Consider the following 72,089-nt stretch of genomic DNA (forward strand, 5'->3'; position numbering starts at 1 on the left):
CTATTACGCCATTTACAAGAAGGTACTTTTAAGGAGCTACAAGTCAGGAATATGTGTTTAAATCTCTTCATTTATAAATGTATAGGTAAAGCCCACATTTAAGAAGCACCTACAGTGTACAGAAGAGCACTGTGCTAGATACAGCAAAAATCAGTAGTCCTGGGCCGGGTGCGGTGGCTCATGCCTATAATCCCAGCACTTTGGGAGGCCGAGGCAGGCAGATCACTTGAGGCCAGGAGTTAAAGACCAGCCTGGGCAACAGGGTGAAACCCCACTTCTACTAAAAACACAAAAATTAGCTGAGTGTGGTGGCACACACCTGTAATCTCAGCTACGTGGGAGGCTGAGGCATGAGAATCGCTTGAACCCAGGAGGCAGAGGTTGCAGTAAACCAAGATCACACCACTGCACTCCAGCCTGGGTGACAGAGCAAGACTCTGTCTCAAAAAAAAAAAGGCCGGGCACGGTGGCTTATGCCTGTAATCCCAGCACCCAGCACTCTGGGAGGCCGAGGTGGGCAGATCATGAGGTCAGGAGTTCAAGACCAGCCTGGCCAACATGGTGAAACCCCATCTATACTAAAAACACAAAAATTGGCCGGGTGTGGTGCTGGGCGCCTGTAATACCAGCTACTCCAGAGGCTGAGGCAGAATTACTTGAACCTGGGATACAGAGGTTGCAGTGAGCCCAGATCACACCACTGCACTCCAGCCTGGGTGACAGAGCAAGACTCTGTCTTGGAAAAAAAAAAAAAAACACAGTCCCTAACCTCCTAAATTTCATAATCCAATGAAGAAAATGTTATTAAAAAATCAAAGTATGTGGTCAATGCATTTCTGGAAAATATTTTACTTAATAGTAAGGAAAAAACTAATGATTACAGCATCAATGTACTTTGATTGGAAAAATCTCTTCACTTGACCCAGGGTTTGTGGATTGAAGGTCTGTGTCAGGAGGTTCTCTCCTAATCCTCCATCACCAATGTCATCTAAAAGTGCAAATAATGAACAAAGACTGTAATGACAGAGAACAGTTGGTATGTCACTTATCCTTCATCCAGAATAATCTTCCAGTAAAACTGAAGGTAAGTTTCTATATCAGTTGAGAAGCTTTCTCTTAAAAATAATTTTAAAAAAAACCATCTCAAACTGGCTTAAGTGACAAAAGTGATTTAATTTTTCACAGATCCATGAAGCCCAAAGGCTTCAGGCGTGAATCAGAGCTCCAGCTGAATTTCTCTACAATTCTCTCAGCTCTCATCTCCACATGTCAGCTCTATTCCCAGCCTGATTTCCCTTTATTATTCACAAGATGCCAGGAACAACAGGGATTACATGTTATCCTTCTTCACCCGCTATGGGAAAAAAAGAACTCGGCATTTCATGCCCATCAAACAAAAGTTCTGAGCTTTAAGCTGATTGGACGACCTGGAACCAATTCCTGTGCCCAGGAAAATACCTTGGTGCTGATTGGTTTAGGCATGGGTCACCTGAGCCAATCACCTCTGGGACTGGGGTTGATTACCCAGAGAACATAGCTGCTACACTGTGGAGAAGGAATGAAAGGAAGGGTGAAGAGGCCAGTCACACATCATACTGCCTGCTATAATCTTTTTTCATGCACAGCCTGGATTGCTAATTAATTTTTTTATTCAATATCAGACATAAACGCTATAAAGGGGAATCTGTTTTCTATAAAATTTCTAAGTCAGACATTTAAAGTGGTTTTACTTTTTCAAAAACAACAAAATGGGTAACTCAAATTTTTTTTGCAGAGTTCTCTCTTCCTTAAGAATATACAAAAATTATCCCCCTAAAAATGTTTTTACCATTTGATATCAGTGAGTGAGAATGATTCAAAATTTGTCCTATAGCCCATCTTCCCTAACCCTTTTATCCTCAGTTTCCGAAAGCAATACGACCTAACCAAATATATCCTCCTTCACCTTGGATAATGGATCATTAAATCTGCAGAAGACACCATGTTCCAAGGCATAATAAACTTTAAAAGTTTTCTGATATATGTTCACCAGCCTCCCAAAACCCATCCAAGCAGGACCTGTCCTGTCCTCATGAAACTCGCCCCAAATTCACCAACTCAATCTGTAAAGTGCCTAGTTTAAGGGATTTTCAACAACTAAGTATTTCTTCCACATGTGTAGTACTAAATCAGGGATGTCCAATCTTTTGGCTTCCCTGGACCACATTGGAAGAAGAATTGTCTTGGGCCACACATCAAATACACTAACACTAATGATAGCTGATGAGCAAAAACCAAAACAAAACAAAAAGCAAAAAAACTCGTAATGTTTTAAGAAAGTTTAAGAATTTAAACTTTGAATGTTGGGCTGCATTCAAAGCTGTCCTGGACCACATGTGGCCCACAGAACTTAGATTGGACAAGCTTATTACTAAACAAAGTGTCCAGGGTCAAGTTAACCTGTGGTATTTTCTTCCCACTGCCTTGGTGATGAAAGAATGAGTTGTCTGGAAGGCAAGCCATTGCCTTCTTGTGACTGTTGCTGACTGTTTAAAGGCCATGGACAACAGCCTAAATGAGAAGCTAACTTCACACACCCCAGACATACCAAAACAATGGTAGCCAAACTTTCAATATTTGCTCCAAGCATTCCACTTGAAAAAATCATTATAAACCTTCGTCTGTTTCAGAAATGAGAATTTTCTGGTTGCAGAGGATGCCACTGAGGCTCACAAGTTGCATCACTGGCAGCCACATTCAGGCAAGCAGTAATTACGAATCAGGCCTGGGTTTGTTTTCACTTTGGAATTTACTATTGTATTTATCACTTCCTCGCTGACACCAACTCCCACCACCCCCTTGAGATTTGGCAATCTTTGGCAAAACCCAAAATGCCAGGCACAGTGCATTCGCCTCTGTGTAGCACGACCTGCAGGGTATTTTGCTCCCTTCATCCCCAGGCCTTGTGTGAGAAATTGAGGAACAGGAACAATCTTTTGTCACCAAAACCCTGGGCCACATTTGGGATGGCCTCATGTCCTCTCCCTCAAAAGGGAGCAGCCCTGGAGCTGAAGAGGGGAAATTGTGACACCTGTGCCAGGTTTGTGGCAGGCCAGCCTGTCCCCCAGCAGACAGCTGCGTGGGGGGGCCAGTTTGGCCCAAGTGCTGCTTAGTCAGGCTCTAACACCGAGCCAAGCTGCAGATGTGCCCAGACCTGCCGCCACCAGGTGTATGTCTCTGGGCCGGGAGGTGACGGCACAAATGTGACTCTTGCCTCCTGCTGTTTCCTGACACCTCAGAGGAATGTGGAGGACTCAGGAGAGGACACCACAGAAGGCCACCGACAGGGCCACTGCTCTCTGCCCACCCTGCTATTTTAAAAGGCCTGCCCTGACCCTTTGGCCCTCACCCTGTCTTTCTGCCAACAGCCCCAGGGCTGGCTCCTCCTCCAGGCCGCTGGTGGGCTCAAGTGAGAGGCGGCTACCTCCTTAGGCAGATTACCTGCTTGCCTGACCTGCTGTAGTATCATGATGTTCCCACTGTTAGTGCCCAAACCTCTATAGCTAAAAGGTGCTTTTTTTTCTAATACGATTTCCATGATTAAAAATATTCTTTAAAATTTTTTTCAAGCTCATCTGTCCCCACTGGGGAAAAACTGCTTGTGAGATTTAGTTTCCTAAGAAGAGGCTATTCTGTATTTAACAGAATTATTTATTGACAACCAGAGGGGGTCTTCTAGGGTGTAAATATTAGAAAAGTTTACCTGCCCATTTGCGGACTTCAGATCCAACACAAAAGGTTGTGTCTAATCTCAGTGTGTTTTTCGAGAATTCCATTTAAAACTTAGGGAGGTTATAAGCTGTTCTCCATCAGGAGTGATGTTCACACTACAAATATTTATTGCACGTCTATCATGTGCTACAATCCCAGGCCTCAAGAAGACATCACTATATAGCAGAGTGTGGAAATGAATAGCACATTGGCCAGATTCAGCTCGCAAACATTTTCTTTGACTCATACTGTATTTATCAAAAATTTGAATTGGTTGCCAATTTTTAAACATCAGAACATTTACAGTTTCTCTTGAAAACGCAAGAAATCTGGCAAAACTGAGCCCACATTCCTGGCTGATGACAAGTAGAGTTAACTACTGCCCACTTCAGACAGGCACTGGCTCTGGGTTCACATGGCCCCCCACCTCCCCACTTCCCCCTGACTCAGCCTGCCCAGCCCCTCAGCATTTGTCATTGATTCTCAGGATGGAAAGTGACAACACATTCACTCTGGGAAATGCCTCAGTCAGAGACACAGCAACCCAATCAAGCCCTGCATCTCAGAAGAGCTGATTCTTACCTCCTTATCATCAGGTCACAAAGATTTCATTATTTTGTTATCTTCTCAATCTTTCCAATTTTAATAAAGTTTCTTTTAGTACTTGATAATGTAAAGTTAGGGAAGACAATCTGTTTTTATCACTTGCCAAGACAAGGAACTTGCCACAAAAGAAAATGGCAAGGTTGAAACATAGAAGCAAAACGTGAGGACTTTGCAAGAGCAGGATGGGCTCTCAGAGATGCTCTCATTTGCCAGATGAAAAAGGTGAGGTCTAGAAGAGGGAAAGGCCATACCAGACCCCACTGGTAACCAGCAGGAAAACAGGAAGATGGTCTGGGTAGTCTTTACCCAGCCAGTACCACACTCCTGTCTACAGGCACAGGTGGTTTCTCTGTTCCTGTTTCTACTTACATTTCCAAGGAATGGCAGAGAAGCCCATCAGACCTGAGAAATAAATTTGAGGACTGATTTCAGAGGTCACATGGTACTATCAGGTACATGATTTAAAATGAAACTGCAAAAGATTAATTAGTAATTTTTATCTCGACCTACTGATTCCCTATATGTCGGTCCAAATTGTCACATTTGAAAAAAATGTATCTGTCGATCCCAACGGTACATGTTGGAAGAGGCAGCTTGTTTTCATGTTTTCAAATTATGTACTGCCAGAATCCTTCTTGTGTTTGTAGCCAGGAATAGAGTTACACAGTTGATTCTGATATTTGTTGCTAGCAGAAAGTTTTACTAAAACACATATAATTTAGTTGCAATTAATATAAAGATAATGACCAAAACTTTCAATTGGACAGATTAAAGTTATTTAAGTGGGCCACCGCCTGGGACATAGACATTGTGGTGTATTTATAATAGGCATAGGTGGCATTCAGTAATATTGTCATCAAGGATCTCTCTTGGTTACAATATTACTGTAGGTAACAAATTTAAGTTAATCCAAAAATTGGTTTTAGATGCAGCAGAAAGGAAAGGGGGAGAGGGTTTGCAGAACAGAGACTATTTTATTTAGTCCTACCAATCTGGCCTGAGGCAGGCTTTCATATCTGCTTTTATAGAGAAGAAAAGAGGGGCCAAGAAGGCTGACTTCCTCAGCCAGTTTCCAGTTGCTAGGAATGAGCTATCCCCGGGTCACTATGACTGCAAAACCAGAGGTTTATCTGCTACCGTATCTCATAGCACAGAAGCCACTAAGATGAGTAACGACCAAAGGAATTAAGACAAGCACACATCACAACTAGGCTACAGAATGCTACTGGCACGATGAAAGAGGCAGAAAAAAGTGCCTGGGGGTCACAACAGGGCAAAAGCACATCGAGTGGAGGCTTGGTGGATCAGGGAAGGTTTCTGAGATGTGGTAACATTCCAGAAAGTCCTTCAAAGATGCACTGTGTTACAACAAACAGAGAAGGAGGTGTTAGAAGAAAGGCCTCAATACGGGGGCACGGAGGAATGAGAGGTAAGCAGTTTAGATGCGGAATGAATCTAGCAAAGCTACATCATGAAGTTAGCCACGTGGAAAAAAAAAAAAAAGAATCTCCCCCCACGGCAAGGTCCATCACGTGAGGCCAGGAGACTTCAAGCCTACAAGGAAAGGCACCACACATCAGGCCCAGGACACTCACCTGTGTGTCCACCCCAGGAGAGGCAGAAGGACCCGCTGGACCCCAGGACGCCCAGACACCCACACATTCTTCCTCGTACACCCTGTTCCCTCCTTTCCCTTCTCTTCCCCTCAGAAGCCTTCCACCTGCCTGTGCCTTCCATAGCCACAACCAGGCACACTCTGGGTGGCTGAGGGCAACTCACTTCATCTTCCTTTTCCTCTCAGAGAGGGAAGGAAGAGCTTTGTTTCCTTTTCAAGGATCCCCACCAGCAGCAAGGCAGGTGGAAGAAACTGAGGGAAGAGGAAGCAGGACCCCCGCCGCCCCCCCAGTCTACCCTTTACAGACTCCTTTTAAGGAGCTGAAGAGGTTGGGAGAGGCTTGCCCTGCCCCGGGGCAGCAGAAACCCGGACGCTGCTGCAGCAGCTGTGGGCGATCTCCGTCAGCTCCTGGGCTCCAGGATCCTGCGGCCTCAGCCCCTCCGCGTCTGCTCTCGGGGCCACCACCTCCAGTTGGCTTCTCCAGGGCACTTCATTTCATTTCGTCCCTAGCATCCAATAAGACGCGAAAAACTTAATCCCATTTTACAACTGAAGCCACTGAGGCCCAGAGAGCAAAGCCATTTGTCCTGGGAAAGTGGTCAAGCTGGGACTTCGACTCTTCAGACCACCCAAGGGAAGGGGTGTGTGTGTGTGTGTGTGTGTGCGCGTGTGCGGTGGGGGGGGCTTGTTTTGAGTTATTAAGAAAACCTCCTGGCGACCCCCTTCTTCCACATCCCAAGACGCTCGTCCCGCACTTTCTCGGGAATGAGGTTTCTGCAGGCGAGGGCGGCGCGGCCTTCTTCCTCGGCGGCAGTGAGACCCCGAGGGCGCCCCAAGGTAGGAGGGGAGGCCGAATCATCTCCTGAGAAGAGCGCCAGAGAACTTCAGAGCGTTTCGCCCTTCCCCGGGAGAGGCAAACACCGACACGTCTGTGTCTTTTACCAACAAGTGCCTTCAAGCCCGGCGGGGGCAGACACCTCCGCGCCGGCCGCCGGCGAGGTCTCCGCGGTCTGCGGGGGCCACGGCCTCGCCTCAGCTGCGCTGATTTAGGGCGTTATCCGGTCCCGGGGCGGGAGGCGGCCTCCCGGGCGGCGAAGCAGCGCCCGCGGCGTGGGGCGACCGCGCGGTGGGCGGAGGGGCAGGGGGAGGGGCGGAGGGGCGTCCCCGGGGCGCAGGGGGCGGGCGTGCGGGCACACGCGGTGCGCGGCGGGGGCGGCCATCGTGCTGCGCAGCCTGGGCGCTTGGGGAGCCGCCCACTTCGCCGGGTCGCGCCCCGACGGCCGGAGCGTGGATGCGGCGGCGCCCGCCGAGCCGGGGCGGACGCGGGGCGGCCCGGGCCCGGGAGACGCGCCGGCAGCCTCGGCACCGCAGCGGTCGCAGGATGGCCGAGGTAAGCGCGGCGCCCTCCGCGGGCGCGGGAATTCTCTGTGCGCGGAGCAGGCGGCCCGGGACGCCGCTGGGCTCCGGCTCCCGTGGGTACCCGAGGGCCACCTCCCGAGGGCCAGCTGGCTACCGGCGCGGCAGCGCGGCCCCGAGGCGCGGCGGGAGGGACCGTGGTCTCCGGCCGGGAGGCGGCGGCGGGGGGGTTGGGGCTCTGGGACCCGTCCCTGCCCGACGTCCCGGAGCTGGCAAACGGTCTCCGCGCCGGATCAGCGGGCGCGTCGGAGGTGCCGGCGGGCCAGCCTGTGGAAATCGGCGGCGGCACTCGGCGGGTACCCTACACGCCACTCTCTGCCGCCCGCACCCCAGACTTCAGCCCAGGACGTTAGGACTTGCTGTTTCCACCTGTGGGGGTCGACTCCTTTTTTTTTTTTTTTTTCTTTTACCTCAGAATTTGTGAAACAGCTGATATTTCACACTGGCCGTCTTTCTCTCCGGGGATTGTTCCTCTGGAGAACGGGGCGCGCGGCAGCCTCCGGTCACTCCGAGGAGAATTGCGGAGACGGGCGGGTGGCCGTGAGGAGGCTCCCGTCCACTGCGGGACAAATCTTTTGTAGAGCAACAACAACAACAAAAAACAAAACAAACCCACAAGAACAAAAAACCCACGACTGAAAATCGCTATTTAGACAGGTCCGGTCCGAAAGCTTCCGGGACATAGACCGAGCGTTGATCGTGTGCGGGGCAGATTTGACCAGCTTCACTGCGGACCCTGGAGTCCTTGTCGCGGCTCCGCGCGAGGTGGCCCGTCTTTCAGAAAGCGCTGGGACGGGGCTAAGGCGTTTGGGCTCAGGGCGGGAAGCCGGGCCGAGCCGCGTCCGCCGCTCCGAGGTTTTCCTGGAGTGACAGGAAGTGGGCCTGGGCTGCGGAGCCCGCGGCTGCGCCTGCCGCTTCCTTCAGGGGTTTGCATGGGAAGCGCCGGGACGGGAAGCCCCCGGCCCCCGACTTCGAGCTCCCTTAACAGTCCCGCCCAGCCTGGCCTTGGGACCTGCGAGCGCGTGGCTCGCCCGTCTCGGGAGCGCCCCGTCGGTTCCGTGCTGGGAGCCGGGCGGCGGCGGCGAGGCTGGGGGCCGCGGGCGGAGAAGGAGGAGGCCGCTGCGGGGTCTCCCGCTGCTCCTCCGGAGCCGCCGCCCAGACCCGGAGCCCCGCCGCCGCCTGGCTTTGCCGGAGTTCCTCGGGATTTGTCAGCCAGATGTGACAAGATTGTGGCGAGGCGAGTGAAGGAGATCTGATATTAATCAGCGCGTAGCTCCGAGCCAAACTTTCACAAATGCGGTGTAGAAACATGTTCTTCTCATTTAAGGCATCTCTTTGTGGCTGCGGGGCTGCCACCGCTCCCAGTCTGACAGTTAAGTGGAATGCCATCTCCCAGCCTTAATTGTGTGAGTGAAGTTGTGTGTGGTTGGGGGGTGGGGGGCATCAGACGCTCGGGGGTTCGGTAACGTCCCCTGGTTTTATGGCTGTGCTCGCCGCAGTCCTCTGAAGGCCAGGGCATTTAAATCGGCCCAGACGCCTGGTCTCAGCCAGGCCTCTGCTGTTAACACTTAAGGGGCCTAAGAGAGGCCCCACCGGTGTCCTGGGAATCCCTGTCAGGGAGAGAGAGAGAGTGTGTGTGTGAGGGAGAGAGAACATGTGTTACTGCATAGGACCACAGAGCAGATGTAGCAACAATTTTTTTTAAAATATATTCTTTTCATCAAAGCGACAAGATTTTGGCTTGACAGTAAGTGAATTGAAAAACAGCATTTGGCAGATTTTTTTTCATTCGCTGTTTATTTAATTTGCTATTCGATTTTATGGGATCTCTTGATAAGATTCTAAGTCTTCGACCCTGAGTTTGCAAATACGTGTTTATGTATTGAAACTTTTGTTCAGTGATGGATACACTGACTCTCTTTTCATTGATCCCTTCCCAGATTCGTTGATACATATTAAAACCTTGTTAAAATAGTTTGTCAAAATAAAATTTTGTACATCATATAAAAGAACATTACTTCAGATGTTACAAATTGTACTGGATTTGATTTGCTCTTTAAAGAGGTGTGAAAAGATAGCTTCTCCTTTTGTGATGATGAATTTTGAGAAATAACTATTCTTTTTGGCATACTTTCAGATGGTTAAAGCGAATAAGATACGAGTCATCGTTTGATTTCTCATCTAATAAGTTTGCTAACTAATTTCACCAAGAAACTATTACTATTTCAAGTCAACTGTTGGTTGAACGTGTTCCTGTTGTAGTTAAATGCTGAGAAGAGGTGGTGAAATCTTCACCTAGCACACATGATGCTCACACTTTGGGAACTCGTAATTATGTTCAGGCATCTGCATAATTTAATATGAATATCATCTGTACCTATAGTGTCCCTTCAGACTAGTAAGGATTTAGGGACATTCTCCTCCTTCAGAAAGTGGTTAAAGTTCTTTGGCCATTGATACCTACAGTGATCTGTTTGCTGTGGTTATAATTCTCATTAGAAATATTGACTAACATGAAGTAATTGCCTTGGAAGCATGAGATTTACTAGAGGGCTATTTTATTTTTTATTGCATCTCCCCCATGTAGCAGTTAGGCCTGCATCCCAGGCCCATGCCCACTTTCTGTACCTCAAGATCATCAGATTGGAAAGACGATCCAACCTGATAGATGAGAGAGAAAACCATACAGGTTTCCCTGTGGAACAAAGTAATTGTCCCTAAGCACACATTTGTCATTTATGAATGCCTAGGGATAAGTATAAACGGGGAAACATTTTAAAAGTTCAATTTGTCAGTAAAATTAAACTGCAGCTTATGGAGTGGGGGGCAGAAGTGTCTTTTAGCTTCTGTATGTGGCTTTAGAAGTAATTTTGATGTGGCCATTAAAAGGGATGCCCTGAAGGTTCCACAGGGTAAATTACTTACAGGAGTGTGCTTCACCCCAGGGTGAATTTTCTCCTCTACAGATGTCATTTAGAGTGGGTTACTTTTGTCAGAAACTGTCCTTTTTAGAAAGAACTGAAAATACCTTAGCTAAGGTAAAATCTCAATGATGAGACACCCATCTTTTTAGTATCTAAAATCAAGATTTAGGGAGTTAGTACTTTTCTTTTAATTACGTAATTCCAAGTGTTCTACTGCAGAGTTTTTGTTTCTTTATTTTTGATGACTTCCTGAGAGATGTTAAAGACAACTGGATTCTGCTCAAAAGAAGCATCTGGAAAGCATTTCTTTTTCCTTTTAAACTGGTTTCCACCTGAAAACCTTATTTCTGCATATCTTGTCATTCTTTGAAGTCCTTTTCCTAATTCTGGAAATTCCAAGATTCCACTGTGGCACCATTTCTCTGCACAGACACATGCCTATTTTAGCCGAAGAGGGTGGGTATAAACAGAGAACAGATTTGTTTCTCCAGGGTCCAATTTTGGGCCTTCTCAAACCTCACATAGTTAGTTATCGGCAAACAGACTGTCACTCTTGCCGTCCACACATGGACTTATTATTATAAACCAGCCTAACAAATCACAGGAGGACTCTGCCTTGGGTAAATGATAATTTCATTCAACTAATGTGAAACAAAAGAGAGATGGAGAAATAAAATGTGAGGGTCAGGTCCAAACAGCCCTGTCCATAGGGAAATAGTTGCCTCAGGTAAACTCTTAATTCAGGGTTCTAACATTTTTTCATATAGTTAGATTAGTTTGATTGTCTCCTACAGATTATTTGTGTGATCCTACCAAATACTCAAACCTCAAATTTCTTTTCTAGTTGTACATCAGCTTCCGGAAGTGTTGTCCTTTTTCTGTAGTCCTCTAATTGTTTCTTGCATTATTCATTATGAAGGTAAAATTTTTATACTGTCAACTCTTAACATTTCATGATACTTCACACTGAATTTGAAGCAAGGGATCAGGATGGCATAATTAACTAAGTTTGATCTTTTCTTTTTGAAAACTTAGTTTCAAAAACCTAGTTCTCAATGAGTCCCCAAAAGAATGTTTTACAAAATCTTACTTAGAAATGTTCACAATTTCGTCTTTATTTTGTATCAGCAGCAGTAGTGAAGTTGCATTGCTTATGTAACTTAGGTAAAATTATGCTAAAGTGTAAGTGTTTTGCTCTGTATTTTTTTCCTCAGGCTGATTCAACTATGTTCGGAAAGTTCCCTTTACATGCAATTAATATCTTTTGGTTTTTTGTTATCAAAGGTTTCTAAAGATTACCTCTGAGGTTTCCCAAATTTAGGTTATAAAGGAAAAAATATATCCATATAATTTACATTTCTGTACAGTTCTTAAATTTTTTTAAAGAAGAAATATTTGGCTTGGCTTTTAAGGTAACGTTTGCATGTTTTTCAGCTATTTCATAGATTTTCAGTTTTTGAAACTAATAATTTTAAGAAAAAAAGCTCAGACATTAAATTATTTTGGCACAGAGTTTATACTTTGATTCATAGACATCAAAAGAACAAGTATTTTCCCCATCACAGTCTTTGAACTAAGCAGCTAGAGAACACTACAAATGTGTCATGCATACTTTAAACTCACAGGTAGACTCAGCCCAATCAATATCTGTCACTTGAAGGAGCTCTACCTCCCACCTGCCCTTTCTCTGCCAGACCCTTCTCCATGCCCTCAGTCTTTGGTCTCTCATTTCATCCTCATACTTGCAGTGAGAAACCAGATTTTGTCCATTCTCCTTTAGTGTTGTGTTTATATTGCAAATGCTGACTACCTGGTTTCTGAGGCTGCCCACATCTCCTTTTAACCATGCTTGTGGTAAACAGTGCCTCCCCATTCTTTAGAAAGCCAATGATCCTATGAACCCAATAAAGAGACTCCTGGCTGCTCATCTGGACAGCCCAGGCCCACCTTATTTTGTCTTTCAAGGTAGGTCTCACTGCCCATAACAGAGACCTGTGCTCTGTGGCCCAGGCTCCTTGGCCTGACACATATGTACATGGTAAGCTTTACTTTGTACCTAGGCTTGTGGTATTTCTTGCATGCACTGATGAGAGCATGCCTTCTTCCTGGAGGAAGCCCTCTCTGGCCTCTCTGTACAACCTTGACTTCTCCATTTCTCCTATCCCACTCAAACTATTTAATTTGGGGGAGAGTAGGAGTTTGACTTATTTTTTCACTTTTTATTATAGAAGATTTCAAACAATCAAAATTAGAATGAAACGATGTAATATGTGCTTGGGGATTCAACAGTTACCAACTTTGGGCCAGTCTCATTTCATCTGTATTTCCTACCCATCATAACCAACACTAGATTACTTTAAAGCAAATCCTAGGCATTATATAATTTCATTCATATATATTATAATATGAAGCTCTAAAATACAAAGCCTCTTTTTTAAAAAACCAGGGCAGTATACCATAGAGCACCTAAAAAATTAACAATAACTGTAATGTCATTAAATTTCTAATTGGTGTTCAAATTTCCTTGATTACCTGACAAACTTTATATTACAGTTGGTTTCTTCAAATCAGGATTCAAGTAAGGTCCGTACATTGTCTTTTTTAATATATAGGTTCATACTTTACTTTTTTCCTTGCAATTTATTTGTTGAAAAAGCTGGATCATTTGTCCTGTAGAGTGCTCCCTGGTCTGAATTTCAATGATTATTTCCTTGTAGTATCATTTAAACATTCCTGTATCTCCTGTATATTCTTAAATTGGAGTTGAGTAAGAGGCTTGATCCAATTCAGGTTTGAACTTTTTTATCAAGAACACCAGATGTGTGGTGGTATGTATCCTTCAGTCCAGAGACAAATGGCCTCCTATTTTTCATTAGGAGTTGCGGAATGGTGATACTCTAGTTCTTCATTTATTTGATCCACATTCAGAGATAATCTTTGTCTCATCAATGATTTTTTTACCCTGAAATACAGGTTATATAGCAAAGGATACACACTTGATTTTTTTCCTTTGTTTACCAATTTTCAGAATAGTTAGTTGGTTTCCTAGCATTTTCTAAAAGTGGCCAATGAGTTCTGTTTGTTTTGAGTATATTTTGAATTCCTAGATTTTAACACAGTGAATGACTCATGCTAATTTTTGACAAATCATATTCTCTACTCTGCTGTTTTTGACCAACCCAGTTGTGTGATTTTTTCTTGCAGTCATTCAAGTCTTCTCTAGTGTCAGACACTGGCAATTACTCATCTTTGTATCTCCATGAAGCTCCCCATGGTTACCAAGTACATAGTAGATGCTTTAGAAACAAACAAATAAAAACCTTGTTAAATAAATGATTATCATTTTCTTAAACTATTAGTGGAAGATGATGGCATGATGTGTTGAGTGTCTGCCCCATGTGTGTTTCTCAAGGTCAGCTAAAGTCCGACACTCTCACCTGCAGATAAGCTGCCTCACATTAAAGGACTTAGTGGGCTTCACCTCTCTTCTTCCTGGTTGTCCTTATTACCTATTTGGCAAAGGGTGATACTATTTTTCAGAATCCTAGTTGTACCTCTGTGGGTTTGCATATGTAAGAAAAACAGTGGGAAACTTAAAAAGAAAAAGTGAAAGGAGTGAGTGAAAAGTGAGAGGTGGGAAGGTAAGGAGAAAAAAAAAATCCAGTTCTAATAAGGAAAATAAGAAGTGCAGAGGCAGAGCAGCTCCAAAGAGCAGTGGGGTAGAGAATTAACTCCCACCCTTGAATGATGCAGTTTCCTAAACCAGGAAGGCTAGCTCTGCAGCCACAGAAAGAGTAAGAATGACAATTTCACAACAGGTTAAGTGAAGCCAGGCTCTCCACCTAGACACCAAAGGTAGCCCAGCTGCTTTAAAAGATGTCTTGTTTTATGTGTCCTGATTGGCAGTTTTTGATATGCACGTTAGCAACAATTATCTATATTCAACATTTAAAAAGTACTACTTAGAAAAAACTGGCCAGGCGCGGTGGCTCATGCCTGTAATCCCAGCGCATTGGGAGGCCAAAGTGGGCAGATCATGAGGTCAGGAGATAGAGACCATCCTGACTAACACGGTGAAACCCCATCTCTACTAAAAATACAAAAAGTTAGCCGGGTGTGGTGGTGTACATCTGTAGTCCCAGCTACTCAGGAAGCTGAGGCAGAAGAATCACTTGAACCTGGGAGGCAGAAGTTGTAGTGAGCCAAGATCCCACCACAGCACTCCAGCCTGGGTGACAGAGCCAGACTGTCTCCAAAAAAGAAAAAAAGTGAATCAGGAGTTCAAGACCAGCCTAAGCAACATAGTGAGACCCCCATCTCTATAAAAACATTTTTTAAAAAATTAGCTGGTTATGGTGGCATGCACCTATGTGGGATTTGGGAGGGCGAATAAAGTGGGAGGATCCCTTGAGCCTGGGAGGTAGAGACTGCTGGGAACAGTGATCACTGTCCTCCAGCCTGGGTGACAGAACAAGACCCTGTCTCAAAAAAAGAAAATCCTGAAGCATTTTTATTGTAAAGCTTGGTGGCTGTTAAAAAGTGATTTGTGGTTTGCCAGACTGGGTTTTTAAATTTCAAGTTGAAGAGTTACGATTTTTTTCCACTGAGAATCTGGCATAGCCTTAGAATCTCACACGTAAGAGAGGACCACAGACTCTAAAACTTAACTTCGGTAATCTCTGCTAGTGAGTCATTTTCCATGTGGTTTTTACATGGCCCTCTCCATAGTCAACTGGAAGATCAGTGTGTAAACTAGAAACTGCATTTGGCTGCAAATTAAAAGAATTCCTAAATAATAGTTGCTACTCTTTCTTCTCAGCCATCCTTAGGGCATGACCTCGGTATTGCCTCTTAGTCACAAAATGGTATCTGAGCTCCTGCCATCAGGTTCTTGTTCCAAGAAAGAGGAAGAGGGAAAGGCAGACAGGTCTTACAGTAGAGTCATCTGCTATTTATGAGGAGTTTTCTACAATACTTCACCCAACAATTTGTATTGTATACCATTGGTCAGTACTTAAGTCACCGGACCACCAACTGAGACTTGGAAATTAAATTTATTTTTACTAAGGCATATTGGGGAAAAAGATAACTGGGGGAAAAAGATTAATAATCAGTAAGCGTAGTACAGTTCTCTCATTGATTTGTTCAATCATTCATTTACTTTCTCAGATAATACCAGTGGAGGGCTTACCAAGTATCAGGCCCAGTGCTAGGTGTTGGTTTGGAGTTTTCCTGCAGGAATGATTCATTGTGAAGCAACTTTTTTAGGGGCTTTTACCTTAGATATTTTTGGTAGCTCTGTGCAGAGTCGGACAACCAGAGCCCAGAAGACCGAAGAACTTACTTGTTGTGGGTCTGGCAGCAGTAACAGTCTCACTGTTTTGATTGATCGCTTCAGCTCCCCATCTGTGTATCCACATTAATATGGCTAACAGGCCTCTGAGGTAGGCAGGAGTAGGTTTCCAGCCCACGTGATGGCCAAAGGCACCAAGGCATGGAGCTGAAGTTTTTACATGGCTTAACTGGAAGTAAGACATAGGTTGAGGCCAATCCTAGGTTTTACTACCTCTCAGTGAAAGGTGCCCAGTGAGGTGAACGGGAAGGAGCTCGGGCTCCCCAGCCCTGCAGCCAGAGGTATCTTTTTAACAGGGAGATTATATTCATTTCATACATTAAAAAAAAAAAGGCTTACTGTTAAAATCCAGACTCCTTCACCTGCCCCACAAGGTCCTATGCACAGTGGTCTCTGACACCTGTCTTATTCTCATTTTCTGCTAATAACCTCAACAACTTCACTCCAGCTACATTGGCCCCTTAACTGTTCCCTGAACACCCATCTCTATTGTGCCTCAGAGCCTTTGCACTTGCTATGCCTTCTCTCTTAAATACTTCCTCTCTCTCCAGTCTGCACATGACCAACTCCTTGGCATGCCTTGGGACTCAATTCACATGTTACCTCCTCAAAGGCTCTTGATGATGACTCAGTCTAAAACATTCTTACTCCTGTCCCTATCCCTCCATGCCACCCAGTTAAATCATTAGCATAGCTTTCTTCTTAGTTTTTTTTTTTTTTTTTTTTTTTTGAGATGGAGTCTCTGTCGCCCAGGCTGGAGTGCAGTGGCACAATCTCGTCTCACTGCAACTTCCACCTCCCGGGTTCAAGCAGTTCTCCTGCCTCAGCCTCCCAAGTAGCTGGGATTACAGGCATGCGCCACCACGCCTGGCTAATTTTTGTATTTTTAGTAGAGATGGGGTTTCGCCATGTTGGCCAGTCTGGTCCCGAACCCCTGACTTCAGGTTCCCTGCCTCGGCCTTCCAAAGTGCTGGGATTACAGGCGTGAGCCACTGCGCCTGGCCTCTTCTTAGTTCTTTCATAACACTTGCCTTATTCTGAAATGATACTGTTTGTTGTTCATTTCCTGTCTCTGCCCTCTAGAATATAAGCTCCTTGAAGGTAGGGACCTTATCAGTTTTGTTCAACATTTTAATCTGTAGAATTTAGAACAATGCCTGGCTCATAAATGCTCAGTAAATACTTATTCAATGAATGAAATGTCTTTACTGTGTGGAACTTTAATGTCCCCATCTGCAGAATGTGTATGATAATACCTAACTCTGAAAGTGGTTGTAGGAATTAAATGAAACCATAACTGTAGTTAGCACCAAATACTGATATTTCAAGACGTAATCCTCCCCTAGTATCCAAATTTGAGACCATCCCAGTAGCCTGTAAGTTCTTTACCTTCCTCATCTATAAAATCGGGATAGTAATACCTAATCTCCCTGGGTAGTTGTGAGAAAGAAATGAAATAATTCTTGTACACTGATTAGTACAGTGTCTCACATGTAATAAATGCTCAATAAGGCTCACCAACTGCATGACCCTGGGCATGTTACAAATCTTCCATAAATTTAAGTTTCTGAGAAGAATTCTCTCCTCACAGTACTGTAGTGAGGTTTAAAATAGATCACATGTTAAACCACGTCAAAAAGCAGATGCTGGAAGGGTGGCTAATCTACCCACCACTGAACTCAGCCTTGTCCAGTAGAGCTTTCTGTGATGATGGAAATGTTCTGTATCTCCACTGTCCAATAGAGTAGCCACTATCTACATGTTGCTACTATGCACCTGAAATGTGGCTAGTGTGACCAAGGGGCTGAATTTTACATTTTATTTATTTATTTATTTTGAGATGGAGTCTCACTCTGTCACCCAGGCTGGAGTGCAGTGGCGCAATCTCAGCTCACTGCAAGCTCCGCCTCCCAGGTTCACACCATTCTCCTGGCTCAGCCTCCCCTGTAGCTGGGACTACAGGCGCCTGCCTCCACGCCCGGCAAATTTTTTGTATTTTTTAGTAGAGACAGGGTTTTGCCGTGTTAGCCAGGATGGTCTCGATCTCCTGACTTCGTGATCCACCCACCTCGGCCTCCCAAAGTGCTGGGATTACAGGCGTGAGCCACCGCACCTGGCCATTTTATTTAATTTTAATTAACACAAATGACTCCCTTCAAAGGGCCAGTGCTGTGAATCTGGGAACCCCAAAATTCCCTCTTCCCCTTACCAGTTAGTCCCCCAGGAATATCCCCCTGGGTTTATCTTCAGTGAAATGAAAGTATATGCACATACTAGAGATGAAAACAGCCTTGAACTAAACAGTTTTTATTCTGAGCTCAATTCAAATCCCATGAGAGACCTACTCTGTCTGGCACTGAATATCTATGTATATACCCAACTATGTGCCTAGCCTGATCACTGCCAGGAATTCAACTCAGCATCTCCTGACAAGAGGCCTGTGGTAGCATCTCCTCAAGCCAAAGGTAGAAGAGGTGTCCGAGAGACGAAGTGGGTCCAGGAGCATGCCTAAAAACTAGGTCATAACTTTCTATCCCAAGACTGCAAAACCCAATCTTCCATCACATACTAGGTGTGTCAGTAGTTTTTAGATAAATGAGAAAACGATAGTTACAAAAAAGCAAACCAGGATTTTGAATGTTGATTTGTAGCACATCAAAGTGATTAATAACAATTCTGAAAATAGTCTGATTAAGATGAGTGCATTAAAAAGCAATGATCGTGTCTTGATGAGTTCAGAATGTTGTAAACATCTGCTTTATGTTTCTGAAGAATGGAACAAGAATGGATTCCAAAGACTATACATTTTAAGAGTTTTCCATTTTGATTTACATGAGTACTTTTTGTCCTGTAATTAGAATATTTTCGTTTAATTTCATTTTAGAAGTTTTCATTTATCTTTAGATAATGGTGCTGTAATTTTACTATGTCGTGGAGTTCTAAGATGGGTGGAAAAACCCAAGGGCCTTGATATTGGAAGTTTTCTTAGACACTGTAATTAGCTTTTTTAGTTCATAAATAATTCCTCTGAGATTTATTTCCATAGATGTTTAATGAGCTTTATTAAGCCTTATTCAAATGGGCTCATGGAGAACCACAAGAATATTTCTCATAAAGCTGCATTCATTCATTGAATTATAGACAAAATTATTTAAAATTGTCCCGAAACGGAAGCTAAAATTGCCCCCAAACTAAAACTATAGGCCCCAAATGCCCATGGGAGTGGTATAGGCCCCCCCAAGGGCATTTGGCAGTGTCTGGAGACATTTTTGGTGGTCACAACTGGAGGGTAGGGTGTAACTGGCATCTGGTTTGTAGCAGTCAGGGATGCTGATCAGATGTCATACATACAGAACAGCCCCCCACTACAAAGCATTATCCAGCCAAAATGTCAGTAGTGCCAAAGTTGAGAAAACCTGACCTAGGTGACGAGATGCAAAAAATAAGTTTCAGTATTAATCTATGAAATATGCTTGGAATTGTTCCCTCTATGATTTTGCTGTGCTGAACCTGAGACAGTCACCTGGTTTCCTGGGTTGCGTGAGCCTTTTGAGCAGAGTCTTCAGGAAGCATGTGCTTAAGGACATCTCTACTTCTGGTTAAAGCAGGTCTTATTTTCCAAATAAGCAAAATGTGAATTTACTCATATAATTCCAACATCTTGTTTTTAAAGAGTGAATGGGGCCTGGTGCAGTGGCTCACACCTGTAATTCCAGCACTTTGGGAGGCCGAGGCAGGTGGATCATCTAAGGTCAGGAGTTCGAGACCAGCCTGGCCAACATGGCAAACTCCATCTCTACTAAAAATACAAAAAAAAAAAAAAAAAAAAAAAGCCAGGTGTGGTGGTGCATGCCTGTAATACCAACTACTCAGGAGTCTGAGGCACAAGAATCACTTGAACCTGGGAGGTGGAGGTTGCATTGAGCCAAGATTGTGCCACTGCACTCCAGCCTGGCCAATAGAATGAGACTCCGTCTCAAAATAAATAAAAAATTTTTAAAAAGGAATGGCATTTTGAGGGATATAATCCAAAATAAGAACTTTTCTCCCTTTTAAAATTTTTCTGTAAAATGGTCATATTTATAGAATCAAGATGGTGAAATATTTCAGAGGTTTAGTACTGAGTGTACTGGTGCTATAGAGAATGTAGCAATAATTGGTTCATCCGTGAGCTGATGTTCAGAGGGTTGCAGCCAAGTTTGAGATGCTGAACAACGTTTTAGGTGTATTACAAACTAAGTTAATCGTGCCTTTTAGAATTTTTGTTTTGACAGTGTGTAATGTAAATTCAACCATCACTCACTTGTATCCTTTAACTTACATTCAAGGTAACTATATAATTATGTATATAGGTATACTTACATAGATGTATACTGTTCATGTATTTAATACATTTGTATGTGTATATGCAAGTATAAACTCTGTAACCAAAAAGTAAAATAATTTCTGTCATTAGAACAGTGTTTCTTGATTTTTTTTCATTAACCTCCACACCTAAGGAGATTTTAGACATTTTTTCTTAATTGTGCCTCTCCAAAGAAATTTTAGGATCACACCATTGCGATATAGGTTTATGTATGTATGTACATCTGTGTTTATACATAGAGTAATTCTTTCACCCCCCAAGACCAATTTTTATTCCTTTGGGGATGATAGCATCACCCTTGAGAATGCATGCATTATTAAAGTGAGTGTTAATCACATGGAGTTTTTTGTATTATACTGTACAGTTTACAAGAGCAAAACCTTTTCTCCCACATTTCCTGTTTTTTGGTAGCCTCTTGAATGGATTAGGTAATGCTGTTGCTATTTACTGTACACCTCAGTTTTAAACAGCCCTATTCCGCATCACCTGAAAATGCCTAGCTGCAGCTGTGTTCAAACCCATTCTAGTCCAAAATAAATCTTAGAAGACAGTCAAATCATGAAAAATTTAACCTGTATTTAAGCAGGGTCACTGGTTTTTTTGTTTTGTTTTTTGAGGCAGAGTCTTGCTCTGTTTCCCAGGCTGCAACCCCTACCTCCCAGGTTCAAGCGATTCTCCTGTCTCAGCCTCCTGAGTAGCTGGGTCTGCAGGTGCATGCCACCACACCTGGCTAATTTTTGTATTTTTGGTAGAGACAGGGTTTCACTATGTTGGACAGGCTGGTCTTGAACTCCTGACCTCAGGTGATCTGCCCACCTCGGCCTCCCAGAATGCTAGGATTACAGGCGTGAGCCACTGTGCCCAGCCTGTGTTTTAATAATATTTTTATTGAGATGTAATTGACATACCATGAAATTAACTTACAGAGTGTACAGTTGAGTGGCTTTCAGTATATTCATAGAGTTGTGCAGCTATCACTGCTATCTAATTTTAGAACATTTTCATCACCTCAAAAAGAAACCATGGTCAAAATTTGAAACTTCTGTGCTTCAAAGGATACCATCAAGAAAGCGAAGATAACCCAAGGATGGGAGAAAGTGTATGCAAATCATATATCTGGTAATGCACGTATATCTAAAATATATGAGGGTCTTGTATAACTCAATACTAAAAAGGTAAACAACCCAATTTAAAAATAGGCAAAAGATCTGAAGAGACATGTCTCCAGGGAAGACATACAAATGGCCAATAAGCACATGAAGAGATGCTGAGCACCATTCGCCATCAGGGGAATGCAAATCAAAACCACAATGAGATCTCACCCACAGTCACTAGGATGGCTCTGATGAAAAAAACAGACAATAACAAGTGTTGATGAGGATGTGGAGAAATTGGAACCCTCATACGTTGCTGGTGAGAATGTAAAATGATACAGCTGCTTTGGAAAAGTTTGGCAGTTTCTTAAAACATTAAACAAGAGTTACTATGCAATCCAGTAGTTCTAGGACTATACCCAAGAGAAGTGAAAACATGTGTCTACCATATTATTGTACATGTTCCTTTTGGGGAAGATGAAAATGTTCCAAAATTAGATTGTGATGATGGTTGCATAACTCTGTGAATATGCTAAAAATCATTGAATTGTACACCTTAAATGGGTGAGTTATATGGTATGTGTGAATTGTATCTCGATAAAGCTGTTTTTCTCAAAGATGAAAGCAAACCAAACAAGAACACACTCCCTCCAACTACTACCCACTAGCAGTCACTTCTTATCCATACCCTACTCTCCACAGCCCCAGGTAACTACTAATCTGGTTTCTGCCTTTATCAATTGGCCTGTTCTTGACATTTCATGTAAATGGAATCACACAGTCTGTGACTTTTGTGCCTGGCTTCTCTCACTTAGTACATAATATTTTCAAAGTTCATCCATGTTGCAGCATGTATCAGTATTTCATTACTTTTTATTGTTCAGTAGTATTCAGTTGAGTGGATATATCACATTTTGTTTATCTGTTCATCAGTTGATGGATGTTGGGGTTTTTTCTACTTTTTGGCTATTGTGAATAATCTGCTATGAACATTCATATACAAGTTTTTGTAGACATGTTTTTGGTTATTTTGGGTATATACCTAGGAGTGGAATTTCTGGGTCATATAGTAACTCTATGCTTAACTTTTTGAGGAACTGCCAGAATGTTTTCCAAAGTGGCTGTACCATTTTACAATCCCACCAGCAACCAATTTTTAAGTGGAGACTGATCATATACTCCTTAAAATGAATTTCCCAAGTCTTCAGCTAGATTCTCCTTTCCCTCTCCCCCATGCAGGGCCACATAGTCCCTCAATTGGCAGATTAGAGGTTTAAACCTTAATTGTAAGGCTTTTTTATCCCTCCTCCAGATGCGCGCGCACACACACACACACACGCACTTCCCAGTTTCAAGACTCTTGTGAATCATACAAATTCTACCCAGCAGCTCTTCCCAGGAACCTCACTGACAAAGCTGCTTTGAGGGCTTTTTCTGTTTAATAATAGATTATATTCTTCAGGACTGTATCTCCTTTGAGAAACTTGTCTTAAAAATATACGTGAAGCTTTGTGGGTTTTGTCATTGTTGTTTTTGTTTTTTTGAGAGGGAGTCTCGCTCTGTCGCCCAGGCTGGAGTGCAGCGGTGTGATCTTGGCTCACTGCAACCTCAGCCTCCCGGGTTTAAGCGATTCTTCGGCCTTAGCCTCCCGAGTAGCTGGGACTACAGGCATGTGCCACCATGCCCGGCTAATTTTTGTATTTTTAGTAGAGATAGGGTTTCACCATATTGGCCAGGCTGGTCTTGAACTCCTGACTTCGTGATCCACCCACCTTGGCCTCCCAAAGTGCTGGGATTACAGGTGTGAGCCACCATGCTCAGACAAAGCTTTGTTTTTAATACTAGAACTTTGTTGGACATGTACATCTCTATTTTCAATTTCAGCTATATTTTTGTACATTCTATGCCCCCACATAAAACATGGCACCATAACATGCAAGGGGCATTGATGCAAGGCTTGTTCAGCCTGTGTCTGTCTCTTGACAGTCACATAGTTCAGTGAGTGGCGTCAGGGAATCATCCTCAATGTAGTCAGCTATTACATGTTCTCAAATCTTATTTGTATTTTCAGCTTCTACCATATCTGTGGGTGGGGGGAAATAAATTTTATATTTAGATTACTCTCAGTTCATATTATTCTCCCTTTTACTTGTTCCAAGACAGCTTCTGTATACTTTCCAGGGTTGCTGCTTTAGTCAACTTAGAAATTTGGTGAAAATATGTTTACCCTTTCTATGAGCTTAATAACAGTGCAGGAGATTTCATTCTAACCCATAATCTTTTCTTATAAAAAGTTCTGATGTTTAAACTGATTCTTGAATGTGGAATATCTGTGTAATGTGTTCACGGTCTCCAGGTGCAGGGGTGGCTGCTCATCTTTCCAGAGTACAATATACACTTCTGGGCCTGGCACACAGTGGGCACATATTGCTCAATAAATGCTGCCGAATGGAGGAATATGTTTTGTTTGAAATACAATGAATGTTTCACACATCACTTACATGCTCCACATACCTGTTTTCTCCTCTTTTTCAGGCTATCAGCTGTACTCTGAACTGTAGTTGCCAAAGTTTCAAACCCGGGAAAATAAACCACCGTCAGTGTGACCAATGCAAGCATGGATGGGTGGCCCACGGTAGCTTTATTTTTCACCCTCTCTTGGCCTGTAGTGTTACCTCTAAGTAACTTAGAGTTATTCAGGAACTGATTTAATATCTTAAGAATGACAACTAACTAGTAAACTAGTAAGTTACTAGCATGCCCCAGGTAACAGGCTAAGATTCAAAGAGTCTTGAATCTTAACTACTCTATATGGGAAGTGTCTTATTAACCTCACTCTAAAGATGTAGAAACTAGTGCTTCATTGCTATCATTCTGTAATGATAGAAGTATTCTGTTCTATCTATTACAGCCTCTAGGCTAGGATTGCCAGATAAAATACAGAACGCTTAGTTAAATTTGAATTTCAGATAAACAACAGATTGTTTTTTAGCCTAGGTATATCCCAATGAATATTTTTAGTATATGTATATCCTACCCATTCATTGTTTATCTCAAATTTACATTTGGATTTAACTGGGCATCTTTTTTTATTTGCCAAATCTGACAACTCTACAGTAGTCACTTGTGGCTACTGAGTACTTGAAATGTGACTAGTGTAACTGAGGAATGGAGTTTTAAATTTTGTTTAATTTTAACTTAATCTAAATGTAAATAGCCATATGTGACTGATGGCTATTACATTGGACAGCGTGGCCTTAGGGGGGTTAATTTGTTAAGCCCCACAACTAGAAAATGTCAAGCCCCACAACTAACGCTCAAACTCAGATCTCTCAGATTCCCAAACCCAGATTCTTTACCCCCAGACTCTATGCTTCCTGATTAGCTATTCTCTTGATTATGCACCTCCCACCTCAGTTTTTACCCCTTTTCCTTATTCCTTCCTTGTTTGTGACTATTTCTTTCCTTAGCAAGGCCACAAGAAAGGGAGAAAAGTCTCAGGCTAGTTCGTGTATTTTAGAAGTTCCTGTAAATAATTTGAAGTTTCATAGCTATTAAGGTATTTAATCATTTGTATATTCATGTATTTTCTGTGGAATAAATAACCAAGAATTGGTCCTAACCTACTTTTTTTTGCAGTGTTTCTCTTACAATTAGAACTTTTCAAAATGACATTTCCTCAATTTGATTTTTCAGCTCTAAGTAAGCTAAGGATCCCCCCCATGTATCCAACAAGCCAGGTGGAGATTGTCCAGTCCAATGTAGTGTTTGATATTAGCAGCCTCATGCTCTATGGGACCCAGGCCATCCCCGTTCGCCTAAAAATCCTACTGGACCGGCTCTTCAGTGTGTTGAAGCAAGATGAGGTTCTCCAGATCCTCCATGCCTTGGACTGGACACTTCAGGATTATATCCGTGGATACGTACTGCAGGTACAGTAAACATGAACATTGTCCTCCTAGGGTGTTTTCTGAAATTTGTGCCCATATAACTGACGTAACCCAGTTACCTCCCAATGCTACAGCCCTTGGTGGCCATCTTTCCCTTTAATACTTCTTTTCTAATGGCCTAAGCCCCTACCTCATGTTCTTGGGGGGAGTCCAAGGCTTTCCTCCAAGATACCTATGAAGCTTTAGGAGCATTACATATTCTCTGATTTGGCTTTTACTAAACTACCTCTTCCACAATAAACCATTTGCCCCATTTCAGGTGCTGCCTCCATGTCTTTCATTAGTCCCAAACTACTTACTGACACAAGATGCTGTCTGTATCAGATTTTACTGAGAGTTTGGGATTGAGAAAGGGAACTTACATGAACCACACAGCAAACAACTTATAATTTCATAGCACACCTTCCTGTTCTTTAAAGCCTTCTGCCATCTCACTGATGTTCTTCCTTCCTAGGCTCTATTTTTTATATTTCTGTGTTCATGTATGCATTTGCTCATTCTCAGTCTCTCTCTCTCTATGTGTGTGTGTGTGTGTGTGTGTGTGTGTATGTCTCCCTCCTTCCCTCCCTCCCTCCCCACACCCCAGTTTTCTTTTGGCATCTTCATATATTCTCTTCTTTTCTGCAGTATTCCAAGCCCTTCATCCTCTCTGTCCTCTTTATTTTGCAGAGTAGTTTACCTCTGTTCCCAGATCATGCTGAGTGTGTAGGCTTCATGTTTCATTTCCAAAGAGGCTATCAAGGTGTTTTTAGAAGCAAAGAACATGTTTCCTGAGATGAAGCGTCATTCCTTTAAGATATGAAACAGCTACAGCATTGTATTTTCTTGCCATTACACTAGAAAATGTCAAAGTTTGGTAAAAATTTCAATGAAATGGGAGGCGAACATATTTCCAAGACCAACATAGATGTCAGTCTTACTAAGGTAGGCCATGTAATTAAAATGAACACTAAAAACAATTTTATAGACCTAGATCCTCTCCCAATAATCTTAAGCTTAGGCATATTATCCCCATTTTCCAGTCAAAAAACCAGAGACTTAGAGTGCCTCAAAATCATGCTGAAAGTCATTTCACTAGTATGTGGCAGACCCAGAATTTGTACTCACTTCTTTTTAACTCAAAAGACCATAATCTTTCCCTGTAAAAATGTTTGCTCACCTCTAGTGCAGGACCCCCAGCAGACTAGAAACAACCGTTTATGTAGAGTAGCATTATGACCTTACGTTACGACATAGATCAATATTTAATGATCCTAATAATCTTGCTTTCTAGTGTTAGGATTAAAAATATGGAATCAATTACCTTGAACCTCTAGTGCATGAAAAATTTATGATGTTACATTCTTCATCATCTTCAAAACTCTTACATGCACTGTGAAAAATCTCAGTAGGCCATCAAATACATGTTCTGTGATAAAATATTTATTGTAGTTTTGGGAAAAGTTAGGCCTTGCTAGAGTTTGAAAGATCTCCAACACTCCAGTGTAATTACAGCCCTGCTTTGTGAATGTGTGCAGTAGATCAATACAGTTCATTTGTTTTCTGATGTTAGTTGCTTAGGAAGATTATTAAACTTGCAGCAAATGAATACTTGAGCTGCATCTAGGCCTGATTGTTCCATCTATTCTCTTTAGATAAAGAAGTTACTATTGTTCAAATGATACATATTTTAATTTTAGCAGGGAAAATTATTATGTCTAATGCTAGACAAGCAATTGGTCTGAAATGAGGTGAAAAATAATCACTACATTTCCCTGACTTCACTTGAGTAATATGATTTTATTTGTCTCTTTTGCACCAATTGTAGGACTACTGCTAATATTTGTGCAGCTTATGTTCTGCACAAAGCTTCTGGCCTGGGAGAGTAGGGTGAGCAGGGACTAAATTCCCCAAAGCCCTGCATTCATCTTTTTCCTATATGCACAAAAGTATCCCATAGTCTAGTGGACTACATTTTTAGAGGAAAGGGTAAGGAGTTGTAAATTGATCACACTTCTAACATCTGGTTTGGGTTTAGGATGCATCAGGAAAGGTGTTGGATCACTGGAGCATCATGACCAGTGAGGAAGAAGTGGCCACCTTGCAGCAGTTCCTTCGTTTTGGAGAGACCAAATCTATAGTTGAACTCATGGCAATTCAAGAGAAAGAAGAGCAATCCATCATCATACCACCTTCCACAGCAAATGTAGATATCAGGGCTTTCATCGAGAGCTGCAGTCACAGGAGTTCTAGCCTCCCCACTCCTGTGGACAAAGGAAACCCCAGCAGTATACACCCCTTTGAGAACCTCATAAGCAACATGACTTTCATGCTGCCTTTCCAGTTCTTCAACCCTCTGCCTCCTGCACTGATAGGGTCATTGCCCGAACAATATATGTTGGAGCAGGGTCATGACCAAAGTCAGGACCCCAAACAGGAAGTCCATGGGCCCTTCCCTGACAGCAGCTTCTTAACTTCCAGTTCCACACCATTTCAGGTTGAAAAAGATCAGTGTTTAAACTGTCCGGATGCTATTACTAAAAAAGAAGACAGCACCCATTTAAGTGACTCCAGCTCATACAACATTGTCACTAAGTTTGAAAGGACACAGTTATCCCCTGAGGCCAAAGTGAAGCCTGAGAGGAATAGCCTTGGTACAAAGAAGGGCCGAGTGTTCTGCACTGCATGTGAGAAGACCTTCTATGACAAAGGCACCCTCAAAATCCACTACAATGCCGTCCACTTGAAGATCAAGCATAAGTGCACCATCGAAGGGTGTAACATGGTGTTCAGCTCCCTAAGGAGCCGGAATCGCCATAGCGCCAACCCCAACCCTCGGCTGCACATGCCAATGAACAGAAATAACCGGGACAAAGACCTCAGGAACAGCCTGAACCTGGCCAGCTCTGAGAACTACAAGTGCCCAGGTTTCACAGTGACGTCCCCAGACTGTAGGCCTCCTCCCAGCTACCCTGGTTCAGGAGAGGATTCCAAAGGCCAACCAGCCTTCCCAAACATTGGGCAAAATGGTGTGCTTTTTCCCAACCTAAAGACAGTCCAGCCAGTCCTTCCTTTCTACCGCAGTCCAGCCACGCCTGCCGAGGTAGCAAACACGCCTGGGATACTGCCTTCCCTCCCGCTGTTGTCCTCTTCAATCCCAGAACAGCTCATTTCAAACGAAATGCCATTTGATGCCCTTCCCAAGAAGAAATCCAGGAAGTCCAGTATGCCTATCAAAATAGAGAAAGAAGCTGTGGAAATAGCTAATGAGAAAAGACACAACCTCAGCTCAGATGAAGACATGCCCCTACAGGTGGTCAGTGAAGATGAGCAGGAGGCCTGCAGTCCTCGGTCACACAGAGTATCTGAGGAGCAGCATGTACAGTCAGGAGGCTTAGGGAAGCCTTTCCCTGAAGGGGAGAGGCCCTGCCATCGTGAATCAGTAATTGAGTCCAGTGGAGCCATCAGCCGAACCCCTGAGCAGGCCACACACAATTCAGAGAGGGAGACTGAGCAGACACCAGCATTGATCATGGTGCCAAGGGAGGTCGAGGATGGTGGCCATGAACACTACTTCACACCTGGGATGGAACCCCAAGTTCCTTTTTCTGACTACATGGAACTGCAGCAGCGCCTGCTGGCTGGGGGACTCTTCAGTGCTTTGTCCAACAGGGGAATGGCTTTTCCTTGTCTTGAAGATTCTAAAGAACTGGAGCACGTGGGTCAGCATGCATTAGCAAGGCAGACAGAAGAAAATCGCTTCCAGTGTGACATCTGCAAGAAGACCTTTAAAAATGCTTGTAGTGTGAAAATTCATCACAAGAATATGCATGTCAAAGAAATGCACACATGCACAGTGGAGGGCTGTAATGCTACCTTTCCCTCCCGCAGGAGCAGAGACAGGTAAGGCATCTGTAGGCAATCATTTTTTCTAAGGCAGTGGCTCTTCAAGTTTAACATGCATCAGAATCACCCAGAGAATTGTTAAAACACAGACTTCTGAGCCCCACCCTAGAATTTCCACTTCATTAGATCTAGGGTGAGGCCTGAGAGTTGGCATTTTTAACAAGTTCCCAGATGATGCTGATGTTACTATTCTGGGGGCCACAGTTTGAGAAACACTGTTGTATGAATTTTCATATTACAACATTCATGAATACAAGTTCCCAGATGATGCTGATGTTACTATTCTGGGGGCTACAGTTTGAGAAACCGTTCTATGAATTTTCATATTTCAACATTCATGAATTTTTACTTCCAAAAACCTAACCTAATTTGGCTGCAAAACCTGACCTGAAGTGATGTGAGGCTACTTGTAATCTTCTTTAATCTCCTTTTGTGTGGATTTATAAATACATATATAGTACAAATAGTAATGGATTTATTATAGGGCATTAACAATGTTTCATTATATGCATCATTCTGCCTGTCTGAAGTCTGAGAAATTCTGAACTCAGAAACACATCCGGCCTGAAGGGTGTGGGATAAGAAATCATGAACTATGGCCAGGCGCGGTGGCTCATCCCTGTAATCCCAGCACTTTGGGAGGCCAGGGCGGGCAGATCACAAGGTCAAGAGATCGAGACCATCCTGGCCAACATGGTGAAATCCTGTCTCTACTAAAAATAGAAAAATTAGCTGGGCGTGGTGGCATGCACCTGTAGTCATGTCCCAGCCACTGGGAAGGCAGAGGCAGGAGAAACGTTTGAACCCGAGAGGCAGAGATTGCAGTGAGCTGAGATCATGCCACTGCACTCCAGCCTAGCGACAGAGCGAGACTCTGTCTCAAAAAAAAAAAAAAAAATCATGAACTAGTTGTCACATTAGCAGGTTGAGTAAAGCGTAAACAACTATTTGAATAAGAGTGAGAAGGGAGCTTTTTAAATTGCCACTATAGCGTCCCAAAACGTGACTCATTTTCATTTGATAATATGAAATCCATAGAATAAAATATTTTCCTTTATTTCTAGTTACCCAGCTACATTTGAAAGGAAGAATCACTGCTTGATTGAAGGTTTTTTAAATATTAAGTTATAAAAGAATAAAGGTGATTGGCAGGTTGTTTCAGGGACTGTGATTTCTGGTTGAAAGATCCTGAGTTTTCATGACACACACACGCAGGCAAACTGTTTACAAAGTCCCCCGCTATAGAGCATATCTCATCACCGTGGGGATAGCACTGGTGTTACTGTCTTGCTTGTGCTTTTCTTCATGAACTTGAGTCACCTAACCACTCTTCAGGTCACCTTCCTCCCCAGCCTATAAATGGAAGAGCAAGCATACCAAAAGATGGCCCCAGGAGGCTTATGGAAAAGATCAGCTGCCTGATGAAATGGAATATGATAAATGTTAAATGGTACACTGAATATTAAAATGCTACATTTGCAGAAACAAGCTTGACTTGAAGCAGTTCAACACCACCACTTGGTCCAAGTTGTAATGCCTAATTTGTTAAGAGGGTGAAAATGTACAGACTCCCACACACATTCCTGGACAGGGCTCATAAGAACATACTTATTGTCTTTAGCAAAGTGGATAGAGCACAGGAGATATTAGTTAAATGTTTATATTAAATCAGTGTTTCTACTGATAGGATGTTGAACCAAACCACCAAGGTACCCTAATTAGTGAACCAGTCCTTCTTCAGCCTCCAAGAGGAGGAGTGTTTGTTCATGAATAAGCTGTTGTTACAGAGACAGTCATGTTGGTCATATTATCTTTGATATTTGTGATACTGTTCTATCCTACAATATCTACTAAATTAGAAGGCATATTGGATTCAAGATACTTTTTCATTTGATATTTATTTTTTCATAGATTTAATATTTCCTTATGTTCTGACCTATTTGTATTAATAGATCCGAGCCTTCCCCCACCACAACAGGAAAGCATCTTGCGTTATAAATTAAAACCACTAATTAGTCTAGAACTTGAAATGCATTTTACCTAGAATCTATGATTTAAGTTACAGTATTTTAAATTTGACTTTGTGGGCAGGCCCAGACCTGACACCATTTCTCTCAGTTAGAGATTGAGAACCACATTCCTGTAGGGACATTTAACTTCTCTTTGAGCCACTGCTACTGCCAGCAACAGTTACCAAGACCCATCAGGAAGGGACTGGGACAACACCCTGGATGCTTATTTACCCAGCAAATATTAAGAACTGTCTATGTTAGGTGCTGGGGACATAATCCCTGCCCATAGAGGCCTTCTGTAGTGGAGGAGACAGACCAGAAACAGGCAATTACAGTTGAATGTGATTACTTCTGCAGTGAAGGAAATGTAGGCTGTTGTGGGAGGGCACCTTGAGAAGTTAAGGAAAGCTTCCTGGAAGAAGGGATATGTCTACACCAGTAACTCTGAAACGTTTTGGTCTTATAACCCCTTTACAAATACTTAAAACCTAAGGTTACTCAAGAGCTTTTCTCTATTTGGGTTATATCTATCAAAATTTATCATATTAGAAATTAAAAATTTAAAAATTGTAAAACTTTAAATTATATATTAACATATGTTTATGAAAAAAACCCTACATTTTCCAAAGCAAAAATTTAGTGAGATGAGTGGCTTTGTTTTACATTTTTGTAAATCTCATTAATGTCTGACTTCGTAGAAGACAGCTAGATTCTCATATCTGCTTCTGCATATGCTCTGTTGCAAAATTGTGTTACATAGCCTCTGAAACACTCCACTGTTCACTCATGAGACAATGAAAGTGAAAAAGGCAAATAATATCTTAGTATTATGAAACTTTGACTTCAGGAACCCCCTGAAAGGGCCTCAGAGATCACTAGGGGTGCTCAGACCACACTTTGAGAACCACTGGTCTCAACTAATCAAAATAGAAGCCAAGAGGAAGAGTTGGAGGGGAGAGGTAGAGGTTGTAGGGTTGAAGGGAAGAGATGGAGACATGGGCAGTGAGTACAGGATTAGCAGAGTCCTAGAAACCAAAGCCTGGCACATGATCCAGAGGGTTTTTACAGTTGTAGTAGTTACTGGTCTTAGGGGACATGGCACCTCAGGAAATGTATCTAACCCTCTAAGGCTTGAGAGGAGCGAGAGCCCACAAGTTAGCCATTAGTATGCGTGGAATACTCAGGAGTTGAGTATGAGTCCCAGAGGTTTGCTTTGTTCCAGTAGGGACCTTTCTTTACAAGGTTCCAATAAAAGTGTTTGTCTTTCTTTTTAACCACTTGTATGTACTGGAACCTGTACGTCAACCCAGTGTCTGGTTTTCTATCGGCACATACCAGCCCCTTCAACCCAGAATGCTGACATAATCACAGGGCAGAGTTGGAGTTAAGAAGGGCTGCTTGCAAAGTGGGTGATCTGGGAGTATAATTCTGATTATGTCCAGAATATATGTGTAAGGGAATAGAAGACAGAAGTTGAACAGTAAATTTTGTACATTTTATAAAACATAATTAAGCTTCCCACACACATCTTTGGGGATTTAAAAAGTTCAATTCTTAGTTATTTTGGTGAAGGTGTTTTCCCAACTTGACTCTGCCATACATTCTGATATGTACTGGGGGAGTGTTTTCTCTATTTGGAATAATTCTCCTATCACCTTTAAGATTGTAACCCCCTTGGTAAGGACTTTTGCTTGTCAAAAGTTAGCAGAGGATTTCTGAGGAAGACCAACATTGATTTACAAGTTAATTCCAAATGATAACATATGACTAAAAGGCATGTGTCATAATGGATACTCATTATCTGTCCTTCGAGAGTAATCATTGGGTAGAAGATTGGTAGTATGCTTATTCTGCTGCATTTGCAAAACTTCTGTCTGGTATAGGATAGTGAAACGTTACAAATATGAACTAAACTACATACACACACAATTCTAGCCAATTGGATTCTCAACCACACTTTTAGAATTTTTGGGATGAAGCGTATATCAATGCTCTTGACCAGTGCTATCCAATAGAAATACGATGCAAGCTTCATATGAAATTTTAAATATAGCCACTGTAAAAAAGCAGATGCAGTAAAATTTAATAACATTTAACTTCAGTATATCCAAAATATTATCCTTTCAACATATGGTACTAGCCACATTTCAGGTGTTCAGTATCCATATATGGCTAGTGGCTATCATTGGACAGTGCAGCCCCAGAAGGTAATGTTTCCTGATTTCATTGAAATAAAGTCCTTTTCTTAGTTCCTTATAGTTTGTGACCAGTTTTCTCCTGGGATCTCCTGGTTCCAGTGTCCTAGTTAAACTGGTCTAGTTGATGTAGTCTAGTCATTCTGGGAGACAGACCAGAAATAGGCAATTACAGTTGAATGTGATGACTTCTACAATGGGGGAAGTGCTGCTGTGGGCACATGGGAGGGCACCATGAGAAGTTAAGGAAAGCTTCCTGGAAGAAGGGGTATGTCTAAACCAGTAGCTCTGAAACAGTGAGCTCATTTACAGAAAGGACATGAGGTACAGAAAGTACATCAAACAGACACTGGAAATCAAAGAAGACTACATATTCTCAGTTTCCAGACTGTCGGCTTTCCTGGTGAACACTAACTTCTGGCAAGCAATGAACAACAGTGGGTCTGTATCCACCAGACAGGTGTTACATCCCATGGGGGCCTACCCCCTTATCATCGGTGCTCCCATACCACATGTTTTTCCTGGTATCTACCAAGTCTCTCCACTCAGAATGATGACTGTTTCTAAAACAGCCCAACCCATTACTAACCATCTTTTCACTCTTGTAGACACAGCTCAAACCTAAACCTCCACCAAAAAGCATTGAGCCAGGAAGCATTGGAGAGTAGTGAAGATCATTTCCGTGCAGCTTACCTTCTGAAAGATGTGGCTAAGGAAGCCTATCAGGATGTGGCTTTTACACAGCAAGCCTCCCAGACATCTGTCATCTTCAAAGGAACAAGTCGAATGGGCAGTCTGGTTTACCCAATAACGCAAGTCCACAGTGCCAGCCTGGAGAGCTACAACTCTGGCCCCTTGAGCGAGGGCACCATCCTGGATTTGAGCACTACCTCGAGCATGAAGTCAGAGAGTAGCAGCCATTCTTCCTGGGACTCTGACGGGGTGAGTGAGGAAGGCACTGTGCTTATGGAGGACAGTGATGGGAACTGTGAAGGGTCGAGCCTTGTCCCTGGGGAAGATGAGTACCCCATCTGTGTCCTGATGGAGAAGGCTGACCAGAGCCTTGCTAGCCTGCCTTCTGGGTTGCCCATAACCTGTCATCTCTGCCAAAAGACATACAGTAACAAAGGGACCTTTAGGGCCCACTACAAAACTGTGCACCTCCGGCAGCTCCACAAATGCAAAGTACCAGGCTGCAACACCATGTTTTCGTCTGTTCGCAGTCGAAACAGACACAGCCAGAATCCCAACCTGCACAAAAGCCTGGCCTCATCTCCAAGTCACCTCCAGTAACAAGATGGCAAACCAAGTATGCTCAGATAAGCTTTTTTCATAATTCAGGAATAAAGTAGTCCATAGAAATGTTTCTGTTTCATATCATTTGGGGCGAGTCAGGCAAAAGTATTTGATTTGACTTTATAGTTTTCCACAGCACAATGAGCAAAAGACAAACCTCGTGGGAAGATGACACTGGGGCAGCCCTTCCTATTATTTTTCTTAGCCCAAGAGGTCTTTCACTGATACAAGGAAAACTTGCAGAAATGCGATTTTTCCCAGATTTGTTTACATGTTCCCTGGGACAGATCCAGGTCTGCAGATCGACACCAGTGGGCCCAGGACCTGGGGGTGGCTTTAAATGAGGCTTGCAGTGTTAAGGGTCTTGGATAAGAAGGGTCCTGGGGAAGAAGACTCACTGTGGACAAGATACCAGTCCCAAAAATAGCATTTTCAGTTCCTTCTTCAATTAGTTTGAAATCCAGACCTGAGTTTGGAAGACTGATTTTTTGAGACCATCCCTGTGTTTGGAGTGGATAATTGTCCCTCCCCTCAGCCCTGCACCAAAGGTCTCATATGTTACCCCAGGGAGTTCTCAGAGGATTGGGTTGGCCTCTAACATGTTCCTTGTTAATTCTTGTTCTGTAACACGCATTCAAGAAGCTAGGGGGAAAATATCTCATGCACTTAAATAATGGTCTTCAATTTAATTTAAAAATATTTTGATAATATTTAATTTGTGCTTATGTGGTGTTTGGTGTGAGTGCAGATATTGCACTGTGTCACCTCTGGATCTCTGCTCAGAAGCAGAACAAGTGATGACCTAAATGTCAAAATCACTGCTCGTTTTCATTTGGTGAACTTCAAACTCTGTTCTTTTTGGTCACCTGTGGAATGAATGCAAGCATGATTTTGGCAGGAACATTTGTACATATTCTGCCATAGATAATGTGGTTCTGATGGTTGTTGTGTATTTTCAGTATCACTGGATCCCTCAGTCTTCACCGTTTTATAAACGTATAAGATTAGGATGAACTTTTGAATTTACTTGGTAGGAAAAAAAGTAGGACATTATTGCCATATTGTATGTCTTAATATTTAACTTATTCTGAAATATATGCCACACTGTTACATACATTTTCCATGGTAGAAAGGAAGTTCAGTCAGTCCTGTGGAATGAAACCATCTCCTAAAATTCAGCATTTGCAGTATTCTAAAAGCCTGTGTAGGTACAAGGACATTGATTTTGTATTCGGAATTCAAGTTAACTATCTTTTAAATTCGTGGTTGATGTAAGTAATAAAAAACATTCTTAAAGTTGAGGGTTATAAGAGATATTATTTCTGTGGTCTAAAGGTTAAAAAGCCAACAACCTGTTACCAATTATTTCAACTTTTTTTGTTTTAATAAGTGTGACAACTTAAAACTTGTTTCTATTTAAAGTGAAATGTATCTTTCAACTGTTTAGTTACCCAGCTGTTTAATATTCCAGTCTTCCCAAAGTGAAAAGATTTGTATACAAATGTTTTCTATGATTTAATAAAAATATATGGCACACCTTTTGTTTAAAAAGGCAAACATTTGTAAAAATGGTTTTGTCATATGGGCTGCGTTTTGTACAAGTGTATATCCTTATGCACACACACAGAGATGCATTATGAATTTGACAGAGCTGAAAACCCTGAAGGGTGGGGGAGAGTTTGATGGACAGGGAAGAGTGTCAGTAACTACTGACACATCAAACAAAAGTTGCAGAAATTAATGAGTTCAAAAAGAAATGAAGTGGTTACTTCATTGGGAGGGGGATTTGGGTGTGCTGATCTTTTATCAAGAAAAATACAGCGCGGTCCCGCTGGCTTATGCCCGTAATCCCAGCACTTTGGGAGGCCAAGGCGGGCAGATTACTTGACATCAGGAGTTCGAGACTAGCCTGGCCAACATGGCGAAACCTTGTCTCTACTAAATATACAAAAAATTAGCCGGGCACAGTGGTGCATTCCTGTAATCCCAGCTACTCGGGAGGCTGAGGCATGAGAATCACTTGAACCCGGGAGGCAGAGGTTGCGGTGAGCTGAGATCGCGCCACTGCACTTTTGCCTGGCAACAGAGCAAGACTCCATCTCAAAAAAAAAAAAGTGATTAAAAAAAAAATACAGTGCTATCAAAGAGAAGTCTCCAAATGCTCCAAATAGAGTGCAGTGAAAAAAATGTTAAGCCTCTTCTTAAAAATGCAGGTTTTTAAAAAAAACAGATTTTTGTAACTTTCAATTTTTTCACCTTTTTTCCTAGTCTTCCAATATATAGATAAGAGTATGATCCTATCTACCCATCCAGCCCCACTCTCAGTTGATGTTCTTGCTTCATATTTCACTGGGAGAAAAGTTATCAGAGGGAAACTAAACACATCTACCATCATCTGTACTGTTCTCCCCCTACTCTAAGCCCTATCTCCTTTCTGAATGATTGCAGTTGCCTCTTAACTGATCTGTTGTTTCCATTCATACATTCTACAATGGCCAAAGTGGTCCTTCTAAGATGTACAACAGATGATGTAGTGCCTCATCTCAAAACCATCCAGTGGTTTCCCTTAACAGTTAGTATAAAATCCAGTCTCCCAAGGCCTACAGCTTTGTCATTTGGAAGGTTCCCACCCCTGCTACTTCTCCATCCCCTTTTCCCACTAGTCTCCTTACATTTTATCTGTTACCAGCTTTATCTTCCTTCTCCCACAGTTCTTCTAAAACCACTTTGCAAGATCCCACCCCACCAACTCTCCATATTCACAGTAGCTGGCCTCACTGCCTACTCTCGGATAATTGAGAGACCTCCTCCCCCATTGCCCACCACCTCCTTTTCAGCTTGTGTATAATGACACCCATCTTCATGTGGTCATATCTGCCTCAACCTCCTGAAAATCCACCTTATGCCTGGTGGGCCATCACAGTAAGCTGCAAACATCTCTATGAGAAAGTTACCAGGATCCCACCACCACCCATTTTGCTGTCACATTCAGACCCATCATGATCTCCCTGGGCTCCACACCTGTCATTGAGGGATCTGAAATTCCCTGGCTCAGCCTTTCTGGTTTTATCCACTTGCGCCTATAAGGGGCTGTGTTTGGGTCCTCCATGATGCCGATGCCAACAGGGCTAAATGTGCATGGATTTTATTAAGATAAATTACTTTGAGATAAAATAGCCGGGCTGGGCACAGTGGCTCACGCCTGTAATCCCAGCACTTTGGGAGGCCGAGGCAGGTGAATCACAAAGTCAGGAGATCAAGACCATCCTGGCTAACATGGTGAAACCCCGTCTCTACTAAAAATACAAAAAAATTAGCCGGGGGTGGTGGCAGGTGCCTGTAGTCCCAGCTACTTGAGAGGCTGAGGCAGGAGAATGGCATGAACCGGGGAGGCAGAGCTTGCAGTGAGCTGAGATTGCGCCACTGCAGTCCAGTCTAGGTGACAGAGCAAGACTCCGTCTAAAAAAATTATATATATATATATATATATATATATATATATATATATATGGAGAGAGAGAGAGAGCCAAGGAAAGCTGGGAGAGCCAGCCTGTGCAACAGAGTTTTGGCTCTCAGTGAAGGGGAGAGGGAGGGAAGGTCAGGTGAAAGTATCCAAAGCTGACACAGTCTGAGGAAGTTCAGGAAGGCCATAAGGAGCTCTTGAGCCAAGGTCAACCATCAGAGCAGTCCTGCGTCTCCGGGGAATGGGTTCCCCACAATTATATTCCTGCCATGATCAGTCATTGGCTTTGAGCAGCCCATGGGAAGGGTGCCACAGAGCAAGTGTTAACAGTGGATTTCAGAGTATAGTAGGGGGAGCCCTTGGCCAAATCTTACCTTTCTAAAGCCCCTATATGCTGTTAAAGGTGCATTCAAACCAATACTTAACTTTTCTCTGGACTCAAAAGAAGTTTCTCTATTCTTTCTGAAGCCTGATGCCCTCACTTCACCCCTTTAGCTGCCTCAAGGGTGTGGTGCCAGCCCTTCTTTCCCATTCATTATCAAACTCATCCTTTCCATCTCTCTAGGATGGCTCCATCTCTCTAGTTTATGACATTTGCAGATCTCTCTCATCTTAATGATTAAAAGAAAGAAAAAGACAGCCTTCTGGACCCTGATTACTGATCCCTTCTAGTGATATTCTCTCCTCCTCCTTCTACAGCCAAGGACCTTAGAATAGCAGATTTGCCTCTCCCCTAATCACTGCACTCTTGTTTCTTCCCCTTACCCTTTAGGGTCCCTTACCATTTAGGAAACCAAGATTCCCAGTGACTTCCTAATGGCCACATCCAAAAAGACACATTTGGTTCTTCGGTGTCCCCTAGTCTTGTTCTTGACCTATTCCTCTCCTCACTCTCATTCTTTCTCCTAGCTTGTCTCATTCATTCCCATGACTTTACTGTCTGTAGGCTGGTGCCTCCTAAGTCTACCCCTCCAACAGAGTCCCTCCATAGCTGCACTCCTGACTAGCAAATACCTACTGGATATCACAGAATAATCCACAGCATCTCCAGCCCAACTTGTCCCAAACTCAGTTTGTCATTTCACCACCAATCAACCATTTTCCTCCTCCTGTTTCCTTGGATTGAAGAATGGTGCCACCACCCACCCAGCCAACCCAAACTAAAAACCCAGGGTCAATACCAGGAATGGTTTAAGAGCATGGCTCTTCAGGTCGCTGGGGTCAAACCTTGGCTACTCCACATACTAAATGAGTGGCCTTGTCCAAGTCACAGCTTTTTGGGTCTCAGTTTCTTCGTCTGTATAATGAGGATAAAAACAACGCCTGTAATCCCAGCACTTTGGGATGCCGAGGCAGGCAGAACGCTTGAGGCCAGGAGTTTGAGACCAGCCTGGCCAACACAGTGAAATCCTGTCTCTACTAAAAATACAAAAATTAGCTGGGTGTGGTGGCGCACCCCTGTAGTCCCAGCTACTCAGGAGGCTGAGGCACAAGAATCACTTGAACCCCGGAGACGGAGGCTTCAGTGAGCCGAGGTCACACCGCTGCACTCCAGCCTGGACAACAGTGCAAGATTCTGTCTCAAAAAACAAACAAACAAACAAAAACAGTCTCACCCCTCCCCCCCAAAAAGAAAAGGTACTGATCAGAATTAAAACACCCATCAACGATAACAAAATAGTCTGTACTTTAGTGGTTTGTGATGAGGCTCAAATGACAAGGTGTTTATGAAGCACTTAATGCCTGGAACATAAGCACTCAACAGATGTTAACTACAATGTCTTCGTCATCCTCATCATCATCACTATCCTAGGCTTCTTTTATTTCATTCCCTATAGCCAGCAATCAGTTGCCAAATCCCAACAAGTCTACCTACCAAAAAACACTCTAAAACCCCTTTTCATGTGCGTAATCAATGTTAGTTCAACAAGACAATCCTCTCCTTCTTTCTCTTCCTTCTCTAAGGCTATCTCAACAGCCTTTTGACTTACTCTCAAATCCATCCTTCTGATGATGTCCCCAGGGGGTTCTACAGTAACAGAAAATCCTTTGTGACCATACCTGGCCTCAGCAGGCTGACCCCAGCCCTTGCTCCACAGTCTCAGCTGGTCAGCTGCCTATGACCATGCATGTATTGCTGGCTCTGCGGGAGCTGCCTTTGCAGTCCTCCATAACCCTTGAGCCTCCCCTTGAGCCTCAGCTCAGGTATCATCATTTCCAGGAAGCCTCTTTTCACTCCTTCCCCCACAGTGCTGGGCGAGCCTATGGCACCGTGTGATCGAGGTTTGCTTACAGACTTGCTTTACCACCGCCCCCCAACCTCATTTGCAGTCCTACTGTCAGCACTCCCCCGTCAACAAGGGGCTTTACCCGTGGCCTCCAGTTTTCAATCAACAGATCTATTGAGAACCCACCTACTATGTGCCTAGCACTGTTAATCTATGGTGGTAAGTATAATATACACCGTCCCTGCCCTTGTCCACAAGGCTCTGAAAATGTATTTACACCCTACCCTAGCAAGGGTCCAAGAATATATGGGCACAGATATGGCAGATTGTCTATTTTAGGTTGTCTTTTTCCTGAGTGACCTGATTCACTCACATCCTGATTTTGCCTGATTTCTTAAAATCTACCTCTATTAGGAAAGTTTATAAGCCACTGATTCTTTTTTTCCTTTATGATAAAATTTGCATAACATAAAATTTACCATTTTAACCATTTTAAAGTATACAGTTCAGTGGCATTTAGTCCATTCACAATGTTGTGCAACCATCACCTCTATCTAGTTAAAAAGCATTCCATCACCCCAAAATAAAACCCTGTACCCATTAAGCAGTTTTCCCCTCGCAGCAGCCCCTAACAACCACTAATCTACTTTCTGCTTCTATGGATATGCTTATACTTGATATTTCCTGTAAGTGGAATCATAAAAGCCAGCCTTTTGCAACTGGCTTCTTTTACTTAGTATAATATTTTCAAGCTTCATTCCAGTTGTAACATATATCATTCCTTCTTATTGCTAAATAGTATTTCATCATGTGGATATGACATATCCATTTTAATTTGTTTATCCATTCATCAGCCAATGGACATTGGATAGTTTCCATTTTTTGGCTATTATGAATAATGCTGCTATGAACATTCATGTACAAGTTTTTGTGTGGACATATGTTTTCAGTTCACCTGGGTATATACCTAGGAGTGGAATTGCTGGATCATATGGTAACTGTGTGTTTGACTTTTTGAGAAACTGCCAGACTGTTTTCCTAAGGTCACTGATTCTTAAACATAGCTACACACTGGAATCACCTGGGCAACTTTTAGAAAGTGCTGTTTCCTAGGTCCCACCCTCGGAGGTTCTGATGTAATTGGTCTACTTTGTGGCCTGGGCAGGGGGAGTTTCAAAGTTTCCCAGGTGATTTTCCCCAGCCTGGGTTGAGAATTTCTGATATAGACGAAGGGGACTCAGAGGTGTTGTATGCATCAATAACTCTTGAATCTGCCCTCTGAAGTCAGTGTTTTTAGATCTGTTTGATTGTGAGAATTTTCTGGGACACTTAATAAAAATACGTATTCTGGGCAGGTGCAGTGGCTCATGCTTGTAATCCCAGCACTTTGGGAGGCCAAGGCTGGAGGATTGCTTGAGCCTGGGAGTTTGAGACCACCCTGGGCAATATAGCAAGACCTCATCTCTACAAATAATAAACAAAATTAGCTGGGCATGGTGGCACATGCCCGTAATCCCAGCCACTCAGGAGGCTGAGGTAGGAAAATCACTTGAGCCTGGGAGGTTGAGGCTGCAGTGAGCCATGATCACACCACTGCACTCCAGCCTGGGCAACAGAGTGAGACCCTGTCTCAAAACAAACAAACAAACAAACAAAAACAACCTAGGCCCTTCTTCTGGAAATGTCCTACGTAGAGGGTCTCAGAAGGGTACTGGGAATCTGAAGGTTCAACATACACTTCAGGTGTATTTTATGATCTGGCAAATTTCAAAGCAATATCTTAGATCCTCCTTGTTTCTTAAAATGTGGGCCCTGACCAGTATCGTCAGTATCACCTGGAGCTTGTAAGCAATGCAAATTCTAACAACAACTAAATCAGAACCTGCATTTTAACAATTCTGCAGTGACTGTAAGCACATTAATAACTTAGAAGCACAGTGTTAGACTACCAGCCTCAAGTAGTATAGTCCCCAAACAAGCGGTTCTCATACTTGAGCATGCCTTAGATTCTCCGAAAGGCTCATTAAAACACAAGTTGCTCCCAGAGCTTCTGATTAAGAAGGTCTGAGATGGGGCCCAAAAATTTCCATCTGTAATAAATCCCTGGTGGTGATGATGTGCCATACTGGGGACTACAGTTTGAGAATTTCTGGTCCCTCGTCTGGACCACAATTTCTCAAACTTGGCACTATTGACATTTTTGGACCAGATCATTCTTTCTTGTAGGGAATTGTCCTGTGTTTTGTAAGATGTTCAGCTGCTTCCCTGGTCTCTACCCACTAAATGCCATAGCACCCCCAAAATTATGACAACCAAAAATATCTCCACGCATTGTCAAACATTCCCTGATGGGAGTGGGTGACAAAATAGCCCCCAGTTGAGAATCACTGGTCTAGACTCTTCTTAAAAGGGAAAAGTCCTGCTACTCATTCTGTTCATGGGAAGAAAAGACTCAGTCCCTGACTTGGGCAGCCTCTCTCAGCCTCTCCTCCCACCTCCTCAGATGCTGGGGCATCTACAGAGGAGCTTGAGACCCCTGAGGGAAAACCCCTTTGGACCAGGATTTCCTCATCTGGGGAAATGAGAGCCTGTTCTTAGCTCCCTGGCAATCGTGGGGCTAGAAGAGAAGCGTCTGACTGAGTCTCTGGACACCAGCTGTGCATTCCTGAGCAGGTAGCCCAGCCTGTCACCCCCCTTCTCACCCACAACTCTCTTTTTTTCTTTATTTGTCGGTTCACAATGCCTCCACGTTTATCTATTGAAATGTGTGGGTTGTTCACTGTCCCTATGCTTCTATCTACTTATTGAAATGTGTGCATGTTGGTTCACAGTGTCTCAAAATCTACATATTTATTGAAATGTGTGGTTGGCTCAGTGTGCTTCAACGTCTTTTGCTCTTTCTTCTGCAAGACATGCTCTGGCTGATCATTAAAGCCAGATTAGTCAAGAAAGTTTAAAAGCAGCCACAGGCAAACTGTTTAAAGAACAGAATGCCTATTGGTCACCTGATTCTTTTAAAACTACACCCTAGAAATCTGTGTGATTGGGAATTTTAATTAGTCTGAATTGCTATACTTATGTTCTTTGCAGAGAGCTAAGACTACTGAAAAAAAATTTTTTTTTTTTAAAGGAGCTTCCTAGCTTTCCAATCTTTGATTCTGGTTAGCATTTCAGATTGTTAGGAAATAGTGCCCTCTGCTGGAATTACTTGGTTATTGCAATAGGCATTGTGCGCTACTTCTGAGTCCTTTCAGACCTCCGAGATGTACTATGTTTGGAAAGTCCCCTGGTGACCCCATGTACCTCTTCCAGTTACAAGGCTAGCTGAAAAGAGGACATATTTTCTGAATGGTCTTAATCCTGCTTCCAGGAATTGAGTGCCTCAGCCTAGAACATTGGATTGGAGTAGGTTTCCCACGGGCTTCCCCCGCAACTCCCGAGATGGCATTTGCCTTCCCGGAGAAGAAGCTGAATCCAGAGCCCCTCCGGGTCACCAGCCACACCACACGCAGAGGACTGATGTGGTGGAAAGAACACGTTTGGGGACTCGAGGGTCCTGGCTTCAGCTTCCACCTCTGCACATCCCTAGCTGTGGGGCCTTAAACATCTCTAATGCTGGAGCCCTCATTTCCCCATCTGTAAAATTGCCGTTTCAGACTGTACTTTGAGGGGTTCTAGGGAACCTCACAGGTGCCTCACAGGCCGTTCTGGAGGGAGAGCTAAAGAGGAGATAAGAAGTAGCTTGGACAGCTCCCAAGCACCACACGAGCTCCTTCCACTTCCATCTGGTTTCATGTACATTTAATATTTTGTTTTGTGTTCTGCGGCTAAAAAAGACTTTCCTCTTGAAAACCATGCAGTAGGTGACCTCTAGAATTCTTCCAGCACTTTCTCTGATTCCTACCATGAGTGTTTCTGTGAGGAGGTGTGTCTGTGTGTTAAGTTGCTCTAACCTGCACCACCCTGCCCTGCTTTTTGAGCCAAGTTAAGGAGAATGGTAAGGGCTGAGGGTGTTCTCTGTCTTCTTCCTGAAGAGCATCCAGCCCAAAGTAAATGTTCAGTATGTGTGATAAAAATGGCTCCTTCAAATTTACAGCCCTAAATGCCCACAACAAAAAGTTAGAAAAATCTCAAATTAACAACCTGACATCACAACTGAAAGAACTAGAGAAGCGAGAGCAAACCAACCTCAGAGCTAGCAGAAGACAAGAAATAACCAAAATCAGAGCTGAACTGAAGGAGATTGAGACATGAAAAACCATTCAAAAGATCAACGAATCCAGGAGCTGGTTTTTTGAAAAAATTAATATGGAAGACTGCTAGCTAGACTAAGAAAGAAGAACCAAATAAACTTTGTCATTTACAGAAATACAAATAACCATCAGAGACTACTATGAACACCTCAATGCAAACAAACTAGAAAAATCTAGAAGTAATGAAGAAATTCCTGGACATATACACCCTCCATAGCTGAACCAGGAAGAAATTGAATCCCTGAATAGACCAATAACAAGCTCCAAAATTGAATCAGTAATAGGTAGCCTGCCAACCAAAAAAACCCCAAGGCTAGACAGATTCACAGCTGAATTTTACCAGATGTACAAAAAAGAGCTGGTACCATTCCTGCTGAAACTATTCCAAAAAATTGAGGAGGAGGGACTCCTCCCTAACTCATTCTGTGACACCAGAATCATCCTGATACCCAAACCTTGTAGACACAACAAAAAAGAAAACTTCAGGCCAATATCCTTGATGAACATTGATGCAAAAATCATCAACAAAATACTAGCAAACCAAATCCAGCAGCACATCAAAAAGCTTACCCACCACAATCAAGTAGGTTTTATCCCTGGGATGCAAGTTTGGTTCAAAATATGCAAATCAATAAATATGATTCATCACATAAACAGAACTGAAGACAAAAACCACATGATTGTCTCAATAAATGCAGAAAAGCCTCAATAAAATTCAACATCCCTTCATGTTAAAAACTCTCAACAAACTGGGTATTGAAGAAACATACCTCAAAATAATAAGAGTCATCTATGACAAACCCACAGCCAACATCACACTGAATGGGCAAAATCTGGAAGCATTCATCTTGAAAACTGGCTCAAGACAAGGATGACTTCTCTTTGCACTCCTATTCAACATAATATTGAAAGTCCTGGCCAGAGCAATCAGGCAAGAGAAAGAAATAAAGGGCATCCAGATAGCAAGAGAGGAAGTCAAACTATCCCTATTTGCGGACAACATGATTCTATATCTAGAAAACCCCACTCGGCCCAAAAGCTCCTTGAACTGATAAACAACTTCAGCAAAGTCTCAGGATACAAAATGAATGTGCAAAAATCACCAGCATTCCTTTACACCAACAACAGTCAAGCTGAGAGCCAAATCAGAAACACAATCCCATTCACAATTGCCACTAAAAGAATAAAATACCTAGGAATACAGCTAACCAGGGAGGTAAAAGATCTTTACAAAGGGAATTCTAAAACATTGCTCAAAGAAATCAGAGATGACACAAACAAATGGAAAAAATTCCATGCTCGTGGACAGGAAGAATCAATATAATTAAAATGGCTATACTGCCCAAGGCAATTTACAGATTCAGTGCTATCCCTATCAAACTACTAATGATATTCTTCGCACAACTAGAAAAAACTATTTTAAAATTCATATGGAACCAAAACAGACCCTGAATTGCCAAGGCAATCCTAAGCAAAAAGAACAAAGCTGTAGGCATCACGCTACCCAACTTCAAAGTATATTACAGGGCTACAGTAACCAAAACAGCATGGTATTGGCACAAAACCAGACACATAAGACCAATGCAACAGAATAGAGAGCTCATAAATAAGACCACACATCTACAACCATCTGATCCTCAACAAAACTGATAAAAACAAGCAATGAGGAAGATTCCTTATTCAACAAATGGTGCTGGGAGAACTGCTAGCCATAAGCAGAAGATTAAAACTGGACCCCTTTCTTATACCATATACAAAATCAACTCAAGATTGATTAAAGACTTAAATGTAAAACCTAAAACTATCAAAACCCTAGAAGACAACCTAGGCAATACCATTCTGGACACAGAAACTGGCAAAGATTTCATAATAAACATGCCAAAACCAATTGCAACAAAAGCAAAAATTGACAAATGGGACCTAATTAAGCTAAGGAGTTTCTGCACAGCAAAAGAAACTATCAACAGAGTAAGCAGAAAACCTACAGAATGGGAGAATGTATTTGCAAACTATTCCTCTGACAAAGGTCTAATATCCAGCTCTATAAGGAGCTTAAACAAATTTACAAGAAAAAGTTCCCATTAAAAAGTGGGCAAAGGACATGAACAGGCACTTCTCAAAAGAAGACATACATGTGGCTGACAAGCATATGACAAAAAGCTCAACATCACTGATCATTAGAGAAATGCAAATCAAAACCACAATGAGATACCATCTCACACCAGTCAGAATGGCTATTTTTAAAAAGTCAAAAAATCACAGATGCTGGCAAGGCTGCAGAGAAAAGAGAATGCTTATACACTGTTGGTGAGAGTATAAATTAGTTCAACCATTGTGGAAAGCAGTGCAGCGATTCCTCAAAGAGCTAAAAACAGAACTACCATTCAACCCAGCAATCCTATTACTGGGTATATACTCAAAGGAATATAAATCGTTCTATCATAAAGACACATGCACGCATATGTTCATTGCAGCACCAGTCACCACAGCAAAGACATGGAATCAACCTAAATGCCCATCAATGGTAGAATGGATAAAGAAAATATGGTACCTATGCACCATGGAATACTATGCAGCCATAAAAAATAATGAGATCATGTCCTTTGCAGCAACATGGATGGAGCTAGAGGCCATTATCCTTAGCAAACTAATGCAGAAACAGAAAACCAAATACCACATGTTCTCACTCATAAGTGGAAGCTAAATGATGAGAACATGTGGACACAAAGAGGGGAAAAACAACAGACATAGGTCCTATCTGAGGGTGGAGGTTGGCAGGAGGAAGAGAATCAGAAAAAAATAACTATTGGGTACTAGGCTTAGTACCTCTAGCTAACTTTATTATAAGAATACAGTGTCTAATACATGTAACATACAAAATATGTGTTTTAACAACTGTTTATGTTATCTGTAAGTCCTCTGGTCAATTGTAGGCCATTAGTAGTTAAGTTCAGTTCTGGGGAGTCAAAAGTTACACGTGAATTTTCCATGGTGTGGAAGGGGTCAGTGCCCCTAGCCCCTGTGTTGTTTAAGGGTCAACTCTACTTCTTGTTGCTTTATCTTCCATTCTAGGCATCATCTTTTTCTTCCTACTTTAAAAAATGAAGATTTAAGTCTGCTGTTTATGAACAATAACTTTTTAGAAAGTTATCACTATGCCTATTGAAATTCTTTAATTGAATCAATAGTAGCTGCTGGAAAAATCCAATTGTCTTAGTCATGAAAGACCCAAATCTCAATGTTAAATACCTGAAAGGATTCCAAGCAAAAAGTTCGGGGATAAACTGAGCCAACCCCACTGTTTCATTACTAACAATAAACTATCTCGATTAATAAGTCCTTGTAGTCTTGAAAAGTACCATATAGTTTCTATACAGTTCACTTAATGTAGTTAATTTTCACATCAGCCCTGCAAGGGCAGCTCTGTTTTACAGGTCAGCAAGGAACAACTGGGAGAGTTCCCAGGCTTAGCATTTCTCCCGCTATACCACATGACCTCTGGGCTCAGAAAAAAAGGACACACGGGAAGTGAGAGCCCTCAGCTGTCTGCTCTCTCAGCTTTCAGAACCAGTCCCGCTGTCCTTTCCTCCTTCACTTTCCACTCTCCCTCTTCCTGAGCTGGGTCAATGGACCAAAACGTGGAGGCTTGCTTGAGTTTCTGGGTGAGCAGTTCTCCTTGACTGGTTGGTCATGGGCATTCAACCCAGCCAGGTGCTCTTACTCAGCTCCACTTTCATTGCCCACAGCTCGGACCCCACTCGGTTCTTCCAAAGCTAGTCAAGTGAGGACTCTGCTGGCCGCTGACAGGGACAGCCTGAGGTCAGGATGTGCAGTAGGGTGTACCCTGAATAGCTTCCTGAAGGACAGGGAGAAAAACCTATTGCACAATGCTTGAGTGAAAAAATAAACACGTATGATAGTATGACTTTTGTTAAAGAAGGAAGGAGCTTCTCTGACCCAATATCCAAGCCACCAGAGTAGAGATCTAAGGATATGAAGAAGTGTTAGCTTTTCCTAAATATTGGGAATTTTTTCCTGAATGCAAAAGTAATACGAACTAATTGGAGGTAGGGCGGGAGGAGGTGCATGGAAACAGTAAAAGACAAAGATTAAAAAAAGATCACTCTAATGCTAACCACCCTGCCAGCATCCTTCCATCTTCTTCCTTTCTTTTGTTAAAAGAAAAAAAGTGTTTGTTTAATCATCTACTTTTCATTTTTATCTAAGTAATATATGCACGTAATTTTTAAAGTCAATTAGCACCAAAAAGCTTTTACAATAATTGGAATTCCCTGACCCCCACTGCCTCCCTACCCCAGTATAAATTAAGTTTATAATTGTGTACATTTATAGGGAACAAAGTGATGTTATGATTTATGAATACAAAGTGGAATAATTAAATAAGGCTAATTAACATATTCATCACCTAAAATACTTATGTTTTATAGTGAGAACATTTGAAATTTACTCTCCTAGTAATTTTGAAATGTACAAAACACTATTATTAACTATATTCACCATGCTATGCAATAGATCTCAAAAAAAAAAAAACCTCATTCCTCCTCATTGAGATTTCGTACCCTTTAACCATCATTTCTCCATTTTCCCCTTACCCCACTATTTGGAGTTATGCTTGATTCCATAGCTTGGCCATTGTGGACAGTGCTACAATGACAATGGAAGTCCAGACATCTCTTCAACAAACTGATTTCAAGTATTTTAAGTAAATACCCATAAGTGGGATTGCTGGATCATATAGTAATTCCATTTTTAGTTTTTTGAAGAACATCTATATAGTTTTCCATAATGACTGTACCAATTTACATCCCCACCAACAATGTACAAGGGTCCTTTTTCTCCACATCCTCACCAATACTTGCTATCTTTTGTCTTTTTGATAATAGTCATTCTGACAGGTGTGAAATATCACGTTGTGGTTTCAACTTGCATTTCCCTAGTGATTATCAATATCAAGCATTTTTTCATATACTGTTGGGCATTTGTATGCCTTCTTTTGAGAAATATCTGTTTAAGTCCCTTGCCCATTTTTAAATTATTTTGTTTGTTTGTTTTCTTGCTATTGAGTTGAGTCCCTTATATATTTTGTATATTAACCCCTTATCAGATATGTGGCTTGGAAATATTTTCTCCCACTCTGTAGGTTGTCTCTTCACACTGTCAATTGTTTCCTTAGCCGTGCAGAAGCTTCTTAATTTGACATAATCCCATTGTCTATTTTTGCTTTTGTTGCCTGCCCTTGTGAGGCCAAATTCAGAATATTATTGGCCAGACCAATGTTGTATAGTTTTCCCTCTGTTTTCTTTCAGTAGTTTTACAGTTTCTGATCTTATGTTTCAATCTTTATTCCATTTTGAGTTGATTTTCATATATGGTGTGAGATAAGGATCCAATTTCATTCTTCTGCATATGGATTTCAAGTTTTCTAAAACCATTTGTTGAAGACTATCCTTTTCCAGTTGTGCATTCTTGGCAGCTTTATTTAAAACCAATTGACTATACATGCATAAGTTCGTTTCTGGGCTCCTTATTCTATTGCATTGGTTGATATGCCTATTTTTTGCCAGTACCATACTGTTTTAATTGCTATGGCTCTGTAGTATAGTTTTCAGTTGGGTAGTGTGACACCTCTCCAGCATTGTTCTTTTTGTGCATGATTTTCTTGACTACTCAGGGGGTTTTGTGGTCCCATATGAATTTTAGGTTGCTTTTTTTGTTTCTATGAAAACTGACATTGGAATGTTGATAGAGATTGAATTGAATTTGTAGATTGCTTTGGGTAGCATGGATATTTGAACAATATTAATTCTTCCACTCAATGAACACAGGATATCTTTCTATTTATTTATGTATACCTCAATTTGTTTTTCCTTTTTTTTTTTTTTTTTTTTTTTTGAGACAGAGTCTTGCTCTGTCACCTGGCTGGAATGCAGTGGCACAGTCTTGGCTAACTTCAACCTCCGCCTCCTGGATTCAAGAAATTCTCCTGCCTCAGCCTCCCCAGTGGCTGGGACTACAGGCGTGCACCACCATGCACAGCTAATTTTTGTATTTTTAATAGAATTGGGGTTTCACCATGTTGGCCAGAATTGTCTTGATCTCTTGACCTCGTGATTTGTCCACCTTGGCCTCCCAGAGTGCAGGGATTACAGGTTTCTTTTTTTTTTGAGACGGAATCTTGCTCTGTTGCTCAGGCTGGAGTGCAGTGGCGCGATCTTGGCTCACTGCAAGCTCCGCCTCCTGGGTTCATGCCATTCTCCTGCCTCAGCCTCCCAAGTAGCTGGGACTACAGGCACCCGCCACCATGCCAGACTAATTTTTTTTTTTTTTGTATTTTTAATAGAGATGGGGTTTCACCATGTTAGCCAGGATGGTCTCCATCTCCTGACTTCGTGATCTGCCCACCTTGGCCTCCCAAAGTGCTGGGATTACAGGCGTGAGCCACTGCACCCAGCCCAATTTCTTTTATAGTTTTTTGTATATAGGTTTTTCACCTTCTTGGTAAATTTATTCCTAAGCATTTTATTTATTTTTATAACTATTTAAGTGAAACTATTCTTTTTGGATAGTTCATTATAAGCGTATAGAAATACTACTGATTCTTTTTCTTCTTTTTTTTTTTTTTGAGACAGAGTCTCACTCTGTCACTCAGGCTGGAGTGCAGTGGTGAATCTCGGCTCACTGCAACCTCTGTCTCCTGGGGTCAAGCAATTCTCCTGCCTCGGCCTCCTGAGTAACTGGGATAATAGGCACCTGCCATCACGCCTGGCTTATTTTTGTATTTTTAGTAGAGATGGGGTTTCACCATGTTGGCCAGGCTGGTCTCCAATTCCTGACCTCAGGTGATCCACCCACCTCGGCCTCCCAAAGTGCTGGGATTACAAGCAAGAGCCACCATGCCCAGAACGACAATTTCACTTCTTCCTTTGCTATTTGGATGCCTTTCATTTCTTTCTCTTGCCTAACTGCTCTGTCAAGGACTTATACTACCGTGTTGAATAGGAAAGGCAAGAGTGGACATCCTTGTCTTATTCCATGTTTTAGAGGAGAGACTTTCAATTTTTCCCCATTGAGTATAAAGTTAGATGTGGGCTTCTTGTACGTGGCTTTTATTGTGTTGAGGTACATTCCTCTATACCTAATTTAATGAGAGTTTTTATCCATGAAAAGATGTTGAATTTTGTCTAAGCCTTTTTCTGCATCTAAGAGATAATCATATAGTTTTTGTTCTTCATTCTGTTAATGCGATGTACCACGTTTATTAATTTGCATATATTGAACCAATATTGCATCCCAGGAATAAATTCCATTTGATCACGGTGGATGAACCTTTTAACGTGTTATTGAATTCAGTTTGCTAGTGTTTTGCTGATAATTTTTGCATCTGTGTTCATCAAGAATGAACAAGGATGTGTTTCTTTCCTTTATTCTGCTGCCTTTGGGCTTAGTTTGTTCTTTTTCTAGTTCCTTAACATTAACTTGTTTGAGTTTTTTTTTCTGATGTAGGCATTTATTGCTATTAACTTTCCTCTTGGAACTGCTTTTGCTATATCCCATAAGATTTTGGTATGGTGTCTTTTTATTAAGATAAAATTATCTCAAGATCTTTTAAGTTTTCTCTTGTAATTTCTTTATTGACCCATTGGTTGTTCAGGAGCATGTTTAATTTCCATGTATTTGTGAATTTTCCAAAATTCCTCCTGTTATTGATTTCTAGTTTCATATGATTGTGGTCAGAAAAAGATACTTTATATGATTTCAATCTTCTTAAATTTTCTAAGGCTTGTTTTGTGCCCTAACATGTGATCTATCCTAGAGAATGTTCCATGTGTGCTTGAGAAGAATGTATATTCTGTTGCTATTGGGTGGAGTGTTCTGTTATGTCTGTTAGGTTCATTTGGTCTAAAGTGATGTCAAGTCCAATATTTTCTGTCTGGATGATCTGTCTGTTGTTGAAGGTGGGATATTAAAGTCCCCTACTATTATTGGACTACAATCTATCTCTCCCTTCAGATCTTTTAGAGGTATCCAATCTTTTGGCTTCTCTGGACCACACTGGAAGAAGAATTGTCTTGGGCCACGTAAAATACACTAACACTAGTGCTAGCTGATGAGCTAAAAAAAAAAATCACAAAAAAATCTTATAATGTTTTAAGAAAGTTTACAAATTTGTGCTAGGCAGCATTCAGGATTCAAAGCTGTCTTGGGCCACATGTGGCCTACAGGGTGTGGGTTAGACAAGTTTGATTTTTTTTTTTTTTTTGAGACAGTTTCTCTCTGGCGCCCAGGCTGGATTGCAGTGGCATGATCTCGGCTCACTGCAACCTCCGCCTCCCGAGTTCAAGCGATTCTTCTGCCTCAGCCTCCCAAGTAGCTGGGATTACAGGCGCCAGCCACCAAACCTGGCTAATATTATATAGTATTTCTAGTAGAGACAGGTTTTCACCATGTTGGCCAGACTGGTTTTGAACTCCTGACCGCAAATGACCCGCCCACCTCGGCCTCCCAAAGTGCTAGGATTACAGGCATGAGCCACCACATACGGCCAAGCTTGCTTTAATTTTTTAAAATATATTTAGGTGCTCTGATGTTGGCTGCATATACATTTATAATTGTTATATCCTGTTGATGAATTGACCCCTTATTATTATATAATGTCCTTCTTTGTCTCTTTTCACAAATTTTTTACTTAAAGCCTATTTTATCTGATAAAAGTAGTTACCCCTGCTCTCGTTTTTTTGTTGTTGTTGTTGTTGTCATCGTTGTTTTTTGAGATGGAGTCTCACTCTGTTGCCCAGGCTGGAGTGCAGTGGCGCGATCTCGGCTCACTGCAAGCTCTGCCTCCCGAGTTCTTGCCATTCTCCTGCCTCAGCCTCCCAAGTAGCTGGGACTACAGGTGCTGCCACCACCCCAGGCTAATTTTTTGTAGTTTTAGTAGAGATGGGGTTTCACTGTGTTAGCCAGGATGGTCTCTATCTCCTGACCTCGTGATCCGCCCGCCTTGGCCTCCCAAAGTGCTGGGATTACAGGCATGAGCCACTGTGCCGGCCTCTTTTGGTTTTCATTTGCATAGAATATTTTTTTCCATCCCTTTACTTTCAGTCTATGTGTGTCCTTAAGAGTGAAGTAAGTATTATATACGTACCACATAGTTGGGTCTTGTTTTTATATCTGTTCAGTCATTGGGTGTCTTTTTATTGGAGAATTTAATTCATTGACATTCAAAGTAATTATTGATAGGTAAGGACTTCCTAGTGCCATTTTGTTAATTGTTTTCTGGTTGTTTTCTGGATGCTTTCTTTCTTTCTTCCTCCCTTGCTGTTTTCTTTGTGGTTTGATGGTTTTCTTTAGTTATATGCTTTGAATCCTTTCCATTTTGTTTTGTGCTTCTTCTAAAGATTTTTGTTTGTGGTTACCATGAGGCTTACATAGCACATCTTATACTTATAATGGCCTATTTCAAACTTATAACAACTTAATTTTGATTACATATAATAACTCTACACTTTTACTCCCACACAAACATTTTGTTTTCAATGTCAGAATTTACATCATTTTGTAATTTGTATCCCTTGACAATTTATAGGTCTAGTAGTGATGAACTCTCTTAGATTTTGTTTGTCTGGGAAAGTTTTTATTTCTCCCTCATTTCTGAAAGACACATTTGCTGAGTAAAGAATTCTTGGTTGCCATTTTTCTTTCCTTTGATATTTTGAATATATCATCCCACTCTCCCCTGGCCTGCAAGATTTCTGCTGAGAAATCAAATGATAGTTGTATTGGCATTTCTTCATGATGTGTTTATCTCTTGCTGCTCTTAGAATTTTTTCTTTGCCATTGATTGTTGGTAGTTTATTATATGTCTTGATGAACTCCTCTTTGGGTTGAATTAGATTGGAGACCTCTGTGCTTCCTGTACCTATATGTTGGCATCTATCCCTAGATTAGGGAAGTTTTTAGCCACTATTTCTTTAAATATGCTTTCTAACCCTTTTTGTCTTTCTTCTACTTCTACGATTCCTGTTATGTAAAGGTTTGGTCTCTTGATGGTGTCCCATAATTCCCATAGATTTTCTTCATTTTTTAAAATCTTTTGTCTTTTGCAGCTCTAATGGGATAATTTTAAATGCTGTGTCTTCCAGCTCACTGATTTTTTCATTTGCTTGATTGAGTCTGCTGTTGTAGCTTTCTATTGAGTTTTTCAGTGCTTCATCTCCAGGATTTCTATTTGATTAATTTTCATTGTTTCTATCGGTTAAACTCCTCACTTTCTTCATGTATTATTTTCCAAATGTTATTTAATTTTCTATCCAAATATTCTGGTAGTTCACTGAACTTCTTTAAGAGGATTATTCTGAATTCTTTTTTAGTCATTTCATATATCTCCATTTCTTTAATGTCCATAACTGGAGCTTCATTTATTTCTTTTTCTTTTTTTTTTTTTTTTTTTTTTTGAGACGGAGTCTCGCTCTTTCACCCAGGCCAGACTGCAGTGGCGCTATCTCGGCTCGCTGCAAACTCCACCTCCCGGGTTCCTCAGCCTCCCAAGTAGCTGGGACTACAGGCGCCCACCACCACGCCTGGATAATTTTTTTTTGTATTTTTAGTAGAGACGGGGTTTCACCATGTTAGCCAGGATGGTCTCGATCTCCTGACCTCGTGATCTGCCTATTTCTTTTTATTGATACATAATTTTGAACATATTATGGGGTACATGTGATATTTGGTTATATGCATAGACTGTGCAATGATCAAGTCATGGTATTTAGGGCATCCATTACTTTCAGTGTATATTATTTCTATGTGTTGTGAACACTTCAAGTCCTCTTTTCCAGCACTTTCAAAGTGTCATTCCTCTCTCCTGGCTACAAGATTTCTGTTGAGAAATCTACTGATAGTCATATGGAGTTGCCTTGTATGTGATGAGTCACTTTTGCTGCTTTCAAAATTATTGCTTTGTCTTTGACTTTTAACAGCTTAATTATAATGTAGTTAAATATCATGTGTCTTAGTGTAGACCTCTTTATGTTTAACTTCTTTGGGGTCCTATGGGCTTCATGAATCTGAATGTCCATTTCCTTCCCCAGATTTGAGAAGTTTTCAGTTATAATTTTTCAAATAAGCTTTCTACCCCTTTCTTCTCTCTCTTTGATAATGCATATATTGGTTTGTGTGCTGGACTCCCATAGATCTTGTGGGCTTTCTTCATTTTTTATTCTTTTTTCTCCTGTGACTGCATAATTTCAAGTTATGTGTGCATTTGAAGACAGTCACCTCTTCCAGCCTTTGTGGATTAGCTTCAGTAATAAAAGACCTTCAATTTCAGGAGAAGGTGTATAGGGGTGCCAACTGGGGGTGGAGGCACTGGAGCATGCTGTGGCATCAGATCTAATGACACAGGACACCAAATTTGGGAGGGTGTGGCAGTTCCTAGTCCAGGGGTATGTGATGATGTATCAGCTCAGGCAGCTGGGTCTGTGACTTCAGCAACTGCGTGGTCTATGGTGGGTCCATGGTGACTGTGAAGGGTCTTAGGGTCCTTAGCAGCACCTCTGAGTCCAGCAACAAGCACTGCTCAGTAGGCAGGGCCAAGGCAGGCAGTGATGGGAGCCAGGGCCAGCATTAAGCATGTATGTCAGGGGCCAGCTGAGGGGTACACACAAGGCAGTGGGGGCCAGCAATGAGGTTTGGGACTGGCTACAGGTACACATGCAGTAGCCATGCTGGGCCCTGGGGCCAGGGTGCCTGTGGTAGCACTGACTGGGTTGGCTCCATGTGGGGCAAGGGGCATCTGCTCAGGCAGCTTGGCTCCACAAATGCAAAAAATCTGCAAGGCCTTCAGCAGCAGCAAAAGCTGGAGGGAGTGGGGGATCCATGGTAGCTGTACTGGCTGTTGGTCCTCAGTGGCAAAAGCTGCTGGGGTCCTCTGTGGAACAGGCACTGGGCTCTGTAATGGCAAACACTGCAGGGTCCTCAGCAGTAAAAGCTATAAGGTCCTTGATGGCCAAAAGGGCTGTTGAGGTCCTCAGCAGTGAAGTCATCTGGGCTTCTGTGCAGAGCAGGCTATTAGGGACTACAGTGGCACTCATCAGTACCATGGCTGGTACCTTTCTTCTTTGTTCCTAGCTGTCTCCAGATGTCTTGGCTATGCCAGTCTCCCCGGCAATCTGGATGGGGTGAAACCAAAGCAGGTCCTTCAGGCAGTGCCACAAAATGCTGAGGAAGCTGGATGCTCACCCTGTTCTCCCTTTCCCCCATGAACTGTGCCAGCCTAGGGGATGGGATGAAGCAGGCAAAATGAAACTGTCCTTTCTACGCTTTCTCCCTTTCTGTGTGATTATTCTCAGAGTTGTTTCTGTTTTCTTTCTCCACTGTGTTGCTGCAGCTTCTATACTGGACTCCTGAGTTCTCCAAGATCTATTTTCATTCATGCATAGCTAATTGTTGTTTTCTGTGGCAGGATGAAGGCTGCAATCTCCTACTCCACAGTCTTGCTAACATCCTTTACTATCTAGTTTTAAAAGCCATCCAGTACAAAGTGAGCAAAGAATTTACAAAAATTCCTGCCAGAGCAAAACAAACAAGAAACCTGTGGAATGAAGATAATAATAAGCATATACAAACAAAACAATAAAGCAATGACAGACATAACAATTTTTTTTACTGGTAGAAATGAACTTTTATCAACCACATTACAAAGTGTATAGAACAAATGTATTACAATGATCTAAACAGATCTACTAAAAACTCAGTCCCAAGAAAGTCAGATTTGATCAGGAAAAGTATTTGAAATCCAATATCAGTAAAGTTGTGCTGTGAATAAATAAAATAAAGATGATTTGGTCTTAAATGTTGTATAGTCCATTTCTATCTCATCATTTTATATTTTTCTATCTTAATGTGTTTTATCTCTAACATAATTCATAAGCATACCTGTATATAAGTTACAAGGGAATAAAGAAGCATATATTGGATATATCTAAAATATTTTATTCTGTTAGTTATCAGGGGAACCAGCCCCCAACATTTCAATGTAGGTTCTTTCTATTTTCCCTAACTGTCGGCCAGTCTGAGAATAAAGAGAAAGAGTACAAAGAGATGAATTTTACAGCTGGGCCTCCGGGGGTGACATCACATATCGGTAGGTCTGTGATGTCTGCCTGAGCCGCAAAACCAGCAGGTTTTTATTAAGGACTTTAAAAGGGGAGGGGGTGTACGGACAGGGAGCAGGTAACAAATATCACATGCTTTAAAGGGCAATAAAGATCACAAGGCAAAGGGCAAAGCAAAGATCACAGGGCAAAGGGCAAAATTAGAATTACTGATGAGGGTCTATGTTCAGCTGTGCACACATTGTCTTGATAAAAATCTTAAACAACAGAAAACAGGGTTCGAGAGCAGAGAACCGGTCTGACCTCAAATTCATCAGGGCAGGATTTTTTCCCCATCCTAATAAGCCTGAGGGTACTGCAGAAGACCAGGGCGTATTTCAGTCCTTATCTCAACTGCATAAGACAGACACTCCCAGGGCGGCCTTTTATAGACCTCCCCCAAGGAATGTATTCCTTCCCCAGGGTATTAATTATTAATATTCCTTGCTGGGAAAAGAATTCAGCAATATCTCTCCTATTTGCACGTCCGTTTATAGGCTCTCCGCAAGTAGAAAAATATGGCTCTATTCTGCCCGACCCTGCAGGCAGTCAGACCTTTGGTTGTCTTCCCTTGTTCCCTAAAATTGCTGTTATTATGTTCGTTTTCAAGGTGCACTGATTTCATATTGTTCAAACACCCATGTTTTACAATCAGATTTCATATTGTTCAAACACACATGTTCTACAATCAATTTGTACAATAGTGGTCCTGAGGTGATGTACATTCTCAACTTATGAAGATAACAGGAGTAAGAGATTAAAGTAAAGACAGGCATAAGAAATTATAAGAGTATTATTTGGGAACTGATAAATGTCCATGAAATCTTTACAATTTATGTTCAGAGATTGCAGTAAAGACAGGGGTAAGAAACTATAAAAGTATTAATTTTGGTAACTGATAAATGTCCATGAAATCTTCACAATTTATGTTTCTCTGCCACGGCTCCAGCCAGTCCCTCCATTCTGGGTCTCTGACTTCCCGCAACAGTTAGTGGTTTGGAGCATCTTTTTTTTGTTTTTGTTTTTTGAGACAGAGTCTCACTCTGTCGCCCAGGCTGGAGTGCAGTGGCGAGATCTCGGCTCACTGCAAGATCTGCCTCCCGGGTTCGTGCCATTCTCCTGCCTCAGCCTCCTGAGTAGCTGGGACTATGGACGCCCACCACCACGCCTGGCTAATTTTTTGTATTTTTAGTAGAGATGGGTTTTCACCATGTTAATCAGGATGGTCGCGATCTCCTGACCTCGTGGAGCATCATTTTTAAAAGCCAGTTGGTGGCTGGGCACAGTGGCTCATGCCTGTGATCCCAGCACGTTGGGAGGCCAAGGCAGGCAGATCACCTGAGGTCGGGAGTTCAAGACAAGCCTGCCCAACATGGCGAAACCCCATCTCTACTAAAAATACAAAAAATAACCAGGCGTACTGGTGGGCACCAGTAATCTCAGCTACTTGGGAGGCTAAGGCAAGAGAATCTCTTGAGCCAAGGAGGCAGAGGTTACAGTGAGCCAAGATTGTGCCACTGCACTCCAGCATGGACAACAGAGCAAGACTCTGTCAAAAAAAAAAAAAAAATCCAGTTGGTCAGAGAATCTGGGAAATCTAGTTTGCAGAGGCCAGCCCCGGTATCACATAGCAAAGCATAGAAAGGGGAATTTGAAGCTAGGAAACAATAGGTAAATAACTGGAACAGTTCTCTCTACTAAGCATTCATACACACTCTTCGGCTCATATTTTAAATTTCCAAGAAAAATAACAACTCCATGCCTCCACCTATCAAGACACAACCAAGAACAACAAAGAAGTTCTCATCCTCTTCCCCAAAAAAATAATAGGTAAACTCATAACAGTCCCCATATCCATCTCTGTGTGATGCTACTTTCTCTTCTAGTTTAGTTGGAATCCCATGAGAATCATTTGGAACCTAATTAGACTAAGAGTAACCCTTATCTAAAAAACAAGGGAGAAGTAGGGAGGAAAAATAATATATACAGATGTATATGTACATATCAAGCAAGGAAAAAATATACATAGCTGCTTCACCCCATTTCTGTACGTGGTACTGAAGCTGTAGTTGTTATATAGAGCTTCCTATCTCACTGTACATTTCAACCCCCTTTATCCTCAGCCAGTATCTCAACTGACCCAGATTCTTTGGAGTAACCCAAACCTTCATTCCTGAAAGATCTGATCCCCATTTGTCTTCATTTAGTTTTTCATTAGCTTTTTTTCTACTGGGCATGGTACTAAGAGGTACCCTAGAGAATCTACTGAGCTTTATTATGTCTTAGCAACTAAATTCCCCTATGTAATTGGGATTACTCCAGCCAATACAATAACCTCCTTTGCCTGTTAGTTGAGAGACATACAAAGTCCAAAATGGCCAATGGTAGTCCCAACTCATAAATAAAAAATGTAAATCAATTATGTTCCCTCATGGAAGCATTCCTCCGTGGAGAACTAAGACTTCTAAGCCAGCAGAACCCTATCACGGATAGGAAACAAAAATTCTGTGAGTGGGGCGTTAGGATATGCTCCCACTTCCGCACCTGCATCCCCAGACTTGAGTATTCTGGCTGTGGAAAAAATAGCACATATGTTGATTACTGGTTACACACACACACACACACAAACACACACACACACACACACACCCTGTAGAATATACCCCAAACCTAGAGTGTTGTCTTCTGATTTATACTGTAATTGTCTTTGGTAGGCTATTTCACTGTTCTCTCAGGCCACTGGTTTCTGGGTGTTTGGATATGTGGTACAACCAGTAAATGACATGGGCATGAGCCTCTGTGACTCTTCTATTTCTGTAAAATGAATTATTTAGTCAAAAGTGATGTATGAAATACTTTGGTGATGAATAAAGCATTCCGTAAGTCTAGGGAGGATGGTGCTATCAGAAGCATTGCAGACAGAAAAGATAAGTCCATGTCCATATAACAATTGATTATTCAATGGGAACAAATTATCACCCACTCCACATTGGGGATCAGCACTGGTCTGTGCTGCTGGGAGGTGAGACATGTAGCAATGGTTGCTGGATCATCTTTGGTGAGGGAAAGTCTATGCTGTTATGCCCATCCCTGCCATCATGGCCACTTTGAACATGAGCAATTGAGCAAACATTGGGTGGGAAAGGGGCTGGCTAACCTCCTCAGAGCATGTCTTCCTGTCTACATGATTATTCTATAGTAGGTGCCCTTGGTGAACATCCACATTGGACACAAATATCCTCACACTCTGTGCACTTTTAAATAGGTCCATCCCCATATCTCTTCCCTAGATCCCTTCTCACTGATTTGCCAATCTTATTTTTTCCAATGTCCCTGACCAACTGGCCAATTCTTTAACCCCTGCCCATGGGCCAATACAGATTCTCTCCTCTGAGTATTTCACATTGACCCAGTTGCCAGTGAAATGGACTGCTTGAAGTTCTGCTAGGTAAGACAATTTCTCTTCAACACTGTCTTTCAGGAATCCTTCTGAGGTTGTAATGCTACAGCAGTCTACTTCCTGTTCGTACAAGTATCATTAGGTTTCAGTTTTTCTTCCTAAGCCAATTGGTAATAAGGAATTCACCAGCAAATTATAGGACTACACAGAGGGAGAGGAACAGCGAAGCAGGGGTAGGTGTCATATGTAATTTCTTTGTGCCTTCAGGTTTGCTTAATTTTGATCCCCATTATACAATTTCTATTTAATTAATAATTGGTGCTGTGAGTGCTCACCCTTATTGCTTAATGAATCAGATAACACCTAGTTCATAAGAGGAAACTAAGATTACGTGGTCTCTTGATGTTCCATGGTTAAACAATCTAGCTCTACAGGAACCCAGTCAGAGTTAGTTCTCAATTGGAGAATGGAGCATGACTTTGCTTTCAAATCCTAGAGACCTGCTCTGTTATTCTCCTTCAGGGCTTTTCAGGAGGCCTCACTGAACATCTCTTTGTGCCATAAACCTATCAAATACATCTCGCACAGAAGGTCCAAGTAGCAAAACAGCTTGTTACTACAGCTTGGACCTGATGCAGAGACTTTTCGTGTTTGGAGCCCCCTTCAAAACTATCAAGGTACTGAGTTGGAGCACACTCAAATATACCATACATTGACCTCCAGAAGCAAGTCAAGCATTAAAAAGGAAACCTCTTTTTTAATGGTAGAAAGTGCAATTAGAGTAACATGTCAATCCCTTTGGAAGAGATATTCCAACATGCTTTAGGCCCATGAACTTCCAAAAACCTCTCTAAGTCCCTGAATTTGTGTGGTTTTTATCTCCCACCTTTTGGCACACATGTGTCTTAATATGACATCTAGGATACTTGCTACTTCCTGGTCATCAGAACAAGTCATCATTGTATCATTGATGTAGTGGGCTATTTTTTTTTTTTTGAGACGGAGACTCACTCTGTCACCCAGGCTGGAGTGAAGTGGCGTGATCTTGGCTCACCGCAACCTCCACCTCCTGGGTTCAAGCGATTCTCCTGCCTCAGCCTCCCGAGTAGCTGGGATTACAGGTGTATGCCACCACATCCAGCTAATTTTTGTATTTTTAGTAGAGACGGGGTTTCACTGTGTTGGTCAGACTGTTCTCAAACTCCTGACCTCAGGTGATCCGCCCACCTCAGCCTCCCAAAGTGCTGGGATTACAGGTGTGAGCCACTGTGCCCGGCCTTATTTTGATTTTCTGTAAAATGTTAAGACAACCATGATTTCTACTGATTAGGTGATGGTAGAGAGCAGGAGAGTTGACATGGCCTTGAAGCAAATGACGGTGTACCATTATTTCTGCTAGGTGAACATAAACTGCTTCAGGTGACTTTGCAAATTGACATAAAAATAAAAGCATATGTTATATTAATACTAAGTATGAGAAGCTGAGTTGATTTGCTCCAGGAAGGATATTAGATCTGGAACAGCAATTGGCAACTTCACCTGATTAAGCACATGAGAATCAAGTATTTTTTTCCAAGATCAAACCACCTTCTCTTGCAGGCCAAACCAGCAAGGTAAATGGGGATGCAGTATCTTTTAAATCTTTGATGATGGCACTGACCTCTGAAATTCCTCCAGAGATGCTTTTGGTTTACATCCTGGTAGGGAAGGAAAGTTCCAAGGTCTTCTTCCAGTTGGTTCTTCCTGTCATAATAGTCCTCACTCAGTAGATCAGAGGGCCAATGTAGGGATTCTTACAGTTGCTGAATAGGCCTATTTCAATTATACATTCAAGAATCGTGTAAATAACCTAATTTTCTATTAATTTCAGAATGTATTATTGAACAAAACACAACTCACATCTAAAATAAAATGTCTCTGAAAGGCTGAAAGTCAAAGTATGGCCATAGACATAGTAGGCAAATGACAGCATAAAGAATACAATCCTAGCTGGGCACGGTGGCTCATGCCTGTAATCCCAGCACTTTGGGAGGCTGAGGTGGGTGGATTACCTGAGGTCAGGAGTTCGAGACCAGCCTGGCCAACATACTGAAACCTCATCTCTACTAAAAATACAAAAATTAGCCAGGTGAGGTGGCTCACACCTGTAATCCCAGCTACTTGGGAGGCTGATGCAGGAGAATCGTTTGAATCTGGGAGGCAGAGATTGCAGCGAGCTGAGATTGCACCACTGCACTCCAGGCTGGTCCACAGAGCAAGACTCTGTCTCAAAAAAAAAAAAAAAGAAACAAAGAAAGAATACAGTCCTTAGTGCCCAGATTGTGGTCTCTATATACCTTTACCCACTAAAAAGAATCAGGGCTTCTAGGATAAATGACTGATTCCACATCTGGGACAAGAAAATTAAAAGATGAATCTGAAACATCTGGTACCACAAAGCACAGAATGTCCAAAGACTACTATGATTGTCATGTCAAAAAGACTCATGATATAACTTGAAAGAGCACCCAAAGACCAAATATGGGACAATTTTGGTAGCAGTTTAAAATGATGATTTCCATTTGTTGATTGATGGGCATTTGGGTTGATTCCACAATTTTGGAATTGCAAATTGTGCTGCTATAAACATACGTGTGCAAGTATGTTTTTTGTATAATGGCTTCTTTTCCTCTGGGTAGATACCCAGTAGTGGGATTGCTGGATCAAATGGTAGTTCTACTTTCAGTTCTTTTAGGAATCTCCACACTGTTTTACATAGTGGCTGTACTAGTTTACATTCGCACTAGCAGTGTAGAAGTATTCCCTGATCACTGCATCCACACCAACATCTACCGTTTTTTGATTTTTTTTTTATTATGGCCATTCTTGAAGGAGTTAAGTGGTTTGATTTGCATTTCCCTGATCATTAGTGATGTTGAGCATTTTTTCATATGTTTGTTGGCCATTTGTATATCTTCTTTTGAGAACTGTCTATTCATGTCCTTAGCCCAATTTTTGATGGAACTGTTTATTTTTTTCTTACTGATTTCTTTGAGTTCCTTGTAGATTCTGGATATTAGTCTTTTGCCAGATGTATAGATTGTGAAGATTTTCTCCCACTCCGTGGGTTGTCTGTTTACTCTGCTGACTGTTCCTTTTGCCATGCAAAAGCTCTTTAGTTTAATGAAGTCCCAACTATTTATCTTTGTTTTTATTGCGTTCGCTTTTGGGTTTTGGTCATGAAATATATAGTATATATACTATATACATACTATATATATAGTATATATACTATATACATAGTATATATACTATATACATACTGTATATATAGTATATACATAGTGTATATATAGTATATATACTATATACAGTATATATACTATATATACTATATACAGCATATATAGTGTATATATACTGTATACAGCATATATAGTGTATATATACTGTATACAGCATATATAGTGTATATATACTGTATACAGTATATATAGTGTATATATACTGTATACAGTATATATAGTGTATATATACTGTATACAGTATATACAGTATATAGCATATATAATATATATACTATATACTATATATACTATATACCGTATATAGCATATATACTATATATACTATATACCGTATATAGCATATATACTATATATACTATATACCGTATATATAGTATATATACTGTATACAGTATATATACTATATATGCTGTATATAGCATATATATTATATATACTATATATGCTGTATATAGTATATATACTATATACCATATATATACTGTATATATAGTATATATACTGTATACAGTATATATACTATATAGACTGTATATATACTATATATACAGTATATATACTATATATACAGTCTATATACTATATATACAGTCTATATAGTATATATACAGTATATATAGTATATATACTGTATATATACTATATATAGTATATATACCTTATATATACTGTATATATACTGTATATACAGTATATATAAGGTATATATACTGTATACAGTATAGTATATATACTGTATACAGTATAGTGTATATACTGTATATATAGTATATATACTGTATATATAGTATATATACTGTATACTATATATAGTATATATACTATATATAGTATATATACTGTATACAGTATATAGTATATATAGTATATATACTGTATATAGTGTATACAGTATATATAGTATATATAGTATATATACTGTATACAGTATATATACTATATATACAGCATATATAAGGTATATAGTATATATACTATATACAGCATATATAAGGTATATAGTATATATACTATATACAGCATATATAGTATACATAGTATATATGCTATATACCGTATATAGTATATATAGTATATAGGATATATATTATATATGCTATATACGGTATATAGTATATATAGTAGTGTATATATACTATATACGGTATATAGTATATATAGTAGTGTATATATACTATATACCGTATATAGTATATATAGTAGTGTATATATACTATATACCGTATATAGTATATATAGTAGTGTATATATACTATATACGGTATATAGTATATATAGTAGTGTATATATACTATATACGGTATATAGTATATATAGTAGTGTATATATACTATATACGGTATATAGTATATATAGTAGTGTATATATATACTATATACCGTATATAGTATATATAGTAGTGTATATATATACTATATACGGTATATAGTATATATAGTAGTGTATATATATACTATATACCATATATAGTATATATAGTAGTGTATATATATACTATATACCATATATAGTATATATAGTAGTGTGTATATATACTATATACCATATATAGTATATATAGTAGTGTATATATATACTATATACCATATATAGTATATATAGTAGTGTATATATATACTATATACCATATATAGTATATAGTATATATATGCTATATACCATACATAGTATATATAGTAGTGTATATATATACTATATGCCATACATAGTATATACAGTAGTGTATATATATACTATATGCCATACATAGTATATACAGTAGTGTATATATATACTATATACCATATATAGTATATATAGTAGTGTGTATATATACTATATACCATATATAGTATATATAGTAGTGTATATATATACTATATATAATATATATAGTCGTATATAGTATATATATCATATATAGTATAGTGTATATATACACTATATACCATATATATATACACCATATATATACACACATATATGATGGAATACTACTGCCATAAAAAGGAATGAATTAATGGCATTTCAGCAACCTGAATGAGATTGGAGACTATTATTCTAAGTGAAGTAACTCAAGAATAGAAAATCAAACATCGTATGTTCTCACTGATATGTGGGAGCTAAGCTATGAGGATGCAAAGCATAAGAATGATACAATGGACTTTAGGGACTTGGGGAGAAGGGTGAGAGGAGCAAAGGATAAAAGACTACAAATAGGGTGCAGTGTACACTGCTCAGGTGATGCATGAACCAAAATCTCACAAATCATCACTAAAAAACTTATTCATGTAACCAAATACCACCTGCATCCCAATAACCTATAAAAAAGATGACTCAAAAAGTAATTCATTCTGATAAAAAATAAATAAATAAAAATGATGATTTCAATGGATTGAAATCTATCAAACATTCTAAATCCATGCATTCCTATAATAACACAAGAAAAAGAGAGAAATTAGTAGTTATCTTTGGTGAATACTAGAGAATCAACTCATTATTCTGCAATTATTATTATTATTATTTTTTGAAATGGAGTTTCACTCTTGTTGCCCAGGCAACAAGGGGCAACACCACCACGGGGATGAACTCTTCAAAATCAAGGCAATGGGAAACTGCAGAGAAATAATCTGATCTCTGACAAATGCATTGCAAGGAAAAGAAATAAATGAAGTGGAAAGCCTATAGTTTAAATTACATAATTACTACGTATGGGCTTTAACTAGCTCATGATTTGAATGAAAAGACCATTAACAAATTTATAAAATAATTAGGTGAATTTGAACTCTGGCTATTTTACTGAATGATGTTAGGGAATTATTGTCAATTTTAAGGATGATAATGGTATTGTAGTTATTGTTAAGGGTCTTTATCTTTTAGAGATACACACTGAAATATTTACAGATGAAATTATATAATATCAGGGATTTGCTTCAAAGTAACCTAAGTATAAAGGATGTGTACAGAATACAAACAAGATTGTCCAACAGTTGATATTTGCTAAAACTGTATAATACAATGTATATCCATTATACTGGTTTCTTTTCATATTTTTGCATGTTTGAAAATTTCCATAATAAAAATCTTTAAAAACTTAGCCAAAAGAATACAAGGATAGTAATATTAAAATTGGGTAAGGTTAAATTAAATTTTAAAAGTAGTTTGCAAAACAGAGAGAGACTTTAAAATGTTAAAGGGAACAATCCACAGTGAAGTAATAGCAGTCATGAATCTTTCTGCAATAAATAAAATTCATAAGACAAAACTGCAGAAAATAATAAGAAGAAATTGCCAAAAACATAATAGCAGTAAGAGACTATAATTCATTTACTCTGCACATGATAGACACAATAGACAAAAAATAAGTAGGCCTATAAAGGCTCTGAATTATATAATCAATAAGGTTGAATTCTATATCCTGAGCATAGTGAATACTTTCAAGTACCAACACATTTATAAAAATCAATCTTTTGTAAGGCCATAAAGAAAACCTACATAAATTCCAAAATGTAGAATAAAATCTGACTCCATTGTGTTTTAATAATACAGTAAAACTAAAAAGCAGGATCCAAAACAATCTTACACATTGCTGATAGGAATATAAAATGATTACAGCCACTGTGCAATATAGCTTGGCAGTTCTTTTTTTTTTTTTTTGAGACAGAGTCTTGCTCTGTCGCCCAGGCTGGAGTGCAATGGTGCAATCTTGGCTCACTGCAACCTCTGCCTCTCAGGTTCAAGCGATTCTCTTACCTCAGCCTCCTGAGTAGCTAGGACTACAGGCACGTGCCACCACACCTGGCTAATTTTTGTATTTTTAGTAGCGACAGGGTTTCACCGGATTAGCCAGGATGGTCTCTATCTCCTGACCTCGTGATCCGCCCGCCTCGGCCTCCTAAAGTGATGGTATTACAGGCGTGAGCCACCGTGTCCAGCCAGCTTGGCAGTTCTTAATAAGGTAAGCATATATCTATCGCATGACCCAAACATTTCACTTCTAGTGATTTGCCAAATAGAAAAGAAAGCACATGTCCATGCAAATATTTATATAGAAATATTCATAGCAGCTTTATTTGTAATAGCCAAAAACTAGATACCACCCTAAGTCCTTCAGCAGCTGAATGGATAAACAAATTGTGGCATATTCGTACAATGGAATACAGTTCAGCAATGAAAAAAAGTGAATGATGGATACGCAGAACAACATGAATGAATCTCAAAATAATTATGTCGAGTAAAAGAAGTCAGACAAAAAGAGTACATGTTGTATGATTCCATTTACATGAAATTCTAAAAAATGCAAACTAATCTATAGTGACAGAGTAGATCAGTGTTTGCTTGGGGAACTGGTGATTACAAAGGAGTATTAGAAACTTTTGTGTATTATGAATATATCACCATATTAACTATGTTGGTGCTTTCATAGTTACATACATCTGTCAAAACTTATCAAATTCTATACCTTAAATATGTACAGTTTGTTGAATGTCAGTTATACCTGGTTTTTGAAAATCCTAGGAATAAAGTGAATATATAGGACCTATATAAGCTAAGCATACATCTATCATATGGATGTAAATAAATAAAATCTTTAAAACCTATCAAAAAACAGCATAAAATATGGCAAAGCGTAGTGGCTCATGCCTGTAATCCCAGCACTTTGGGAGGCCAAGGTGGGCAGATCACTTGAGGCCAGGAGTTGGAGACCAGCCTGGCCAACACGGCAAAACCCATCTCTACTAAAAATAGAAAAATTAGCCGGGTGTGGTGGTGGGTGCTTGTAATCCCAGCTACTCAGGAAGTTGAGGTGGGAGGATTGCTTGAGCCCAAGAGGCAGAGGTTGCAGTGAACTGAGATCGCGTCACTGCACTCCAGCCTAGGTGACAGAGTGAGACTCTGTCTCAAAAAATAAAAAAGAAAAGAAAAGAAAAAAAACTTAAAATAGACATGAACCAATACAAAGACAGATTTAATCTTAGAGATGCTCAATTTCATAAATGTGGTGTAATAAAAAAATCAATGAATATTCATTCACTTTTTTATTTAAGTTGAAAATGTTTGCAAAATTATTCTAAAAAAAACACACACACACAAAAATGTCCCAGATATCCAGAAATAGAAGAGTAACATTGGTACAGGAATAGATAAATCAATGGAGGAGAATTAAGAGTACAGAAATAAACCCAAGAATAGATAGGAATCTGGGATATGATAAACAGTATTTCAGATCAGTGGGGAGATGACTTAATAATTGAAACTGTACAATGGCCTAACTATTGGAAAGTAGAGGAGTTATATCCATACGCTCTCGCCACCAAAAAACAATTCTAAAGAAATCAAAACTTGTATTTAAAAATGAAACTATCAAAGTACTACAGCTAAACGTGGAGCTGGGGAGGTTCCAAGATGGCTGAACAGGAAGAGCTCCAGTCTGCAGCATTCAGCGTGAGCGACGTAGAAGACGGGTGATTTCTGCATTTCCAACTGAGGTACCGGGTTCATCTCACTGGGGATTGTCAGACAGTAGGTGCAGCCCACGAAGCAGGGTGGGGCATTGCCTCACCTCGGAAGTGCAAGGGGTCAGGGAATTCCCTTTTCTAGCCAAGGGAAGCTGTGACAGACAGTACCTGGAAAATCAGGACACTCCCACCCTAATACTGCGCTTTTCTGCATCTATTGAGATAATCATGTGGTTTTTGTCTTTGGTTCTGTTTATATGATGGATTATGTTTATTGATTTGCGTATGTTTAACCAGCCTTGCATCCCAGGGATGAAGCTCACTTGATCTTGGTGGATAAGCTTTTTGATGTGCTGCTGGATGTGGTTTGCCAGTATTTTATTGAGGATATTTGCATTGATGTTCATCAGGGATATTGGTCTAAAATTCTCTTTTTTTGTTGTGTCTCTGCCAGGCTTTGATATCAGGATGATGCTGGCCTCATAAAATGAGTTAGGGAGGATTCCCTATTTTTCTATCAATTGGAATAGTTTCAGAAGGAATGGTACCAGCTCCTCTTTATACCTCTGGTAGAATTCGGCTGTGAATCCTTCTGGTCCTGGACTTTTTTTGGTGGGTAGGCTATTAATTATTGCCTCAATTTCAGAGCCTGTTATTGGTCTATTCAGGGATTCAACTTCTTTCTGGTTTAGTCTTGGGAGGGTGTATGTGTCCAGGAATTTATCCATTTCTTCTAGATTTTCTAGTTTATTTGCATAGAGGTGTTTATAGTATTCTCTGATGGTAGTTGGTATTTCTGTGGGATCGGTGGTGGTAACCTCGTTATCATTTTTTATTGCATCTATTTGATTCTTCTCTCTTTTCTTCTTTATTAGTCTTGCTAGTGGTTTATCAATTTTGTTGATCTTTTCAAAAAACCAGCTCCTGGATTCATTGATTTTTCGAAGGGTTTTTTGTCTCTGTCTCCTTCATTTCTGCTCTGATCTTAGTTATTTCTTGCCTTCTGCGAGGTTTTGAATGTGTTTGCTCTTGCTTCTCTAGTTCTTTTAATTGTGATTTTAGGGTGTCAATTTTAGATCTTTCCTGCTTTCTCTTGTGAGCATTTAGTGCTATGAATTTCCCTCTACACACCGCTTTAAACGTGTCCCAGAGATTCTGGTATGTTGTGTCTTTGTTCTCACTGGTTTCAAAGAACATCTTTATTTCTGCCTTCTTTTCGTTATGTATCCAGTAGTCATTCAGGAGTAGGTTGTTCAGTTTCCATGTAGTTGAGCAGTTTTGAGTGAGTTTCTTAATCCTGAGTTCTAGTTTGATTGCACTGTGGTCTGAGAGACAGTTTGTTATAATTTCTGTTCTTTTACATTTGCTGAGGAGTGCTTTACTTCCAACTATGTGGTCAATTTTGGAATAAGTGTGATGTGGTGCTGAGAAGAATGTATATTCTGTTGATTTGGGGTGAAGCATTCTGTAGATGTCTATTAGGTCCACTTGGTGCAGAGCTGAGTTCAATTCCTGGATGTCCTTGTTAACTTTCTGTCTTGTTGATCTGTCTAATGTTGACAGTGGGGTGTTAAAGTCTCCCATTATTATTGTGTGGGAGCCTAAGTCTCTTTGTAGGTCTCTAAGGACTTGCCTTATGAATCTGGGTGCTCCTTTGTTGGATGCATATATATTTAGGATAGTTAGCTCTTCTTGTTGAATTGATCCCTTTACCATTATGTAATAGCCTTCTTTGTCTCTTTTGATCTTTGTTGGTTTAAAGTCTGTTTTATCAGAGACTAGGATTGCATCCCCTGCTTTTTTTTGTTTTCCATTTGCTTGGCAGATCTTCCTCCACCCCTTTATTTTGAGCCTATGTGTGTCTCTGCATGTGAGATGGGTCTTGACTCTTTATCCAATTTGCCAGTCTGTGTCTTTTAATTGGGGCATTTAGCCCATTTACATTTAAGGTGAATATTGTTGTGTGTGAATTTGATCCTGTCATTATGATGTTAGCTGGTGATTTTACTCGTCAGTTGATGCAGTTTCTTCCTAGCCTTGATGGTCTTTACAATTTGGCATGTTTTTGCAGTGGCTGGTACTGGTTGTTCCTTTCCATGTTTAGTGCTTCCTTCAGGAGCTCTTTTAGGGCAGGCCTGGTGGTGACAAAATCTCTCAGCATTTGCTTGTCTGTAAAGGATTTTATTTCTCCTTCACTTATGAAGCTTAGTTTGGCTGGATATGAAATTCTGGGTTGAAAATTCTTTCTTTAAGAATGCTGAATTTTGGCCCCCACTCTCTTCTGGCTTGTAGAGTTTCTGCTGAGAGATCCGCTGTTAGTCTGATGGGCTTCCCTTTGTGGGTAACCCAACCTTTCTCTCTGGCTGCCCTTAACATTTTTTCCTTCATT

At 41.0% G+C, this 72,089-nt stretch overlaps 1 protein-coding gene across 4 annotated transcripts; it reads left to right on the plus strand.

Annotated features, from left to right (window-relative positions):
- The first annotated feature begins 7,140 nt into the window (after positions 1-7,140).
- BNC1 (basonuclin zinc finger protein 1) lies at positions 7,141-35,998 on the plus strand. Of its 4 annotated transcripts, none has more exons than XM_016927313.2 (5): positions 7,141-7,361; positions 23,660-23,759; positions 24,821-25,056; positions 27,092-28,956; positions 33,775-35,998. In XM_016927313.2, exons 1-5 carry the CDS (start codon positions 7,263-7,265, stop codon positions 34,457-34,459), a joined length of 2,985 nt encoding a protein of 994 aa, XP_016782802.1. In that variant the 5' UTR covers positions 7,141-7,262; the 3' UTR covers positions 34,460-35,998. The 4 variants fall into 4 exon arrangements, with proteins under 4 accessions (XP_016782802.1, XP_009427982.1, XP_063650349.1 ...); XM_009429707.5 differs by lacking the exon at positions 7,141-7,361 and adding an exon at positions 7,380-8,759; XM_063794279.1 differs by lacking the exon at positions 7,141-7,361 and adding an exon at positions 7,382-8,624.
- The last annotated feature ends 36,091 nt before the right edge of the window (positions 35,999-72,089 follow it).

Source organism: Pan troglodytes, chromosome 16 (genome assembly GCF_028858775.2).
Source record: "Pan troglodytes isolate AG18354 chromosome 16, NHGRI_mPanTro3-v2.0_pri, whole genome shotgun sequence".
Classification (NCBI taxonomy): domain Eukaryota; kingdom Metazoa; phylum Chordata; class Mammalia; order Primates; family Hominidae; genus Pan; species Pan troglodytes.

Excerpts from the sequence above, each read along its gene's own strand:
- BNC1 (XM_016927313.2), top strand. The coding sequence starts at position 7,263 with ATGCGGCGGCGCCCGCCGAGCCGGGGCGGACGCGGGGCGGCCCGGGCC. Across the intron at positions 7,362-23,659 it reads GCGGTCGCAGGATGGCCGAG|GCTATCAGCTGTACTCTGAA; the intron begins GTAAGCGCGGCG and ends CCTCTTTTTCAG. Across the intron at positions 25,057-27,091 it reads TCCGTGGATACGTACTGCAG|GATGCATCAGGAAAGGTGTT; the intron begins GTACAGTAAACA and ends GTTTGGGTTTAG.